Here is a 69,074-nt window from a genome sequence, read left to right as displayed (position 1 = left end):
AGCAGAACCGCTGGATTTCATTCCTGGCTGTATTGCTAATTATGTGACTTTGACAGGTCACATCCTCTCCTGGTCCTCAGATCCCCCAGCTGTAAAACAGAGTAACTAACCTTCTGTGAAGGTCCATTAAACCAGGTGACATGATCCCAGATCATGGACATAAGCCAAATATCTTCTTTGTCTTAGTCAAATTCAGTTCAGAGCTGCGAGCTGAGCCACACGCCCTCCACTCCTTTGCCTGGCAGAACAGAGCTCAGCACCTGAAACTGCTGCTGTCCAGAAGCCATTCCCATTTATTGGAGTGCTGCTCTTCAGGGTCTGGAGACACCGTCCATTTTCAGCAATCTGAGATTTCTCTCTCGGAAGCCCAGCCACATAAAGTCATTACGCTGAGCAGTCTAACCGTTAGCAGCCTTGTCCAGAGCTAACGTGATTTTATAAAACATGAAATCGAACTGCAAAGCTGATGACTGACCTCATCACTGCAAATTACAGCAAGCAAAGCACTGGAAACAAGTGGCTGCTGGTGGCACGTCCGTCATAAAACCAGGACAAATCAACCAGGGCACAAGAAACAAAACGTGGAAACACTTTTAAAGGGGGTTTGAGAGGTGCAGTCACTCACGTGGACTAGACACGTCTGGGAAAAGGAACACAGCTCCTTATTGGATGGGCACCCTGCAGTTTGCGAATTCCCAAACCCCCGGCTTGTCCCAGCTGCCAGCTGCCTATGGCAATGACTCCAGAATTGCTAAGCCGGGGCAGTCCAGGAGCAGAAAACATAAAGGGAAGTTTAAATTTTGTGCTTTGCAATCTTCATCGCTTTCCTTGATTATTAAGGAGGATTGTAAGTTCCTAGATCTGGAAATCCAGGATGGGGCTGTCATACCGGACACTCTATAGATGATAAAGTATTTGAACAGTGATGGTTTGAGTTGACATCCAGTCTCTCCACAACCCAGATATTACCGCTTCCCATGACCTTTTCAGCAGGATTTAGGACACTGTGGTTCATAACGCAGAAAACTCAAGGGATGATTTGTTCCCTAAATCTCCCTCGTTAAAATTCACCACAACATATGTCTTGGATTTAATTCCACAGAAACCCTGTCACAATCTGACCATCCCCAATATAGCCTCTAAATTAGCTGGGGTACAGATCACATTGAATAGGCATTAGGAGATGGACAGTATCTAGGCCCCGTTGCATTACACACCACAAGCTTTGAGCTGGGTGCATTATTCGCAGTAAGCATTGAGTGTGTCGGGCAAGGCGACACACAGAGAGAGCCTTAGCACCATGCAGAGATGTGCCTCTCCAAATGGTACTAGGACCACAGGATGCTGAACTGCCGGGGCCTCAGGTCTCCTGCCATTAACTCTCTATGGCTTGGAGGAGTCAATTTATCCAGACCTCCATCCACAGAGCCATTGCCTCTCTTTACATGTAACTACAAAATTCTCCTTTCCACTCTGATGATGCCTATGATGCTCTCTATGAAGGAGGCTGTGTAGCCCCAAAGTGCAGGATGCTGGGTTCATTCCCAGCCCCTTGCAATGCAGTATTTTCCTACCCCAGATGACTTTGCACTTAAGTGTCTTTTCCCTGGAGAATTTCCAAGCACCTAGCCTCACCACACCCTGTCACACCCACTCATTGCTGGGGTTAGCTGATTTACAGAGGAAGAATGCAATGCACGGAGGACGTGTTTTCATTACTGAGTTTACCTGCGTGATTGGCACCTGAGAGTTAGCCTAGTCGAGGAGCGAGTGGCCCCACTGCAATCCCTTTTTCTGTTTCTGTGTCCTCACTGGTTCTGCACCCGCCCAGGGGGCCCGGGGACATATCCCAGGATTCCTTGTGCTGAGACTCTAGGATTCCTTCCCAGTCCAAGTGAAGGAGACCTTGTCTGTCCTTTGGGGTGGAAATGTGGGAAGGGCACTGGAGGACTATCAGCACTCAGACTATTCAGCCTGCATCCTTACTGCAGGATAAGCAGGTTCCAGCTAGGGCTCTCACCCACCCTCCCAGCTGGGTCAGCTTGCCCAGGCTTAAAACATTTCCAGACCTGTGGCAGAGGCTCTTCTGGGTGGATGGCAGGCGGCTGGGTAAAACCCTGGGGGAGAGCCTAGGTTAACCGTGCAGTGAAGGCCAAGACCTCTTATGCGGAGTACCTTGCTTTCAATGCCCTGGGCCCGCTTCATAGCGGGGCTAAGGGCTTGCAGCTCCACCAGCCCCTGCTGGAATTTCTGGTCCACACATCCTCTGAGAAGTCAGCCAAGGTGACTGGCTCCAAGCTTTTTACCTTGAATTCCCCAATGGCCTTTCTCAGCGCTCGGTCCAGCTCCTCGGAGGAGACCCTGGCGTAGGTGAAGTCAATGAAGTCGCAGTCGACGTCCTGCGTCCCCACCGTCCCGATGGAGTAGGTCCCCTCCTTCTTGTAGTGGAACTTGCCGGTGCTGCGGTGGAGGAGGATGGTGTGGAGCACGGCAAGCATGGCCTCCTCGATCTGGCGGCCTTCCACCGACACCTCCAGCACCTCAGCGCGACAGTTCATGGCAGTCTGCGCCTGCGGGCACGGTGTTTCCAGCTGGGGACGGCAAAGCAGAACTCTCCCTGTAACCAAGCAACAAGCCAGCATGCTGTGACTGTGGGACAGACCGCAGAAGCGGAGAGGAGGGTGGGACTGGGGTTATGGCATCGGCCTGGGACTTGGGAAATCTGGGATCAAGTTCTCAGCTCTGCCACCAACTGTGGGACCTTGGCCAAGTCACTTTGCCTCCCCGTGCCCCACTTCCCCAGCTGTAAATGGAGAGAAGAACCCTCCTGTTCTCCTGCCCATATGGAGAGAGCGAACTCTTCTGGGCAGGAACAGTTCTCAGCGTGCTGCTCCAGCACGGCAGGGCTCTGTCGAGATGTCCAGGCAAAGCCATGTCACTGACTGTCACCAGAGCAGAACAGCCAGGGCAGTCATTTGCTCACAAGCAGGGTGTGTCAATTGTTGGTGCAAGCAGGGCCCCAGCAATCACGTGATCCAAGTTCCATTCCGGACTCAGCCACAGATTTGCTTGGTGGCCAGGGGCAAGGCCCGGCCTCCCTGTTCCTCAGCTCACTGCTCTGCAATGTGCAGGTAACCCTCACCCTTCCTTGCCCCCAGCCAGACAGCGCACGGCACAGGCTGACTCTTGAGAGAGGGAATACTACATTTTCCCCTTTCGTTGGAACTTACACCTTTCATCAGAGGATCTCGGCATGCTCTGCAACCATGAACTAAACCTCCCAACCCCACTGGGTGCTAGGCAATTTCCCCACATGTGAAATGGGGATGAGGGTAACTGAGGCACAAGGATGTGATGTACTCAGGCTCACATAGCAAGAAAGGAGAAAAGCTCTAAATAAATTGAGCCCTTGCTTTAACCACTACAACACAGTGCCTCGGGATGGCTGCTTGAACACGTATTTTTGCAGTTATTCTCGTAAAGAATATTTTTACCGTGGGGGAATACTTCTTTTTTGTAGAAAGTATTATAACCCCGCAGGTCAGGGGGCTAAATGAATGGCAACGGACCGCGATAACGAATGGCAACGGACCGTGATAACGAATGGCAACGGACCGTGATAACGAATAACCGTTCCCGTCCTTTGGTCTCACATGCCCAGGGTGCCACCCGAAACAACCTGGGGATCTTCCAAGTCTTGCAAAACTTTGCGGAGATCTACGGAGATGTGTCCGCAGACAGCCATGTGTCAGCTTGACGTTAAACCTCCGGGGGACCTGGGGATTGGGAGGCTATTTCTGCTGTGAAAAGCCAAAGCAATCAGGCTCACAACCATGCGTGTAAAAGAAGTCTGTCTGTAATGACAGCAGAGACTGCCCTCTAGCGATTCTGATTTAAGGTGACACAAACACCCTTCTCTTATTTATAAAATGGGGGGAGGAGATTTGAGAGGCCCTGGGTACTCCAGACCAAACAATATTCCGTGTTACCGCCCCTCCCAGAAAGATGATTTCATTAACCTGGCTCAGCTAGTACCAGGAAAGTCAGTTTTAACAACCAGCTCGTGAGGTGTCCACAGACTGGCGACGACACACAGAGCCAGACAGAAGCCTTTTGAAAAAACACCCTGTTTAATGCACCCCGTGTCTGCATTAGCAAGAGAACGAGTCTTTACATCAGGGTTATAGGAAACTGCGTCCCCTTTTCAGCAGCGGTGACAGCTGACGAGCGATCCACTAGCTGGGGCAGAGCCAAGCAAGGTGCGCTAGACAGACGGGGCGGCCCGCGGGTGTCCAGGGGACTCTGCTGGGATGGGTGTGGACAGGAATGGCGATTTAGGCCCTGGCTAGGTCTCAGGTACAGCTGTAATGCACAGCAGGTCCAGAGTGTATTGACCCGGGAAGGAGGAGAGAGAACTGGGCCAGGAAACGGGAAGAAAACCCCTCCCCCTCCGGCTCGCTCCTCTGCTACAGGTCAATGATCCACACCAGAATATTGCTAGGTTTGCTCCCTGGCTTATGACACCAGGGAGACGGCCCTTCGCCCGTGCGTGCCTCAGTTTCCCCACCCCACGACAGGCTCGTGCAGACCGGGAGAATGAGTCCAGCGGTGTCTACCCAGCGCTCGGAGATCCTGGGGCGGCCGGACGGGGCTGAGATGGGCAGTGTGATCGCTTCGGGGTGCTCCCACGTCACGGTGGGAAACACCCCCCCCATCTCCTCCCAGTGTCACCACGGGACCCTCACCCCCGCTGCAGACCAGCCGGAGCAGCTCACTGACGCCGACTCCTGCTCAGGAGGGGGATCCCCGCGAACCCAGGCGCCCGGGCCCTGGCTTCCCCCAGGAGGCGACTATGTCACAGGATCCCACTCACAGGGCCCCGGATCCGAGGGGGCGGGAGATTGGGGGGGCCCGGCCGGTCCAGGGGGGGAAGGGGAGACGGGGGGGGCCCGGCCGGAGCGGGGGGGGCGGGAGATTGGGGGGGCCCGGCCGGTCCAGGGGGGGAAGGGGAGACGGGGGGGGCCCGGCCGGAGCGGGGGGGGGCGGGAGATGGGGGGAGGGGAGCGGCTGGTCCGGGGGGGGAAGGGGAGACGGGGGGGCCCGGCCGGAGCGGGGGGGTGGCGGGAGATGGGGGGAGGGGAGCGGCCGGTCCGGGGGGGGGAAGGGGAGACGGGGGGGCCCGGCCGGAGCGGGGGGGGCGGGAGATGGGAGGAGGAGAGCGGCCGGTCCGGGGGGGGAAGGGGAGACGGGGGGGGGGGGCCTGGCCGGAGCGGGGGGGGGGCGGGAGATGGGGGGAGGGGAGCGGCCGGTCCGGGGGGGGAAGGGGAGACGGGGGGGCCCGGCCGGAGCGGGGGGGCGGGAGATGGGGGGAGGGGAGCGGCCGGTCCGGGGGGGGGAAGGGGAGACGGGGGGGCCCGGCCGGAGCGGGGGGGGGCGGGAGATGGGGGGAGGGAAGCGGCCGGTCCGGGGGGGGGAGTCGGGGGAAGGGGGGGGCCCGGCCGGAGCGGGGGGGGCGGGAGATGGGGGGAGGGGAGCGGCCGGTCCGGGGGGGGGAAGGGGAGACGGGGGGGCCCGGCCGGAGCGGGGGGGGGCGGGAGATGGGGGGAGGGGAGCGGCCGGTCCGGGGGGGGGGAAGGGGAGACGGGGGGGCCCGGCCGGAGCGGGGGGGGGGCGGGAGATGGGGGGAGGGGAGCGGCCGGTCCGGGGGGGGAAGGGGAGACGGGGGGGCCCGGCCGGAGCGGGGGGGGGGCGGGAGATGGGGGGAGGGGAGCGGCCGGTCCGGGGGGGGGGAGTCGGGGGAAGGGGGGGGCCCGGCCGGAGCGGGGGGGGCGGGAGATGGGGGGAGGAGAGCGGCCGGTCCGGGGGGGGAAGGGGAGACGGGGGGGGGGCCTGGCCGGAGCGGGGGGGGGGCGGGATATGGGGGGAGGGGAGCGGCCGGTCCGGGGGGGCCCGGCCGGAGCGGGGGGGGGGCGGGAGATGGGGGGAGGGGAGCGGCCGATCCGGTGGGGGGGAAGGGGAGACGGGGGGGCCCGGCCGGAGGGGGGGGGGCGGGAGATGGGGGGAGGGGAGCGGCCGGTCCGGGGGGGGGAAGGGGAGACGGGGGGGCCCGGCCGGAGAGGGGGGGGGCGGGAGATGGGGGGAGGGGAGCGGCCGGTCCGGGGGGGGAGTCGGGGGAAGGAGGGGGCCCGGCCGGAGCGGGGGGGGCGGGAGATGGGGGGAGGGGAGCGGCCGGTCCGGGGGGGGGGAAGGGGAGACGGGGGGGCCCGGCCGGAGCGGGGGGGGGCGGGAGATGGGGGGAGGGGAGCGGCCGGTCCGGGGGGGGGAGTCGGGGGAAGGGGGGGCCCGGCCGGAGCGGGGGGGGCGGGAGATGGGGGGAGGAGAGCGGCCGGTCCGGGGGGGAAAGGGGAGACGGGGGGGGGGCCTGGCCGGAGCGGGGGGGGGGCGGGATATGGGGGGAGGGGAGCGGCCGGTCCGGGGGGGCCCGGCCGGAGCGGGGGGGGGCGGGAGATGGGGGGAGGGGAGCGGCCGGTCCGGGGGGGGGGAAGGGGAGACGGGGGGGCCCGGCCGGAGCGGGGGGGGCGGGAGATGGGGGGAGGGGAGCGGCCGGTCCGGGGGGGGGGGAGTCGGGGGAAGGGGGGGGCCCGGCCGGAGCGGGGGGGGCGGGAGATGGGGGGAGGGGAGCGGCCGGTCCGGGGGGGGGGAAGGGGAGACGGGGGGGCCCGGCCGGAGCGGGGGGGGGGCGGGAGATGGGGGGAGGGGAGCGGCCGGTCCGGGGGGGGAAGGGGAGACGGGGGGGCCCGGCCGGAGCGGGGGGGGCGGGAGATGGGGGGAGGGGAGCGGCCGGTCCGGGGGGGGGGAGTCGGGGGAAGGGGGGGGCCCGGCCGGAGCGGGGGGGGCGGGAGATGGGGGGAGGGGAGCGGCCGGTCCGGGGGGGGGGAAGGGGAGACGGGGGGGACCCGGCCGGAGCGGGGGGGGGGCGGGAGATGGGGGGAGGGGAGCGGCCGGTCATGGGGGGGGGAAGGGGAGACGGGGGGGCCCGGCCGGAGCGGGGGGGGGCGGGAGATGGGGGGAGGGGAGCGGCCGGTCCGGGGGGGGGGAAGGGGAGACGGGGGGGGCCCGGCCGGAGCGGGGGGGGGCGGGAGATGGGGGGAGGGGAGCGGCCGGTCCGGGGGGGGGGAAGGGGAGACGGGGGGGCCCGGCCGGAGCGGGGGGGGGCGGGAGATGGGGGGAGGGGAGCGGCCGGTCCGGGGGGGCCAGATGGGGGGCCCGGCCGCAGCGCGGGGGCAGTTGGGGGACCGGGGGGGGCAGTTGGGGGACCGGGGGGGGGACCTGCCTCCCCCCGACTCACCTGCCTCCGAAGCTGGCCGCGGCCCCGCCTTCGCCCGGAATGAACCATCGCCGCCCGGCACAGGGGGGAGGCGAGACCTTGGAACGTCCCATCCCAGGGAACGGGGAGCGTGGAATAGACCATCTGAGATGGGGGGCAAACCATCGGCCTTTCTCTGAATCCCCACCAAGTCCCCACTTTTTCTACGCACAATCACTTGAAAGAGTGGGAATACAGCATTTGTTTCTGTTTCTTTTTTGTTTTCGAGCCCCCCCAAACAAAACAAACGTGTTAAAGAATCCCCCCCTCTCCAACGATGACTTGGTTCGTTCCGAAAGAAAGACCAATCAAAGAGCGCCCCACTTCCTCGGGCGGGAGGCGGCATTGGCTCTCGGCTTCCCCCTGGCTTGGCGGACTCCCAGGGCGGCGTTACTGCAGCTGCAAAGGTGTGCAGAGCCCAGCCCCTCCACGTGGGTTTCTCTCCCAGCCCTACGTGTGCTGGGGGGGGCGTCAACATGGTTTGCACGGGGCTGGCGCTTGCAGCCTCCCTCACAGGCCTGGGTCAGACTCAGACATTCCCCAGTCTGGCCTGGAGAGCAGGAGGTTTTGAGAACAATGCTGGGTTTCTGCTCCTTTGGCTCCCGGTATCTGCACTGGGGACTCGGGCTGTGTGTTCCTGGAGGTTTCCTCACATGACATAATCTTTCATTCCTGGTTTCAGAGTCGCAGCTCTGGTAGTCTGTATCCACAAAAAGAACAGGAGGACTTGTGGCACCTCAGAGACTAACAAATTTATCTGAGCATAAGCTTTCCTGAGCTACAGCTCACGTCATCGGATGCATGAATTCCTGGAGACCCCGGGGCAATCCTGGAGGGTTGGCAACCCTACCTGGGTCACATGCCCTGCTTTTTCCCTGCAAACCTGGGGAAGGGGTTGGGGTCTCGGAGAAGGGGAGGGTCTAGGGTGTTTGGTTTTGTGCAATTAGAAATTTGGCAACCCTAGCTGAGAATCCCATGAGTCCAGGACCTGGGGCTGTAGGAAATACACCAAATATTGCCAGCATTAGCAACCCTGAACGTTATTTATACAGGGCCTCAGACGACCACCCGCTCCAAGGAAAAAAAGCACAAACTGTTTGCAAAATTACAAGGTAGCTTAATTTTTAGAGGGAGATGTTCTGTCTTTTGCTCTTTAAACAACGCCGTGAAGAAAGCCCACTGCCACAGTCGATCCCAAGCAACCAGGCTCACTAAACCTGTCACACCCAACCCCACACATGCTGCTGCTCTGGGGCTTCAACAACACAGAGAGCACCCCTAGCAGGCTTACACATGATTTAAACACTACAGAAGAGTTTCTTACTTGCAGTGCAAACTCCTACATTTGCATCCAAACCAGGCTTTTACAAAGCTGCCCTTAGGAGGAGGAGGGACTCAAGTTTCTTTCTACCTGGGGCTGGATTGTGCAGGCCTCACTCAAGCAGGAGTCCTACTGAAACCAGTGGGAGCTTTGCCTGGGGTCAGGCCTTTGCTGAGTCCATTCTCTCTCCCCCTAGCACAGTGCAGGGGGAGAGAGGCGCTGTGCGTCTGAGCCGGGACAGCCCTGGTATCGTGTCAAATATTCTCCCCGGTCCGCCTCAAACTGGGTGTCATCTCTCACTTGCTCTGTTGGGCAAATAGCACCGGTAAGAGCGTATGCTATCGCTGTCCTGCTGGGCTGTTTATACGTGGTGCCTGAACGGGCTATTCCTGGCGCTGAGCTCCGGGCTGCCCGTCAGAGAGGTCATTCCGACGGGAGCCCTCCCCTCCCGCGGTGAAGCTCTGTCTGAGGGTGTGATCTGGGGAAGGGACGTCATGGTTGGGTGCTGGCCCCAGACTCGCCCTTCCTCCCTTGCTACCGTGTCCTTACACTGGGGTCACTTTTTATTTTTATTTTTTACACTGAGGAGGAAGGTTGAGCCTGTGGATAAACCGCAGCCTGGGAGTCAGACCTCCTGGGTTCTAGGCCCAGGACTGGGAGTGGGGCCCACTCATTAGCACAGGGAGAACTGGAGCCAGGAGCCTCGCATTCTCCTTCTGCCTTGCCCAGGGACTTGTAGGACCTATGGCAAATCGATTTGCCACACTGTGTGCCTCAGTTTCCCCACAGGACCAGCAATAACTGGATGGTATTTCTCAAGAGCGTTAAGATCATTCAGTGGAAGGAGCCAGTTTCAAAGGGTGGTTGCTTGCAGAGTTATGTTCTTAGAGCACGAGCATCTCCTGCAAGCTGCCGAGGGCGCTGTTGCAGAGAGGAAGAACTTGGCTGGAGTATATATGAGCGAGCTTTGGACACAGCTCCCAAGGGGTCAGAGAGCACCTGGGCCCACAGGATGGGATGCCTGTAGGATCGGAGATGGGGCCCCTGCAGGGGCAGTGTAGCCAGCTGGCCTTTCCAATGCGGCACAGTCCACACCAGGCGTTAGGGGACCCGGAGTCTGATTCTCGGTTGCCCTGCTGTGCCCCTTGGATTATTTACACTAGTGCAGGGTGGGTGTGAGCTGCTGCCACTTTGCACAGGCCCAGATAACGGCACATGATGCAGGGCAATGGAAAAGTGGGCCTCAGTGTGCTGGGGACCTAGAAGAGCCGTGGGGTCTGGCTGTGGCCAGCATCAGGCTCTCTTTGCGTTCACTACGGCTGAGCCGTTTCCCCCACCCCGAGCAGAGACACTGGCCCGGCTCCGCCAGCCCCTGGCAGACACAAGAGCTCAACGCCATGAGATCGGCACCCGGCACTTAGACCCTGGGGGGGTTGTCCAGTGGGGAGGCCGGGTGTGCGCTCATCTCGTAGCTGGGACGACCGTGCAGCCCTACGGCCTGGTCCCCCCCCCCACCCAGCCACAGGCCTTCAGAGGGGGCCAATGTCAGTGGCTGCCCAGGCCTGGGGCGGTGCAGAGGCAGGGATGGGCGTTGGAAGCCAGGCTGTTGGATTCTTTTCGTTAGAAATGCCGACGTTGGGCCTGCCAGGAGGGACTGAGAGCCCCAGGAAGAATGCTGGCCTGTATAAATAGCCCTGGGGTGAGGAGAGCCCGGGTTTAACAAGTGTGCCAGGGGATGGATTTCACTGGGGCGCTGCCAAGGCCAAAGGAATTCGGGTGCCATCACTGCAGGGAGCGTGCCCCGGCTGGGAAGGGGACCGGCCCTGCGCTGGGCTGGAGGAAAGTCCAGGACAGGCCCCCCAGCATGGAGCTGCCAGTGAGTGGGCCGAGGTGCCGGCTGCTAGCCCCGAGGGAGGCTTTGCTGGTGGCTCACTGAAGGCAGAGAACTGGACTCGCTCGCCCCCATCTCTACCTGAGCAGCTTTAGTGCATTCACCTACCCATCTCCCTTGGGCAATTTTCCAGACCCCCCCTATTTGCTATTTTCCCACCACCCTCCCTGCCACGACAAAAATACTGAACAGTTTCACAGCCTCCCACCTTGCACGCCCCCGTCACAAGTGGGTAGCGGGTTATTCCCCCTGAAGTGGATCAGTATTAGCCCCATTTCAGAGACGGGGATACCGAGGCACATGGCAACTTTAAAAGAGTCGGCTAAGGTCACAGAATGAGACGTTGTCAGAGCTGGGCCTGGAACGCAGATCCCCTGATGCCAGCTCCCCGGGCATAGCCCATTACCGACATCCCAAGCTTCCTGTTTGTGTTACTGATTGGCACAGTCCCGAGCACAACGGGCCCTGATCCTTGTCTAGCACCACCCAGTGCCATAGCTCCCACCCTCCCTGGGCGGCCACCACTGGGGGGCGACAGTCACACACGCTGGAGAAGGTCTGGCAGCTTTTTCACTTGTGGGCAAAAGCCCTGGAGGTCTCAGTTCACTTTCCACCTCTACCACAGACTCCCTGTGTGCCCTGGGTTTGTAAAATGGGTCTGAGTCTTTTTCTCCAGCCCTGTGGCTTGCGAGCTCCATGGGGCCCAGCAGCTCTCAGCATGGTCTGGGCAGCACCTTGCCCAGCGGGGCTCTGTCCAGGTGCATCGTTACCCTGTGCCTGTCCTCCTGTGGCCGCAGTTCTGCAAGGCGCAGCCCTGCTCTCAGGAGACGCAATACAGCTACCAAGCCGCAGAACGGAGGAAAACGTCTCTCATGCAGCATTGAGACGTTCAGCGGGTTGCAGCAGGGCTGGATAAGAGCGGCTCAGATTTACTTCTGAAAGCTTTTTCCAAAGGTACCAACCCGGGCTACAGCTGTCCTGGCCTCACGCATGCCTGCCACAGCCTGGAGCCCTGGTCCCCAGGGCAGCAGTGATTGATTATAGTGTCAGGAGCACGGACCAAAATACCAAACTGTTGATTGCATCAGTTAAACATGACCTGCCTCTGTCCGGACACTTGAGGCGCAGCCAGTCCCTGGCTACCACTGACCCTGGGCTGCAAGCCAAGGGCCCAGCCCTGCTTCAATGGCCGTGAGCTGCAGGTGCAGGATCAGGCCCTTGGGAGCACAGGGTGAGTCACAAGCCATGGCCGACTGGGGACAGCCCGTGGTGAATAGCCCGTTGCAACGCAGAGCGTGGATGGAGGAAGCACGATGCCAGTGAGCGCTGGTGTGCAGACGCGTACACGGAGAGCTGGTATTTCAGATCACGTGGGGGTAACAAGGGCCAATTTCCCAGGCTCCCTCCCCTACAAATCGAATCCTGGAGGAACAGAGGGGCGAGGGCCGATACCCCGCAGTGAGCAGCCGGCCTTGCACAGTGCTGAGACCCCACCCCACGGCCTGTACTGGGGCCCCAATGTTGTGACCCCCCTCAGTTCCCCTCTAGCCCAATCGGTACTTAAACCCCTGGATCAGTGGGGCCGAATCTCTTTGCTGCCTTGGGGCCAGGGACTGGGGGGGCCAGAGGGCCAGAGGCCACTGGCTAGATGCTGCCAGGCTTGGACGTGAGGCCTTGCAAACGCAGCATGGTGATAGACACTGCCCTGCCCACCCAGCCCGGCACATTGCAGCCAGCAGCCCTGCAGCCGGGCCACAGTCCCCTGGCCCTGCCCAGCTCCTGCTGGAGGCAGGCCCCAGACACTGATGTTAAAGGGCCCAGCCAGAGGCGGGCAGTGAGCCGGCGTGAGTGAGACGCCAGCAAGGGCTGATCTGGCATGCAAAACCCGCTGATTTCAGGGGAGCCTCAGCAGCTCTCCCAGCCTGTCCAGGTGTCACGGAGTCCCCGGGCGATGCTCTGGATCTGCTCCCTACGAGGCCAGGCAGGACTCTGGGGGAGTCTCCTCTCGGGGAGCAGCCTGTCTGCAGGACACACAGCTCACCCGGCTCCACCTTCCTGGGTCTGACCTCGGAGCATTCAGCCTCCTCTGTCCCTCCGTGCGCTTCCCACAGCGAGTCCGCCCAGGCGGGGTCCTGGGGGGGCCAGAGGGTCCTGCACCCCAACTTCGCAGTCAGACGTGACTCTCAGCCAGCCAGTAAAACAGAAGGTTTATTAGCCAACAGGAACATGGTCTAACACAGAGCTTGTAGGTGCAGAGAACAGGACCCCCCTCAGCCGGGTCCATTTTGGGGGGCAGTGAGCCAGACAACCACGTCTACACTTCACTCCACATCCCCAGCCAGCCCAAACTGAAGCAAACTGAAGCCCTCCTCCTCTGGGCTTTGTCCCTTTCCCGGGCCAGGAGGTCACCTGATTCCTTTGTTCTCCAACCCTTTAGCTCTCACCTTGCAGGGGGGAAGGGCCAGGCCATCAGTTGCCAGGAAACAGGGTGTCGGCCATTCTCTGTGTCCAGAGCCCTGCACACACCTGCCCTCTAGGGCTCTGCAACGATCATACACCCTTATCCCACCCCCTAGATACTTAAGAACTGCATAGGGGAAACTGAGGCACCCCCACAATATTCAGAGAACACATTAAGAACAGTCCCACTTCATCATACCAGGGAAAAGTGGTGCTCGGATTCAGGTGTACAGGGCAGAGCGTGCCAAGGCCTGAGCTGGGCAGTGAGGGGAGAGACGGGTCATGAACCCAGCCCCAGAGGCAGACAGCAGAGCTGAGGGTAAACAGCAGCTGCTGTGCAGGGACCATGGCAGGGGTGACTGAGCAATGGGTTTTGCAAGAGCGGGGCGGTTGCAGGAGATCAGGCTGCAGGCGAGAGCCTGCTCCCAGCTGCACTGGATTCAGTGCAGTTATTCCGGACAGACACCTGGATTGCTCTGGGTATAGCTGAGATCAGAATCTGGCCCTGACCCTGTCGTGATCAGGGGTGACTCCGGATTCAGCCCCAGGGAGCTGAGATCAGAATCTGGCCCTGACCCTGTTGCAGGGGTCAGGGACAGACAGACACAGGATATGTGTGGGGACAGACAGACATATGGACACAGGGTATGTGTGGGGAGTCGGGGACAGACAGACAGACAGACGCAGGGTATGTGTGGGGACAGACAGACGGACACAGAGGCTAGACAGACAGACACTGGGACAGACAGACAGACGCAGGGTATGTGTGGGGACAGACATGATTTTCGTTAAATGCAGAAAACATTTCCCGGCACCCCCTATTTTGAACTCGCCTAAGAAAGCCGGTTTTGGCCCCTGCGACCCCGCAGCCTCCCTTCACACCAGGCCGCTCTGGTCTATTTCAAACCTGGACCTGGCTCTCCTTGAGCAGTGTCTCGCCAGCATGGGGCTATTTTTACTGCAGGGTGAGGTCAGCAAGATTCAGGCTCTGTCATTCCCCGGGGGCCACCAGCAAGCTCCTGCAGGGCTGCTCTGGTACCCCGCAGCGAGCCGAATGGCATGACCAGGCCAGGGCTGAGCCCCGGAACCTCTTTCGGTACAAATCGAGCGCTGGATAAGGTGGACTGTCTCCCTGCTCTAGGTCACTGCGTGGGCTGCTCGTGGGCTTCTATTGCAAGTGAGCAATTCACTACTGTGTCTGTTCCCCATGTAGAGCCCATTTCGGAGGTAACAGTGCAATGAACTGGCAACCACTGTCTGCTGGATGGAGTTAGGTTACCCTGCTGTGTGTCATAAGGTCTATACTGCTACCAGCACATAGGGATTCTCCTTAAGCTCGAGGCCTGTGCTTTTTTGGTGCAAGAGGATCCAAGCAGCTCCTGATTTATGTGAGATTGAGCAGATCTCCATGCATAGCCCTGTATTGCCAGCCTTTCTGGCTCCGGGTGGGAGCAGGTCTTTGTTCCAGCACAGCATGTACAGGAAAAGGACACTCGTCCCCCTCTTATGCCAGGAGCAGCGGGCTCCCTGACTCCTCTCCCTCGCTCTGCCCTGCAGCTGCTTTATTTGTTAAAGTTGCGATATACAAATTAATTTATAGCCAGGTCAAGGCTAAATATATCGTCAGCAGCAACCAGGGCATTGCTGAGTAGCCCTGCTTGGAACGTGCTGGCTCCAGGGCAGTGCCAGCCGCAGCCTGGAGCATGGCTGTTGGACGGTAATTGAATTCACACTCCTCTGGCCCCTGGCTCCGGCCTGTGGCTATTTAGCGCTTCTCCCTGAAATAGGCAAAGGAGGCCGAGCGTGAGCTCGTGGGAACGTCGCCGCTTCCCACGCGCCTTCTCCTGAGCGCCCCCTACAGTTCACCGGTGGCTCTGGCATCCAGACACTCCCGCTTAGTCAGCACCGGTCGCTGCTGCCCTCGAACCCCATCGTGTCTCGGGGCGTCTGCCCAGCACCCCCACCGCCAGCTGCGGGACTCCAGAGAGGTTCCCCTGCCTGGGAGACAGTATCGCAGCAGCACCGAGAGCCTCCACCAGGAGCAGGGGCTCCTTGCTGTAGGTCCCCATGAATTATTGTAGGACCCAGGGCGCAAGGTGCTGGACAGACCCAGAATGCAGGCGCTCCTGGGGCCACCGGGCAGGAAGGGCTGACATCCCTAGTTTAAAGGAAGGGTGGAAATGCTGATTTCAGTGGGGGTCGGTGCCTAAAAACCTTTAAAAGTCTGACCCTAAGTGACCTGTCTGAGGTCAGCCAGCCGCTCAGCGTCAGGAAGAGAACCCAGGTCTCCCGCACCTGCAGCCCCCTCCACCCCCCCGGGCCTTTGGATGCTTGTTTCCTCTGTGGGCAGAGCACCTCGAGTCACTACCTCTGGGGAGGTGCAGAGCTGCCCCTCGCTCAGGTCACAGCCCCGTACTGCAGAGCGCTCCCCTCCGGCTTTGGCAGCAATTCGCACCCTTTGCCCAGGGGTGAGGGGCTGCACAAGGTGCAGAGCCGCTCCCAGCAATCGCCATGCAGCCCTAATTAGTGAGTGGCCAGTGAGTGACAAGCAGCTCACCCAGGAAAGTGAGCAAGTGCAAATGAGGTTGGAAGAGGCTGGTCTGTGCAGCTCAGAGCATTTCAAGATGGCTGCAGAAATCTGAGCACCGCAGCTGTTGCAGACCTTGTGATGTAGAGAGGCTGGGACGGGATTTAGTGCCAGTGGATTTAGCTCCACACATACCCCCAGGGGGGAGCAATTGTTAGTTACCAGGGAGCCTCTGGGAACCGGGTCGCACGTGGATGCCGGGCGAAGGATCCCGAGGAAGCAGCATCCCCAGGGACCCAGAGTGGGGCTTTTAACAAACTGTTTCTGTCGCCTTCCTGTGTAAAGCAAAGCCCTGGTTAGCAGACGGCAGCGGGCTGGAGGGGCCAGGGCACTGTACAAAGTGTACGAACACTCATTTGTTTAGGCACCTAATCAGGACACCTGGGTTCCCTCCTCAGCTGCCCAGTCCCTTCACTTCTGTGCCTCACCGTCTCTATCTGTAGAAAAGGGTTAATAACTGAGCCCCACCCCCTTCCAGGGGGAGCACGTGAAGGGTTAGTGACAATGCTTGTGAAATGCTCTGAGTTCCCTTGGTGAAATGCCCCCCAGACATCGCCTTTGGGGGCAGCGGCTTCCCAGGCTGTTGGTTTGCCTGGAATTAGAAAGGGAAGAGCTGAGACTCTCCGGCCCTGTCATAGCCCAAGAAGTGCCAGGTTCTGGTCATGCCCCGGCCAGGCCTGGGTGTTGATAAGGGCTCAAGCTAAGCGGGCTCTTTGAAGTAGCTGCTGGTACCTGGGGCTCGCTGGAAACAGGCAGGCAGAATTTCCATGTGCTCCTTTGCCTTGAGAGTGTTGCCAGCTCGCTGGGCTTGGCTTCCTACCAACGGCAACAAGCCGTGGCAACAAAGCAGCAGCTCCGTGAGCTTCAGGAAGTGGCAGCCCCAGTTATTTGTCAGGAGGAGGGTAGCGATGGGGGCGCCGCCCAAAGAACCCCGCTCTGCACAGGCACGACAGACAAAGGGTGTTTCTTTACCCCAGGTGTGCCAACGGGGCACGGAGGGGAAATCTTAACTCCACTGCAGTCACTAGCGAGATTCCCTTGACAGCTGGAGGACCAGGGCCAGGGCTCCCCCCCGCAAGGTTTTCTAACACTCGGCATCTGCAAGGGGGCTAGGTCTGTGGAAGAGCCCGGCCCACCTGGCCTCCATTGCGGGGGCTGCATCCTTCACAACGCTTAGGCCCAGGTGACTTGCCCAAGGCCACCCAAGGAGCTGGTGAGAACCAGGGCTTGAACCCGCCGCCCGCCCGCCCACCCTTCCTCTCGCAGGTGCGTGTCTTGCTCTGCGGGGGAGCGGTGGATCTACCCGCTCACTTGGCACGCATGAGGGGCGTGGAAGTCACCACAGCGGACGGGAGCGACGGGAGGATTCCAGTTTGGTGGCATTTTTACACCCACTCCGTTCAGGTGCAACGCCAGCTCCAAGCAGCGGACAGCCCAGCCTGTAACGGGGTCACTTAGCCAGCCTGGCATCACGTTATCCATGCCTCAGTTCCCCCTCGCATGCCAGCCCTCTCCCTCAGGCTAGCAGGGCAGTTTGAGGCTTTGGCCCTCCGGCCCACCCATCTTAGCAGGAACCTTAGCAGGCAGCCAGGGTCTGCTCCTGTTGCTCTGGGCCGCTTCCTACCTCGTCTAGCCCCAGAGCCTGGCTGCCAACATCCTCTTTCTGCTGCAAACTTCCTGGCTTTACGGTCACCCCCTGCCCCCACCCCAGCTGGCACCATCAGGCCTGGCTTTCTCTCTCTCCCAGGTGCTGCCAGGTACCTTAGCTGGCCTCTCATGCCCACGTTAACCCCTTCAGGCCTGTGTGGGGGACACCCCCATCACAGGCCCCTGGCCCTCCCCACAGCTATACACTTCCTTCCCTCACCACTGCTTGGTCTTGCCACACAGGTCCTCCCTCGACTCCCCAGCTCCAGCCCTGGGCCACTGACCCATGAGCACCCCCAGCCTCTCTGTTTCATGATCCCCAGGGCTGTACCCCGCTATTGCCTGTCTCTCCCCCCCCGGCCCCGCCCCGCAGAGAGCCCAGCTTCAGAGAGCCCAGGCTCGATGCTGCCCACCGACAAGATGTGCACAGGCCAGTGTGTACAGCAGGGCCTGGATATTTAGCGACACCAGGTGTGACGAAGTGGGACTGTTCTTAATGTTTCCTCTGAATAGTGTGGGGGTGCCTCAGTTTCCCCTAGGCAGTTCTTAAGTATCTAGGTGGTGGGGTAAGGGTGTATGATCATTGCAGTGCCCTAGAGGGCATGTGTGTGCAGGAGTCTGGACACAGAGAATGGCCGACACCCTGTTTCCTGGCAACTGATGGCCTGGGCCCTTCCCCCCTGCAAGGTGAGAGCTGAAGGGTTGGAGAACAAAGGAATCAGGTGACCTCCTGGCCCGGGAAAGGAACAAAGCCCAGAGGAGGAGGGGCTGGAGGGGTTTTTCAGTTTGGGGCTGGCTGGGACATGGAGTGAAGTGCAGACGTGGTTGTCTGGCTCACTGCCCCCCAGAATGGACCCAGCTGAGGGGTCCCATTCTCTGCACCTGCAAGCTCTGTTTTAGACCATGTTCCTGTCGTCTAATAAACCTTCTGTTTTACTGGCTGGCTGAGAGTCACGTCTGACTGCGAAGTTGGGGTGCAGGACCCTCTGGCTTCCCCAGGAGCCCCGCCTGAGCGGACTCGCTGTGGGAAGCGCACGGAGAGGCAGAGGATGCTGAATGCTCCAAGGTCAGACCCAGGAAGGTGGAAGCTGTGTGAGCTGTGTGTCCTGAAGACAGGCTGCTCACAGAAAGGCGACTGCCCCAGAGTCCTGACTGACTTCATGGGGAGCAGTTCCAGAGCATCGCCCAGGGACTCCGTGACAACTGGTGGCAGCGGTGGGATCTACTGCACCCCGTGGATGGCGCTTCCTGCAGTAAGTGACTGGGGAGCAGTAACACGAAGGGGGATTGCCGAGGACCAGGCCTGCTGAAGGCTCAGAGAGGAGCGGTTTCGGGGGGCGGTTAACCCCTGGGAGTGTGTGACCAGCGAGAAGTACTGTGCAGTAATGGGGTCCCCCTGGGGACTGCAGTGAGCAGTCTCAGGGGCGGAGGAGTCTGCAGCTCGACCCTGGCAAAGAGGTGGTGACCTTGAGAAGGGCTGGCACACTAGGGGTTCTCCCTGGAAACCGTGGGGAGCTGAGAACACACGGGCCTGTGAGTCCACAACAACTTGGGAGGAGCGGAGTGATGGCCTGTCACCGTCTCCTTAAGAAGGACATTGTAACCCTGTGCAGAAAGAGAGGGTTGAGCATTGGAAAGTTCACCAAAGCAGAGTTAATCGTGCAGCTGGAGGAGGATGACCGCTCTAAGGAACAGATTCCTGACCCCAACTGGGGCTATAGCAGGATCTGGGAGCAGCTGAAGCGGGAGCCAGGCATCGCCAAGACTCCTGTCCCCGACCAGACGAGGGTCTTCATGATCGGGTTCCCCATCGGGGGATCGAGACGGACGGGATTGGAGCTGAGTCTGAGAGAGCAAGAGGACCGTGGGAGACAGCGAGAGCCCGAGAAAGAGCTGCAGAAGCAGCAGCAGCATGAACTGGCGGTGGTGGGGCGGAGAGGCCTAGGGGACCTCCCCGGGGTGAGTGGGGATAGATCCCGGGGGGCCAGTTCCGCAGGGAACCTCGAGACTAAATTGCTGCCCCTGGTTAAGGAGGGGGGGGGTGTGGATGCCCACCTCACTGCCTTTGAGCAGGCTGGCGATTTGAACCAAGGGGACCCTGCGGAAAAGCCCCGGTGTCTAGCTCCCTTGCTGGGTCCCAAGGCCATAGACTCCGTCAGCCAGGTGGTTGGGGATGTGGACAGGCTCCCACTCCTGACCCCAACCTATATGTCTGTGTGGAGTTTCCTGGGGCCAGGCCCCCCGGACCTCCAGTGGGAGTAGAAGGTGATGGTCAATGGGGAGACATTCTTGGGGTGGCCAAAGGGCATGGGCTGCATAAACCTTCCCACATGCGGCCTGCGAGTGCTATCGACCACCCCTGACCTAAGGGAGGGCGTGAAACTGGAAGGGCCTGGTGTAACTCCTACCAAGGAATGGGAGAGATGCTGGGGCATCCATGGGAACGTTGGTGGCTTCGAACTTCCCCAGGTCACCGGCTAAAGTGACCCCGCTCAGTTCGATCTCGAAGGGGGGAGAGATGTGACGAAGTGGGACTGTTCTTAATGTTTCCTCTGAATAGTGTGGGGGTGCCTCAGTTTCCCCTAGGCAGTTCTTAAGTATCTAGGTGGTGGGGTAAGGGTGTATGATCATTGCAGTGCCCTAGAGGGCATGTGTGTGCAGGAGTCTGGACACAGAGAATGGCCGACACCCTGTTTCCTGGCAACTGATGGCCTGGGCCCTTCCCCCCTGCAAGGTGAGAGCTGAAGGGTTGGAGAACAAAGGAATCAGGTGACCTCCTGGCCCGGGAAAGGAACAAAGCCCAGAGGAGGAGGGGCTGGAGGGGTTTTTCAGTTTGGGGCTGGCTGGGACATGGAGTGAAGTGCAGACGTGGTTGTCTGGCTCACTGCCCCCCAGAATGGACCCAGCTGAGGGGTCCCATTCTCTGCACCTGCAAGCTCTGTTTTAGACCATGTTCCTGTCGTCTAATAAACCTTCTGTTTTACTGGCTGGCTGAGAGTCACGTCTGACTGCGAAGTTGGGGTGCAGGACCCTCTGGCTTCCCCAGGAGCCCCGCCTGAGCGGACTCGCTGTGGGAAGCGCACGGAGAGGCAGAGGATGCTGAATGCTCCAAGGTCAGACCCAGGAAGGTGGAAGCTGTGTGAGCTGTGTGTCCTGAAGACAGGCTGCTCACAGAAAGGCGACTGCCCCAGAGTCCTGACTGACTTCATGGGGAGCAGTTCCAGAGCATCGCCCAGGGACTCCGTGACACCAGGCGTTATACGTGTTTCGCTGCGGATCTCTCTTTGCAGACACGTATGCGAAGAATGCGCGCATGCTAGTGTCAGGGAGTCCCCGGGCGATGCTCTGGAACTGCTCCCCATGAAGCCAGTCAGGACTCTGGGGCAGTCGCCTTTCTGTGAGCAGCCTGTCTTCAGGACACACAGCTCACCCAGCTTCCACCTTCCTGGGTCTGACCTCGGAGCATTCAGCCTCCTCTGCCCCTCCGTGCGCTTCCCCCCAGCGAGTCCGCTCAGGCGGGGCTCCTGGGGAAGCCAGAGGGTCCTGCACCCCAACTTCGCAGTCAGACGTGACTCTCAGCCAGCCAGTAAAACAGAAGGTTTATTAGACGACAGGAACATGGTCTAAAACAGAGCTTGCAGGTGCAGAGAACGGGACCCCTCAGCTGGGTCCATTTTGGGGGGCAGTGAGCCAGACAACCACGTCTGCACTTCACTCCATGTCCCAGCCAGCCCCCAACTGAAACCCCCTCCAGCCCCTCCTCCTCTGGGCTTTGTTCCTTTCCCGGGCCAGGAGGTCACCTGATTCCTTTGTTCTCCAACCCTTCAGCTCTCACCTTGCAGGGGGGGAAGGGCCCAGGCCATCAGTTGCCAGGAAACAGGGTGTCGGCCATTCTCTGTGTCCAGACCCCTTCACACACCTGCCCTCTAGGGCTCTGCAATGATCATACACCCTTACTCCACCCCCTAGATACTTAAGAACTGCCTAGGGGAAACTGAGGCACCCCCACACTATTCAGAGGAAACATTAAGAACAGTCCCACTTCGTCACATCTCTCCCCCCTTCGAGATCGAACTGAGCGGGGTCACTTTAGCCGGTGACCTGGGGAAGTTCGAAGCCACCAACGTTCCCATGGATGCCCCAGCATCTCTCCCATTCCTTGGTAGGAGTTACACCAGGCCCTTCCGGTTTCACGCCCTTCCTTAGGTCAGGGGTGGTCGATAGCACTCGCAGGCCGCATGTGGGAAGGTTTATGCAGCCCATGCCCTTTAGCCACCCCAAGAATGTCTCCCCATTGACCATCACCTTCCGCTCCCACTGGGGGTCCGAGGGGCCTGGCCCCAGGAAACTCCACACCGACAGATAGGTTGGGGTCAGGAGTGGGAGCCTGTCCACATCCCCAACCATCTGGCCGACGGAGTCTATGGCCTTGGGACCCAGCAAGGGAGCTAGACACCGGGGCTTTTCCGCAGGGTCCCCCTAGTTCAAATCTCCAGCCTGCTCAAAGGCAGTGAGGTGGGGATCCACCTCCCCCCCATCCTTAACCAGGGGCAGCAATTTAGTCTCGAGGTTCCCTGCGGAACTGGCCCCCCGGGATCTATCCCCACTCACCCCTGGGAGGTCCCCTAGGCCTCTCCGCTCCCCCACCGCCAGTTCATCCTGCTGCTGCTTTTGCAGCTCTTTCTCGGGCTCTCGCTGTCTCTCACAGTCCTCTTGCTCTCTCAGACTCAGCTCCAATCCCGTCCGTCTCCGATCCCCCGATGGGGAACCCGATCGGGGACAGGAGTCTTGGCGATGCCTGGCTCCCGCTCCAGCTGCTCCCAGATCCTGCTATAGCCCCAGTTGGGGTCAGGAATCTGTTCCTTAGAGCGGTCATCCTCCTCCAGCTGCACGATTAACTCTGCTTTGGTGAACTTTCCAAAGCTCAACCCTCTCTTTTTGCACAGGGTTACAATGTCCTTCTTAAGGAGACAGTGACAGGCCATCACTCCGCTCCTCCCAAGTTGTTGTGGACTCACAGGTCCGTGTGTTCTCAGCTCCCCACGGTTTCCAGGGAGAACCCCTAGTGTGCCAGCCCTTCTCCAGGTCACCACCTCTTTGCCAGGGTCGAGCTGCAGACTCCTCCGCCCCTGAGACTGCTCACTGCAGTCCCCAGGGGGACCCCATTACTGCACAGTCCTTCTCGCTGGTCACACACTCCCAGGGGTTAACCGCCCCCCGAAACCGCTCCTTTCTGAGCCTTCAGCAGGCCTGGTCCTCGGCAATCCCCCTTCGTGTTACTGCTCCCCAGTCACTTACTGCAGGAAGCGCCATCCATGGGGTGCAGTACATCCCACCGCTGCCACCAGTTGTCAGGGAGTCCCCGGGCGATGCTCTGGAACTGCTCCCCATGAAGCCAGTCAGGACTCTGGGGCAGTCGCCTTTCTGTGAGCAGCCTGTCTTCAGGACACACAGCTCACCCAGCTTCCACCTTCCTGGGTCTGACCTCGGAGCATTCAGCATCCTCTGCCCCTCCGTGCGCTTCCCCCCAGCGAGTCCGCTCAGGCGGGGCTCCTGGGGAAGCCAGAGGGTCCTGCACCCCAACTTCGCAGTCAGACGTGACTCTCAGCCAGCCAGTAAAACAGAAGGTTTATTAGACGACAGGAACATGGTCTAAAACAGAGCTTGCAGGTGCAGAGAACGGGACCCCTCAGCTGGGTCCATTTTGGGGGGCAGTGAGCCAGACAACCACGTCTGCACTTCACTCCATGTCCCAGCCAGCCCCCAACTGAAACCCCCTCCAGCCCCTCCTCCTCTGGGCTTTGTTCCTTTCCCGGGCCAGGAGGTCACCTGATTCCTTTGTTCTCCAACCCTTCAGCTCTCACCTTGCAGGGGGGGAAGGGCCCAGGCCATCAGTTGCCAGGAAACAGGGTGTCGGCCATTCTCTGTGTCCAGACCCCTTCACACACCTGCCCTCTAGGGCTCTGCAATGATCATACACCCTTACTCCACCCCCTAGATACTTAAGAACTGCCTAGGGGAAACTGAGGCACCCCCACACTATTCAGAGGAAACATTAAGAACAGTCCCACTTCGTCACAGCTAGCATGCAACATGTGGAGAGGAGCTCTGCACTCCTGTGTTGGCATGTGCATATTTCCATGCAGCTGCATGTACTGTAAGGCCTGTGGACGGGGCTGTGCGTGTAGAAAACAGAAGGCACAGGCTGTTCTTCGCTGTTATTCTATCCCGCCCCTTCCAATCCCTTCTGTTCATCTTTGTTCCCAGCCCGTCTCTGGTTATTAGGAGCCAAGATTCTCCCCTCCCCACTGCACGGCTCGAAACCGAAGTGCTCAGCAGTCTGAGAGTTGCATTCATGTCAAAATAGCTTCTCCCAGTCGCGAGCCCGAAGGCTGAACAAGCAGGCGTCTGGGGCAAGGAGACGGGCGATGCCCTGGCCCCTCCTGCGAGCGCCAGGCTGGAGGCGACAATCTAGAAAATAACAGGGTTTGCTGAGCAGCAAGGACGCTCCCTGCTGCCCTGGGCCAGGGGGTGTGCGGCAGCCAGCGAGAACCACCTCGGGGGGGTTTCTGTGTTAGGCCCCAAGAACTCATGCTCCTGGGACGGCACCGGCAGCTGGCGATTTGTTGCTCCCCAGCCTTTCAGCGCACATGGCCCAGCACGAGCGCCATGCCCTAGCCCCACCTGGCGGATGCTGGGAAGCCCAGAAGCAACGCACGCCCAGCCAGGGGAAGCAAGAGCAGTTTCTGGCCCCCGGGCCAGGCCAGGGCCCTGCACCAGGAGGAAGGCACCCTCTCCCCAGGGCAGAGAACATTCCCAACAGGCCAGAGCAGCAGGGGGTCAGCCCGGGAGGACCGGCAGAAGCAGGGCCTGGCCCAGCGGAGGCTGGTCAGAGCCCAGAGGAGGCACAAGGCAGGATGGGGAATGGGACCGTTGAGGACTGAGGATGGCTGTGGGGCAGGAAACGGGGAACGCAGCAGCATGAGACGCGTTCGAGGTGCCAGTCCCAGAGACCCACATCCAGCAGCGACCGAGAACCCAGATGGAAGCTTGCCACGGAGCCGATGCTGCTGCGGAACGTAGGGCCACCCCCACGCTGGCGTCAATCAGCCGGAGCTCCCCTGGAGTCAGTGGGGCCAGACCCCCAGCAGCTGCAAATCAGCCCTGCTGCAATGGCTACGCCAGCTATGCTCGCTGAGCATCTAGCCCGCCGAGTGCCGGAGGGGTAGGCTGCCAGTTGCCCCGCAGGCTGCGTCCGTCCGTCAGGGGCTCCCTTCCCACCAGGGTTCCAGCCCAGGGTTCTGCACCTGCTTTCCCTGGGCTCTACCCTGGCTCCGACACCCAGCGAGGGGGCTAGTCCCCAGGGACTAACAGGGGGATGCTCTGCAGGCCTAAAAAGAGGGGAAAAGGCATGTCCTCGGGCAAGGCAGGTCTCCTCCCTTCTCTCTGGGCCTCAGTTCAAACTCAGGTCAGATACTCCCTGCTGCAGCCAGATACTTCCTGCCAGAGGGCCGAGCTGATGGAGCGGGTGATAATGAGCAGGGCCTTGCTGCGGTGAAGGCACCTGCAGAGTTTATTTGTCACAGAAGCGCCTTGGCGCCCCCGGCCAGGGCCAGGGCCCCGTTGTATTGGGTGCTGTTCAGCCAAGTCGCCAGGCCCCACCGCGCAGAGCTCACAATCCAGGCGTTAGACAACATGCCGGAGGAGGAGGAGATGCTGCAACACAATTGCCTCGGGACCTGGTGCTCTGTGCCTCAGTTTCCCTCTTCAGGGTCTTTGACCTCCACTCTCGCCAGGCGCTCTGCCAGCATCAGAGCACCTCACCCCTCCCTTTCGACGTGAGCAAGACATTGGTGTCATGAGTCCCTGGACAATGCTCTGGAACTGCTCCCTACGAGGCCAGGCAGGACTCTGGGGAAGTCTCCTCTCTGGGAGCAGCCTGTCTTCAGGACACGCAGCTCACACAGCTTCCCCCTTCCTGGGTCTGACCTCGGAGCATTCAGCCTCCTCTGCCCCTCCATGTGCTTCCCACAGCCAGTCCACCCAGGCAGGCTCCTGGGGAAGCCAGAGGGTCCTGCCCCCCAACTCCGCAGTCAGACGTGACTCTCAGTCAGCCAGTAAAACAGAAGTTTTATTAGACGACAGGAACATGGTCTAACACAGAGCTTGTAGGTGCAGAGAACAGAACCCCTCAGCACGGTCCATTTTGGGGGGCAGTGAGCCAGACAACCCCATCTGCACTTCACTCCTCGTCCCCAGCCAGCCCCAAACTCCCTCCCCCTCCAGCCCCTCCTCCTCTGGGCTTTGTCCCTGTCCCGGGCCAGGAGGTCACCGGATTCCTTTGTTCTCCAGCCCTTTAGCTCTCACCTTGCAGGGGGGAAGGGCCCAGGCCATCAGTTGCCAGGAGACAGAGTGTTGCCATTTATGTACCCTGGCCCTTTGCTCTGCAACAATTACACCCCCTTATCCCACCACCTAGAGACTTAAGAAATGCCTAGGGGAAACTGAGGCACCCCTACAGTATTCAGAGGAAACATTAAGAACAGTCCCGCTTCGTCACAATTGGCAAAACCAGCTCTCGTCCAGCTACTTCCTGCTGCGGCCCCTTGCACCAGGGGCCTCCCACCTTTCTTGGAGCCCTAGAGGGAGAGCCCGGGCCTCCCTCTACTCTGGACTCCAGCCAGGGACCCTGGAGCAAGCACAGAGGGCTCCCTGCACCACTCCCACCCATCTGGCATCCTTTCCCCCAGCCCCTCACTGGGCCTACAGCAGCTCCCCCAACCCCATCTGGCTCTATGGCAGGAGAGCACCCCCCCCCCCCGTGTCCTTCTGACCCTGAGCTCCTGCCCTAAGCAGCCTCCTTCTCTCTGCCTCAAAGCCCATCTGCTCCCAGGGCACGGGTGGGCTGAGCCCACGGCCCTTCACGGTCCAGCTGCCTTGCCAGGGGTCAGGGGATTGCGCGCTGGGCTAGCGGAAGGTCGGAGAGCTCGCCTCACCTAACAGCCACTTCAGCATTGGCCCAGGGACAGTCAGAGCAGGAGGGAGCCCAGCAGACCATGGGGCTAAGATTGCAACCCTGTTTGCCATCAGGCAGAGCACGGGATCATGGTCTGCCCGCCCTGGGCTGGGGCACAGCTTGGCGCTGGGGCGCGCGGCATGGAGCAGAACGCCCAGCTGGTGGGAGCGGGTCGTGGAACAAGGCGCCGGCCCAGGAGGGGCCATGGCCCAGATGCAATGGGAACTTTGACAGGCCGCAAACCACCAGCAAGGGGGCTCTTGTGTTCCCGGTGAACAAGGTTTTCCGAAACCCACGCAGTCAAGAACGCCCGGCATTCAGGCCTGGAAAACACACACTGGGATTCCACCGCGGTGGCAACGTCACATCCCCTTTGACTATTGTCGTTTGGGAAATGAACGGTCAATACGAAACAGACCCGCCATTGTCTCCAGGATGGCGAGAGGCCGGCTGTTTATCCCAGGCCATCTCAATGCTCCGGTTGTTTGGTGCGGGCCTTTGGTAGATTCATTAACATTTGTTCTATGGGCCAGTTATTCCCCTTGCAACATAAAGGGGTGGATGTGGGGAGGCCAGACGCTTTTGTACATCCCTGGGTGTTCTTACAGCTCGTGCAAGGGCAGCAAGATGGAGGCCACTAGCAAATGGGGCTGGGAAGCGTCCATCCAACATGCCCTTCTGCTTGGGCGTGCCAGAGGCCAGACCTGATCCGCATTGCAGTCAGTGACAGCCCATTCTATGGGCCTGGGTGGACCTCCCCTCTGTGCTCCCCATAAACATCTGCACCACTCACTCCTCCTCCTTCAGTCTCTCCTCACAACTGTCCTCAACCCGGAAGCCAGAAAAAACCTGCCAATGGTTAGGGGCCACCAGCCAACTGGGGATCACGAGGCTGCAGGCTAGTGTGACGGCCAGTTTGTCTCCTTGTTTCCGTGGACATCCCTATCTGTCTCTTGGCCGAAGCGGAGATTGGAAGTGGGGCCTTTTTTTCTGGGTTTGTACAGCGCCTTGCACAATAGGGCCCTGGCCCAGGCCTGAGGCTCCCGGGTGCTACGATAAGACACGTAAAGAGCAATAATTGATACAAAGCCTTGGTCCTTCACACAGGGGTGATGAGAACGCTCTCTTAGCTCACAGGCACCCCTTCCCTCCCCTGAGTGCACTAACCAGGCCTAGGGAGAGCCCCACACGTCCCCAGCCCCTGCCCAGCCTCTTGTCGACACCTCATGTGCACAGCCCAGGGGGCCTGCTGTTAGGCAGTGGGGCTGGCGGAGGGCCCTCGGGCCCATCCAGGGAGCGAGCGATCAGGGTCATTCCTTCCTCCAGTAGGAGATGGTCCTGGACTGGAGCAGAGAGCAGTCCACAGAGCCCCAGCCCCTACAAATACTGGTCCCAGTGGCTCCCCCGGGAATGGGACGCTCCATTTTAGCCAGTCAGGCTGCCAAGACTGTCCCCACAGGACCGATCTCAGCCACCAGTGACAAAGAAACGCAGTGGGGAGGAGGGGGACATTAAGGATAAAAATCCCAGATGGAGAAAGATTCCACAAACTTGGAAAGGAGCCATGCACCCTAAGGCAGATCCCGACGCCGCGGTCTCCCAGGGCACGCCTGGCTCCGAGACGCTAAAGATCACGCTAATTAATTCCCTGGCATCTCTCGCTGCCCAGCATGCTCTGCTCCAGGTTAGAGGACAGCATTGCCAACCGTGGCCTTTCACTGTGCGCCTGGCAATATTGCCTGTTTTCCTTCAGGCCCCACTTCCCGGAGTCAGAGGATTAGGTGAGTGTCTGAGCTCTCATTCCTAAAGAGAGAAGGTTTCTCGCCTGCGTGGCTGCAAAGAAAATCTTGAAAACGTTATTCCTGGGGCTCAGAACCCAGCAGGGAAATGACCAGACCCCAGATGAATTCATTCGTTAGTTTTTAAGGGTTATGGTTTTGGAACACGGGTTCGCGCTGCTGAGAGGAGTTCCCCTCGCGGGTTTTCCCCGTGAGGCAGGGCTGCTGCTGCTGAGTGGTTCGATCCGTGCTCTGGCAGCCAGGACTCCTGGGTTCGACTCCTGCTTTTGCTGCATAACCTTATGGGATTCACGTCATCTCTCTGTCCCAGACTGATTGCTGTAAAATCAGAGCAACCGCACTGAGTCTGAAGGAGTCACTCCGCATTGACGCTGGCGTAGCAGAGATCAGAATGTAACCCTCAGTGAGCTTATTCGTCTGCACAGTCCAGCAAATGGGGCACAGGCCTGGAAAGCAGGACTCCTGGGTTCCATCCCCAGCTCTGCCATGGACTTGCGATGTGACCATAGTGCCTTCCCGTCTCTATGTGTCCATCTCCCCATCTGTAGAATGGTGATAATCAGTCACGTCCAGGCCCCATCGGTCCCAGGCCCCCTCTGTGCTAGGTGCTGTACATGACTTACTTGGTGTAGCATGGTAGCACCTAGGAGACACTGGTGCTTGGTGCTGCACGAACACAGAACACGATAGTCCCTGTCCCATAGAGCTTCCAACGGGCCCCTTTTCAAAATGCTCTTGGAACGGTGCATAAAAACGTGTTTCTAACAATCCCCCGGCCGGAGGAGTGCTGGGACACTTCCGTGTCAGGGGCCAGATGCGGCTCCCAGGAAGGTGGTGTAGAGCTGCAGGAACTCCCCTGCAGCCCGTGGAGTCACTCTGGCTTTACCCTGGCGCAGTCGAGAGCTGGATTTGGCTTGTGCTTGGAGATCTCCACGGGAAAGGTGCAAAACGCCATTGCTCCATTTTGGAATTCTTTGTGCTGGCCTGGCAGCGGTGACACCCCCCCAAGACCCTTCCCCCAGGAGGGCGGGGAGCAGACGTCTGGGCAGGCTAGCCCTGGGGCATTCTCCTAAGAGTCCGGCGTCCACCCCAGTGCAGTATGGACAGATCACGCGGGGGGCTGGGCGGGCACGTCACATCTCCACTTTCATCATCACCCTGACGCAGCAGCCTCTTCACCCCCCAGCTCAGGGACGGCCCGGGAGGCAGCTTGTCAGCATTTGGTCTCTGTTCACGGCTGCCTGGCTTTCACCCAGCGACCTCCATGAGTAGCTGCCGTTTCAGCCTGGGAGGCAGAGGGGGGACAACCAACCACCGCTCAGCGGGGAAATGGAGGCAGAGAGACTTGACCAAGGTCACAATGAAAATCTATTGTAAAGTTAGAAATAGAAGCCAGGGTCCTGGCTGGCTCCCAGCCCCCTGCTCTAACCCACTAGACCCCCGAGTGCTGACTCCTAGCCACCTTGCTCTGTTACCAGCCATGCGGCTTTCCCAGCTCACAGCTGAGAACCCAGGTGTCCTGACTGCGTAGGCAGCTGCTCTTCCTGTTAAACCACTTCTAAAGCCAGCACCCTGCTCGCTTTCCTCTCTGCCTGCTTCCCTGGAACAGCTCCCTGGGCCCCGGATCAGCAGTGCCCCTCTGCCACGCCCCCTCACCCAGGGCAGGCGACGGAGGGCTTCATCACTGCTCACACATGCTGGGTTGGGGGCGGCTGGTTTATTCCTCCCCCAGCTCTGTTCTGCAAGAGCCTCAATGGAGTTACTGTCCATGGACCGTTTGGCCCGGTCCAAGGCAGCAGCCCGGGATTCAGATGGAAAATTCCATGCCCACGAAGCTCCCCAGCCGGCCCCAAGCAGCGGGATGCCTCAGGCCGTGATCGCAGGCCTCACCGCATCAAAGGAGGCCATTATTCCCAGGCTCGCTGCCGTGCCATGAGTGACGCAGGGCTGCCAGTCCAGCACTCTTCAGTCCGCAGGCTCCCAGACAGCTTTGTAAAGGGGCGGGGGGGGGAGGGGGAGGGGAATCGTGGCACTGTGAGACGTCACCTCTGGGGTGGGACATGGCCGCTCTTTAGCCATCCCACAGCAACACCCCAAGGGAACTGCTCACTCAGTGCTGAAATGCAGCCCCGTCTGGGGTGGAACATTCCAGCTGCTCAACAGCCACACAGCACCTTGAGGGCAGAGAGCGGGTGGGCGGCCACACCTACAGCGTCAGAAACCCTCTCTGCATGACCCTAGATGTGCCGTGGGAAGGTAACGCAGCCGCACGCACCAAGCCCCAGCCAAGCGCGCCAGAGGAGCCAAGGCCCAGCCACGCACCCAGCTGCTGGGCAGGGTTCTCCCCCCTGGGGCGCCCACAGGATGGTGCATTACACCCAGATTGCAGCTCAAACGAGTGCAGCATGACCCATGCTGAGCCTGGCTGCTTTGATAGATACACCGTGATGTCCCGCCCTGGCAATTCGTCACCACAAATGAGAAGGTGGAGGAGGGGCTGGGCTGACAGTCCCAGGGGGCTGCTCACTCTGGACCCCCAGCCTGAGCCCCAATTTCTAGGCCAGTGCCTTCATTTGGAGCTGGGGAGGGCTCTGCACTTCTGCAGCCCTGGCCCAGTGGTCTCTGTTGGGCACCCACAATTAATTTGGGGGGGAGCTCAGCGCATCCTGCTCTGGGTGGGGTAGGCCAAAGCAGCCGGACCGGTGCGTGCCCACAGGTGTTCGCTCGGCCGCGCCTGCTCAAGTTCCCCAGCTCCTCAGGCCACTCCAGGGACAGAGCCAGCCAGTTAGATCTGTGCACGCCCCCCCGCTGCAGCCTGGCACTTCAACACCCGCCTCTGGGCAGCCGTTCAAAGGCCAACAGGAGCCTGAATCCCTGCCAGAGGGGGAATCATTGCAGCTGGAGCGAGGAGTCGGGGGGGGGGGGGAGATCTCGATCCCCAGGCTATTTCAGGGAGAACAAATCAACAGCGAGACAGGTGCCGAGCCGGCTGCAGCCGCCTGGGGGATATTAGTTACCGTCCAAGGACATCAGAGTTTCCACATGGGCTCAACGTGCAAATCCCACTGTCTAAGTTGTTCCTACGGCCCGGCCTGAGCTGAAATCGGAGCCCCTCGGCAGGGCAGGCGGTTGTTACAGACAGTGCAGGATTGCATGGGAACCTCTGCCCAAAAGCAGCGCTGAGCCGGGGCCCCGCCGAGAGGCCTTGCATGGCTCCCAGTGTGGGTACATGCGGCTCTGTGTTACTTTTATTTTTGTGTCAATGATTCATCTCCTGCTCTGGTGCCAGGCCACCGCCATTCAGCGCTGCGAACGCTGGTGCTGCTCACCAGAGGCTGCAGGCTACGGGCGCACATTCACTCATGCGTCACGAGCCCAAGCAGGTGGACAGCGTAGGAGCCAGCTGATCTGCAGGCTGGGCTTGCCCTGGGTTCGGCAGCTCAGTTGATGGGCCAGGAAGCCAGTTCAAACCCAAGCCAGGTCGCTCGTCATTGCTGTGGGTGGAATGAGTCACGAGGGTTCTCGGCCCAGCTAGCCCCACTGCCGGCTGGTCTTGGACCCAAAGGGCTGTGGGGATTAAACATCAAGCTGGCCCCAGCAGGGGAGGTTTGAGGCACATGGGCAGGGCTCTCCTGGGGCAGGACAGGCCCATGCAGCGGGAGTCGGTCTCCAGGGATCAATCCCCTTAGAGAGCAGCCCAGGCCCCCCCCGAATTTACACACCAGGGGGATGTGAAAGGAGTGACTGCGACTTCACCAGGCTGCCAGCCAGGGCAGCATGTGTCGCCACTTCGTCAGGCCCACCCCACCAGCCGGAGACGGTGCTGCCCGCCAATCGCCAGCAGCAGCCAGGAGCTCAGCACTGGTCTGGGGCTCCCAGCTCCTGCCAAGAGCTCACCAGGGCCATCCAGCAGGAGACACTGTTCAGGCCAGGGCTGGACGTAAACCTCGGCTTGTCAGCTGCCAGAGCAGCCAGGACATCCTCCAGCCTATAAGAAGTTGTTTTAGAACACGGGCCAGATGCCACCAGTCCTGCTGTGTCCCCGAGAACAGGATCTGGGGACACTTCAGACTATCTGGGTCAGCGCCCAAGGTCCAGCCAATGTCTCATCTCCGACAGCAACCGCAGGGAAAGGGGCAGGACACCCCCAGCTGGCAGACATGCGATCCATCTGCCCCCTGCAAAGCCTCATCCCGCTCCCGAAGAGAGACCAGCTTCCACCCTGAAGCAGGAGGTTCTGTATCCCAACGTTTGGTCTCATGAATTCTGTTCATACGGGGCCCAGTGCAAGGGGGCCGCAGCCCCAAACCAGCCAGCAGCTCTGCGCGATCCCCACTGCCAGCCGCAGCAGTACGGCACAAGTGGGAGAGAGGTATGGCTACCTGGATGTTTTTTATTTCAATATATTAAATATATATTAATCAGAAAAAAGTCACATATGGTAAATCCCGAAAAAATACACAAATATAAATGTTGATTTTTTGTTTTACGTACAAGTTTATATACAGGAAAAGTCCAAAACGGGAGAGGAAGCCCTCCCAGGCACAGAAAGCCACGTGGTTGTCAGCAGATAGAACAAAATAGGTGTCTCCCTCCCAGCGCCCCTTCTCGTCTCTCGCTGCCTCTGCAGTTCTTAGCTGTATTTACAAAGTTTAAACCCCATCCATTTACAGCTTGTCTTTTTACAAAGACGTATCTGCAGCGGACAGGCGTGAAGCATCCCGTGTGCCACGCCCACGGCACGTGTCCATCGCTCCCTGGGCACCGCTGCAAAAGCACAAGTGAGGCAAGAAGCCGCTGGGAGGGTCTGGAAACGGCTTGGTTCCGGCAGCTGGGGACGGAGGAGCCTGCTCCTGGCACGATGCCTGCCTGGCTGCAGGATGCAGCAGGCGGGCAGGGCAGGGCAGGGCACTCAGAACAAACCCACCCCTGCGCATGTCTCAGGGCCAGCTCCTCCTACCCAGCGTGGTGAAGCGCCAGCCGTTGCAAGCGGTGAGGAGCGAGCCGGGGCTGGGTGGGGGGCTGTGGGCACATGGATATTGGGCATCTGAGTGCATCACCCAAAAGGCACATTGGGGTTCTCCGCAGAGAGCTACGTCGTGATCCATGGGTGGGGTACACAGCGCGGGACGCGGAGGACGAGTGCGGGTCAGCCACCAGGAGGCGAGGAGGGCTCTGCCCACTTCCGACGCGTCCCCGCGATCCCAGGTGGCAGTGGGGCTCGCCCCCCACCCGGTCTCTGGAAATGCTCCGTCGATCGCCCCCCTCCCCCTCCGCGCACGGGGAGACGTGTCCATCAAAACGCCCCTTTCACAAAGCGAGCGGGCTCCCCGCGGCGGGGGCCTCCGGGTCCGGGGGGGCCGCACCCCCCTCAGAAGGGCAACGTGTCCATAAAGATTTTGTCCACGATGGGAGGCGGCGGCACCAGGTCTTCCAGCTTCAGGTAGAAGATGCGCTGCAGGCCTTGCGTGCAGAGCGTCCGCAGCTCCGGCAGCTTGCCCAGCAGCTTGGACAGGCAGCTGGGGCGGGCCTGCTCGCTCGCGGCGGACGTCACGTGCTCCTTCAGGCAGCTGACGATTTGGTTCTGGAGATCCTCCACTCTCTTGGGGTCCTTCAGCCCGTGGCGGTCTGGAAAGGAGGGGAGGAGCGGTCACTCCCGGCCCGGGCTAGATCCCAGCACCCGGGGGCGGCGTGCACGGCTGGGCCATGGCAAAGCAGGCTCGTGCTCCTGCTGCCTTCTCCTGAACGGCCCCCCAGTCCCTGGCCTGTCTCATCCACCCCGAAGAGTGGGCAATCTCTGCGCTCTGCACCCTTTAACACAAAACCCCCCTTGAGCAGCACGGCACTCTGGGAACTGCCGTTCTCAGCGGTCCCTGGGAATTGGAGGCTATGGCAAGGCATGCTGGGAAAAGGGCAGGAGTATATACAGGCTCCAGGGCCCCAGTATGCCTTGCTGATTGAGCCGGGTTGTGGTCTGCTGGACGCCTGGTGTAAAGAGACAAGGAGATCCTGACAGAGCCTCAGCCCCCGCCTGCAGCCTCTGGGGCTGCTGGGATCCAAACAGGCCTAACTGTCCAGGCCTGCCTAGAGATTTGGGGTGCTCCCCCAGCCCGAGATCTTCCTGGGGCCTGGTTCTCAGAGGGGGGTGCTCAGCACATTCTGGAAATCAGGCCCCTCTAAGGAATCTCATACTGTGCCGAAATCAGGAGTCACTCCTGAATGTTAGTAATGGTCAGAGCGACTTCCGCCCCTGGAGGAGCAGAGTTGGGGAGCGGAGAGCTGGAGGAAGCCAGTGGCTGGAGGAAACCGGCTCACGTAGGGTTCCTGAGCCTTCTCCCACAGCACAAACCCGCTGCTCCGCGGAGACTCTGGTCACAGCTCGCAGAAGGCTCTCCGAACATTACCGCCCCCACCTGCGTGTGCAGTGCAATAACCCCCCGGCCCAATGCCACAGAGGGAGCCGGTGTCCGGGCCAGGATCAGACCCTCTGGCTCCCAGTCCAGTGGCCAGACCTGCCCATCCCTCCCCCAGCAGCCGCGCGGCAGGAAGGTGCAAACCGCCCCACCTGTGATGATGACGAGAGCCGCGAGGCAGGAGAAGGAGGGGACGTCGATGCTCATGCGGTGCAGGCTCTGGGAGAACTCGAGGATGGAGTCGATCCACTCCCCGAAGCCTCGCACACACTGCATGCGGTGAAGCACCACCCCGTTGCAAAAGATCAGCTTGCCTTCCTCCGGCTTCGACCTGCAAGGGACAGGGCAGAGCCGCACGCGGTCAGGAGAGAACGGAGGGCAGGCCAGGGCTCTGCTGGCAGCAGAGTGGGGTCAGAGCAGAAACCAGAGTTGTAACAGAGGGAGCATGAGCAGAACGGAGCACTGGTGATGACAGCCAGGATCCCGACCTGGTTAGCCAGGCGCTCGGGGCCCTACGCTGCAGGTCTGACGTTCATACACTCTGGCACCACAGGACAAATGGAGCTGGGCTGTCTGAGTGGAGGGGATGACCCGAGCCACAGCTTCCTTTGAAACGCTAACAGCAGATGGTTTTGCCCAAGGTCCTGATCTCCGTGCCCTAGCCCACTGACCCAGGCTGCCACATCACCACCCCGTGTCTCATCTCGGTGTCCAGCAGCCGCCTGGCTCTGGACGGGGCTGGGTGGGTCACGAAGCAGAGCGGGAGTTACCTGTAGGCCAGCCGGAGAATAAAGAGCTCCAGGAACGCAGATTCCAGGAGCAGGTCCTGATCCTCCTTGGGGAGCTCCTCGAACCCTTGGATCTTCTCAGCCCACTTGCGGATCACGTCCATGGAGCCTGTGAGCAGGTCGTAGAACTGCTGCACATCCACACAGTCCTCCTTCTCGAACTGGTAGGAGAGGCTCTCCTGGAACTGCCGAGCACACGAGGAGGGGCAGGGTTAGCTTCCCACAGGCCGGGCCTCGGTCCACACAGTACAAGTCCCATGAGAGTGGCCGGGGCTGTGTCTCTCAAAGCCATTGTACACCCTCCGTGTTAACGAATGAGCAGCAGAGAGACAGGAACCCGCACCCATCTGGGCCTGGGCGTTTTCTGCTGCCTAGCACCAGCAACAGGACTCCTGGGTTCTCGTTTGGGCTGCAGGAAGGAGTGTGCCTAGTGGTTAAAGGGAGGGGGGCTGGGAGTCAGGACTCCTGGGTTCTCTGCTACTGGCTTACTCTGTGACTTTGGGCAATTGGTTGCACTGCTGTGCCTTGGTTTCCCCCAAGTAAAATGGGGATAGCCCCTAACTTGCTGGGGCATTGGGTGGGTTAATTGTTTCCTGTTTCTGAAGGTCACAGAGCTCCCTGGATGAAAGGAGCTGGATTGGTCCCTGAGCCTCCAGGCCAGCTGGCATTTCGCTGCCGAGGTCAGAACCCAAAGCTCCAGCTGCTGGATACATTCAACGACAGGCTCAGAAACAAGGTTGGTGGGATTCGGTTGTGCAGACCAAACCACCTGGGTGCAGAATGCGGGGCAGAGAACCCAGGAGTCCTGACTCTCAGCCCCCTTTAGCGACTAGACAACACAACCGCCCAAAAGAGAACCCAGGACTAGGCGCTAAATACAGTGCATGCCTGGGGGAAGCTGCCTGGGTCAGGTAAGCCTGAGTGTGTGGTCAGCACACACTGCCCTGTGAGCACTTCGACACCTGCTTTTCTCTGAGAGCCTGAGACACCTCCCAAGCCACAGGAAGCCCCGTAACGAGGCAGGGCCCGGCTGGCCCCCTGGGAGAAGCCAGGCACAGACAGGAGCCTGGAACAGAACCTCCGAATCCTGCCTCTTGGTTCTCTGCTCCAACTCACTCCCCCTTCCTAGGGCTGGGGAATGAACCCAGGAGTCCTGCCTCTTAGCTCTGTAACCACTGGATAACACTGCCTTCCCAGAGCTGGGAAGAGAACCTCGTGTGCCCCGCACACTAGCCAGCAGACAATGCTGCCGCATTCGTACAGCGCCGGAGCTTGCAGCCTTTTGTAGATGGCGAGGGCTCCAGGACCCCTTCTCTAACTGCCCGCAGGCCCTAGGGCTACGCCCCCCCAAATGCCACTGAGCACGTGGGCTGCATATGGTTCCCTTCCCAGGCAGTGGCTGCCGCGCCCAGCATCTCAGCCAGGGCTGGGGGGTGGCTGGGAGCCAGGCCTCGGGGGCCCCCTTGCTCCAGGAGCCCCAGGACCCTGAACCCCCGGTTGTGAGCAGCAGGTACCTTGGAATAGTCCAGCTTGGTGGCGCTGGGTACGGAATCGATGTGTGCCCTGACGAGCGACGTGATGAGGCTGACGGGGGAGGTGTCCTGGGCCTGCTTGGGTTTGGACGGGAGCCGACCTCTGCGCCCCTTCAGGCTGTCTGTTCGGACCACTGGGGAGAGAGAAAAGGGGGCTGGACGTTACCATCTGAGCGCGGGGCTTGGCCCTTTGCAATGGGCAGCCCGTCATGGCTCTGAGCAGCCCCCTGGCCCCACAGATAAGTTGCCCCAGCACATCAAGCACTGGCTAAAGCAATGCTACCTAACTGCCGCCAGATCTGAGCGAGCAGCTTTCACAGCAAATGGGACACTGGGGTGGGGAAGGGACTCAGTGGGGTGGGAGCAGCTCCACATCCCAGCACAGGGGAACGGCATGAACAAACAGATCCACGCACACGGCTGGGGACTGGCTGCAGGCGCACACGGGAGCTGGGGGCAGGGCTGGGGAAATCACAACATTTCGGCCCCAGAACGTTGGGCAACGTGGGGAGATTGGATGGTTCTGGGGATGTGTGCACGCACTTGGGTCCAAGTCTGGCAAGAACAGCTCCCGTGTTCCTTGCGAGATTCCAGCCACGTCCTCCCCCCCCCAGCCCACCCTGTTCTGGATCCAGCCTGGAATCACAGCCACGGAACAGCAAGCGAGCATTTGTGAGGGATGCTACCTGGTGGGAGCTGCCAGAAAGCAGCAGCACGAGACTGGGCCTGGAGGAGTGCAGGTCAACACACCCGGGGACCAGGGAGCAGCCTGGTGTACTGGCAGCGGGAACTGGGCCGCCGCAGAGCTGGGGCGGGGATAGCAGGGAGCGGTGCCGAAAGCAGGGCTCAGCTGCCAGGAACACACGGGACTTGTTCTGGGGGCTGCTGGGCTGGTGCTCTCCGGCCTGCGCTGCCGGCGTCCCCGCCCCGGGATTTGCCAGCCTGGCAGGGGGACACCACGTGTCGAGCTCTGTACCTTCTTTGACCATGCCCACGGCGAGGCACTTCTGGAAACGACAGAACTGGCACCGGTTCCGCCGCCTCTTGTCCACAGGGCAGTCTTTGTTGGCCAGGCAGATGTACTTGGCGTTCTTCTGCACCGTGCGCTGCAGGGAGCAGGAGAAACAAGGGAGCGCATCAGCCTCCGGCGAAGAGGGAGCACGAGATCCCGGGTGCCCAGGGCCGGGCCCGGATGGAACAAAAGCTCTTCTGTCCTCCTGGTATTTTTATAGCAGCGGCCCCGCCCCACGGCGCCCAGTTTCACATCCGAGGGGCCGTGTTCCCAGGACACGCGAGGGGGAGGGGGACACGTCGCTCTCCCGGCGGGGCGCCCGGACTGCCAGCACACCTGCACGCTCCCATCTGCAGGCAGGGATCGGGGGAGACTCAACCGCCTGCTCTTGGGCTGAGCGGTCGCCCCCTCCGGGCCCCGATTCCCCTGTCCTGCCCCCAACCCCGGGCCTCGGCGCCACCCTCCCCACACCAGACACGGCTTCTCCCCCCTCAGAGCTGGCGCTGCCCGACACAGGCTCTGCAGCTGCTCCCCAAAGGGGCCTGGGTCTCAGCACAACCCAAGGCCTCCCTGAGGTGCCTGGCTCTGGGCCAGAGTCACTAGCTGCTTTGGAGACCCTGGGCCACGGGGCTCATCCCCCGGCCCCGCTCCCTACGCACATGGGTCCCGATTCAGCAAGCTCCACCCAGGCTTCACTCCACCACCCGCCAGCACGTGCTTAACTGGCCGAATCAGGGCCCAAGGGGAAAAGGGAGGGAAACCGCCAGAGCCACCAAGATCTTCCCACGTGGCTGGTGGTTCTGGGCCCGGCCCCTGGGGCCGCGCACAAAGGCCCGTGCTCCACGTAACGGGGGCCTTGGCAATGGCGCTCTGCACGACACTCTGCCGCCCCCCCTCCCCCCCCCCGCATCCCCACGGCTCAGATGCCGTGGTGAGGAGAGGCGCCAGAGTCTCGTCTCCACTAGCTCTTGCACCCTGCCCGCAGCACCCAGGTCAGCCCCAGCTCCCGGCCACCTCCTGACCCTCTGAACTGCTGGCCTGGGGCGACAGGCTGCCCACAGGCTCTGCCCAGCCCTTGCTCACCGGCGAGTGGGTCATTGCCCACAGCTGCACACAGGCCAAGCCCGGTCAGGGGCGCACCGGGGCTTGCCCCATGCAGAGTGGCCAAGGGGAGACCCACAGACTCCTTCACTCGGCACATCCATCGGGGCTCCCTCAGGGACCCTACCCACATCCCAGAATCCCCAGCGTTGGCTGCCAAGGATTCTGGGGCCCATCTGGGAGCAAGATCGGCCACATGCTGCGGGCGAAGTGGGGAGGTTCTGGGTCTGCCTGCTGGCGAGGGAGGCCGTTGGCTCTGTGGGTTCCCAGGCACTGCCCTGGGTCTCCCCCAGCCCCACGTCCCCACCCCCAGCCCCGTACCTTGAAAAAGCCCTTGCAGCCCTCGCAGGTGCGGACGCCGTAATGCTGGCAGGAGGCATTGTCTCCGCACACAGCACAGCGCCCCTCGTTGGCACCAGGGCTGCGCGTCTTGGTTGGCGACAGGGAGCCGTCCATCAAGCCGGGGCTCTCCAGGTGTGGGGAGGTCTGGCCCAGGGACAGGCCAGAGAAGCCCACCGGGGAGCTCTGGGAGAGCGCGAAGACCTCGGCGGCCGGCGGCACCTTGAGGGGGCTCTGGGGGACCCCAGGGCTGGAAGCCGAGGGGCCGAAGAAGAAGGCTGGCTGGGAAGAACTGCTTTTTGGCTGCTCCGCCCAGGGCCTCATGCCCTCAAAGTTCTGAGTGGGCGAGTAGGGCCCGAAGGAGCTCTCCCACGCTGGGACCTGTGGGGTCTGGAAGCCTGGGGTGGACGGGGACGGGATGGAGCAGGGGCTGCCGTAATAGTCCGAGCCGCTCGAAGACATGGTCTCATCCAGCTGGCTGCTGAAGGAGCCGGGGTAGCAGCCATACACCTGGAAGTCCTCGAGTTTGAAGGAGGCGGGTTGGCTGGAGGCTGGGATCTGGTACAAGAACGTGTCGAACTCCCCACTGTAGTTATCCATGAAGGTGTTGAAGCTGGGCAGGGAGGTCGTGGCTGCGATCTCGGTGTTGACTAGGTCCATCGTGAACTTGCTGAGCTCTGGAGTCAGGAAGTCTGCCGGGTAGCGCTCACAGGGCCCTCCGCTTTGAGGCAAGGTCCCATGCTGCATTTGGATACAGGGCATCTCTGAGCAAGGGAGCAAAGGAAAAGGCAGAGGACTTAACAATGGGCTGGAATCAAACCCCCTCACCAGGCCACGGCTCCCCATTCATCGGGCAGAGCATGTGTGTGGGGCAGCAGCTCAGATGAGCAGCATGTGCCATGTGGGAGATGGGATCTAGCCTTTCCCACGGGCTCCAGGGAAATGCCTTTGATCAGGGGGGTAGAGCAATCCATGGATAAGGCACCAGACTAGGAACCAGGAGAGCTGTCTTCTAGTTCCAGCTCAGATGCCTTGGGCCAGTGGCTCTCAACCTTTCCAGATTACTGTACCCCTATCAGGAGTCTGATTTGTCTTGCGTACCCCCAATTTTCACCTCACTTAAAAACGACTTGCCTACAAACTCAGACATAAAAATACATAAGTGTCCCAGCCTCACTGTTATGGAACAATGGCTGACACTCATTTTTACCACAGAATTATAAAATAAATCAAGTGGAATATAAACACTGTACGTACATTTCAGTGTACGGTCTACAGAGCCGTACAAACAAGTCACGGTATGAAACCGTAGTTTGTCCCAACTTCGCTGGGGCTTTTTATGCAGCCTGTTGTAAAACTAGGCAAATACCTAGATGAGTTGATGTACCCCGGAAGACCTCTGCATACCCTCAAGGGTACGCGTACCCCTGGTTGAGAACCACTGCCTTGGGCAAGTTATCTCCCCTCCCACGCCTGTGTTTACCCCGTGAGGTCTTTGGGGGAAGGCCTGTCTCCCCAGCACCTACCCAGTCCTTCCTGTAATCTGCAGCATAACAGAGCAACAGGCCTAAAACCACAGGGGTGGCACTTGCTGTACAATAACTAACGTCCCTGATCTCAAGAGGAGCTGGCCGAGTATCAGTGCAGTTCTGGGCTGGCCAGATCACAATGGGGAGAAAAATTCTATCCTCGATTGGCATGAACTGGTCCCCCTGCCCTTCCCTCTGGGGGGGCCCTAAGCCAAGGAATGGCTGGACCACGGAGGCTGAGCTCCCCTCTGCTCCCCGAAGTTGGTGCCTTGGCTGAGCACGGCATGGGGCTTGCTGCTGCATGAACTCGGGAACTGCAGGTCCCGGGGGACAGCCATACGCACTAAAACCAGGCGCTTCAGGGTGAAAGCCCACGGAGGTAAATTTCACCAAGCTCAACCAAAATCCACCCGCTTGCTGATGTCTACATTGCTAGACGCATCAGCTCCAAGGTGGGGGCTTGACTCTGTCTCAGTGGTGTAAATCAGGACTAACTCCACCCATGTCAATGGCGTTGCACGAGCCCCTGGGCGGCTCCGGGAACCGAGGTGTAAGGCCAACCCCCACCTTGGCCCCAGCAACCCGACAAGTGAATGGGGACAGGAATTCACCAAAGGAAGCAGTGAGCCTGGTATGTGAGAAGGAATCAAGGACAAAGCTGTTCTGACAAGCTTGTATCTCACACCGGCCTGTCATCAGCCAGCTCCTTCGCAGCCATGGAGCAGCGTAAATTGAGGCTGTCAACACTGCACTCAGGGTGTTTGGAGCCGAGCTAAAGAACTGGCTAGTGTTGGAGACGGGTCTGAAGGCAAAGTCACATGGCGGAGCAGAGGCCTCGTGATCATCCGAGGAAAGGTTGTTCTGAGCTGGCCTCATCGGGCAGAAAGGCCATCGCCTGAAACGCTGTCCCCACAAACGGAGGGAATCGCAGAACTGCCAGCGGGCCCTGGGCTGGCCCTGCCTCGCCACCCCAGGGGCTTGGTGAGGAAGGTTTGCTGGGCCAAAATATTGGGCGCCAAACCACCTGGGTGGGATGTCAGGTGCAGAGTTTTGATCCTAATTCAAGAGCCGAACATACAGCCCGGGCCAGACTCCCGGATCACCCGGCTCCTGGTTAGGAAGCTAAGTTCCCCCCAGGCCCTATGCACCTGCTCGCCTGAGCTCTTCGGACACTCCTGCCTCCCAAACTCCATAGCGGAGCGCATCTCTGCTGCATTCCCTCCCGCTGGCAGCCAGCAAAGGGAGCGGCCGACTTCCACCGGCACCAAACGAGGCGACTTCGGATGCCTCTCTGTGCCATTCTGACTCGAACAGGCCAAGCAGGGCTGAGCTGGCAGCTCTGTAAAGCGTCAGGGCTGCGATCGGATGGCGGACGAGGACGCAGAGCGGTGCCTCCCAGACACATAGCTCGCAGTAGATGAGCTGAGTCCTGGCACAGCACAGACAGAGCAAAAGCCAGGCCCTGCCCCTAAGGCAGACAAGACCGACAGAGAGGGGAAGGGACTTGCGCAGGGCCACGCCGTAGAATACCCAGGCGTCCGGCACCCCAGCCCAGCAGGTCCTGTGTCTGCACTCGTTCAAGAGCCCAGCGGGCCTGGCTGTCGGTGTGTGGCCATTCTGCCCTTCCTGCCAGCTGCCCCATTGCCACACCGTGGCAAGGGCACACTCAGGAGAGTCCCTGCAAACCTATCCCCCTGATTTTCCAGGCCCATCCCAGTGCCCCCCGACTGACCTGCTCCCCTCACTGGGCAGAGTTTTGTGCCCGTCTCCGGGCACCTGAAAGAGCTGCTGGCCAGCAGAAGGACCAGCAGGCTGGCTCAGTGCATGCTGGGCTCAGGGCACGGTGCCCCACCAGGCCGGTTCCATGTTACCACCCTCTCCCTCCCAGGGTGACCAAAAGACACCTCTGTTGGCTTGGCATGCCCCCAGCCACAGCCCCTGCCCCGATCTCCTGGTCCACAGGCTTGGTTGCCCTTTCCACTCTGCACGTGGCCCTTTCACACCCACAAGCAAGCTGCCATTTCCCAGGCGGGAGGAAAGGCTGAAAATTGCTGCTGAGCACTTAGCATTTTGCATCTGGACCCATGCAGCCCCCCCACCCCCACCTCCCCAGGAGCCATCTTGCTCTTAGTTCTCACACTGAATCTGCAGCGGGAGAGGAGGTGTTTGAGAACTGGTGGCGCAGAACTAGTAACTGACCCATGCCGCTTTGCCAGTTCACTTTCCTTTCCGACACATGCCGGCCTCCCACTCTCAACCTGGGGAGTAGCAGGGCTGGAACAGCAGACAGGGCCATATAGAGGAGAGACGTAACCAGAGTCCCCGGTCAAGCTGAAAGCCAAGACAGAAGTAACCCTTGCAGCAAGATGATAATGTAATTCATATCACAGACCTTTAAAGGTCATCTTCTGACTGGCCGAGAAGCAGTCCTTAATGGCCTGTAAAGGACGGCGGAATGTGGAGACATAAGAATTCCCAGCAGCGTTGACACGGTTGCACCATCAGAACAAGGTTACAACGTTCTTCTGGGGCCAGCTGCTCCTTATTCAGGCAAAACTCCCATTGGCTTTGAGAACAGACTTCAGGACCTAGCCCGGTTATTTAAAAAGATCGATCCACATACAGCTAACAGCATCAGCGGGCCACTGTCCTCAGCCACAAGTCACAAACTCATGCCCCACGTAGCTCAACAGAGACGGCTTTGCTCCCGTTTAACGACATTCTCTGCTCAGAGGCCCAGGCTGGTGTCCCCTTAGCTGCAAGGAAGGGTTGGCCTGGCAGGTCAGGCTCCGACCTAGCACTCAGGAGATCTAGGTTTATCTCCCACTCTCCCTTGGGACTCTCTGGTCCTGGTTTCCCCAGATGAAGAATTGGGATAATAATAATAATAAGTCTCTGCAAGGTTGATTTACAGCAGCACCAGGATCTGGCCCTGGTGTCCGAGGGCAAAGAGCCCAGCTGCCCTCTCTCTTTGGTAGAAGAGCTGTGCCAGCTAAAAGCACAGGGAATGCAGGCGCGCAGGGTGCTCAAATCAGTAACAATGGACACAGATGGCTGTCCTCTAGTCCTAGTGTTCTGACCAGTATTTTCCACCATTATGGATGACAGACATTATATAGACACGCTATGCACCCTGCCAGAGCGGTCACGACACTGTGAAACAGATCCATTCAGAACTCATGAGCGGCAACAGAGTGAAAACTCAGGGCACCTGTGCTCCATACAGCCAAGCTCCAGCTGCCTGAGCCATCAGCTGTTGTCAGTATAGGGCGTATGACACACAGTTGGGTCATTCTAATTCTAACCAGCAGAGGGACACCCCCCCACACACACTATTTACTACAGTCTACACCTGTTCCTCACCTCCGCTCTGCCATCGCAGTAGTCACATCAACAGAAATATTTGCATTAGCTTATTGTTGGTATAGCAACCCAACAACGCCACACACCACTGAGCCTTTATGATGTTGGGGTTTTTTTAAATGCAAATTGCTTTGAGTTTAAATCACCACCACCAAGGACAAAATAACCTCAGCCCGCCCCGACCGAGCCTCCTCACAAGGTTTGTCAATATTCTCTCCCCCCTTCATATGGTGACCAGGCAGCAAGCGTGAAAAATTGGGACGGGGGTGGGGGGCAATAGGTGCCTATGTAAGACAAAGCCCCAAATATTGGGACTGTCCCTATATAATCAGGACATCTGGTCACCCTACCCCTTCACAGCTTGTGTTTTAAAAATTTGCAAGGGAATGGTCAACAGGAACAGTTGATTTTCTGGACGATTAAAGCTTACTCAGGATTTCGCAGGCGCTGCTTGGTTATTCAAATTTATTTTTCCTCCCACATTTTAAAATTCTCCTTAGAGAGACGGATACTTAGATTATGATGTTTTAAAGCAATATAAAAATCCCTCAGATGAGCCCCCTGCAGTCTGCCAGATCATACTTCGAAAAGGACCATCCACTGTGGACATGTGCACTTGGTTGCACCGACGGACATGCAGAGCAACACGCCTGAAGTCGCTCTGGATTTCCAGCAGCGTAAATGAGAGCGGAATCGGTTCCCCTCTCTCAGACTACTCTACTAGGATTCTAATCTGTAGCCTGACCCAGGGAGGTGCTGCAGATAATGGCTCCTGTTAATTTTTGATAGGAGTGTCTATAAGGTGCTCCTCCCTGTGGTATCCAGAAACATGCATTACCCCCTGCGATCGGATACTGTTGCACGGGCGTGACAGCACCATGTTCACAGGTCTTTAGCCAAAGCACAAGAGCGCCTCCCCTCCCCCCGGGGGGCACTAAATTGGCTTTGCCAGCCTTTCAGCGAGTTAGAAACGAAGGGAGCCTGGCTGGTGAATCTGGTTGCCAGGTGTCTGAAGGCAAAGCTGCGTCTGTTGCTTGGGTCCAGAAACCGCATTCTCCCGCAGCAGCAGGATCCAGGCTCAGCAACCATATAGAAGGGAGCAAGGTGGGGCCTTTCCCGATTCGCTCCCCTGCACCGTGCTGGTGCCAAGTTGTTTTGCATGTCAAGATTCAGAGGGATTTTATTTTTATTTAGGAAAGAAAGAAAAAAAAAACCCAAACAGCTGCTCTGTTCAGAGGCTAGGCCAGCCACGCAGCAGAAAGTCCATTCAAAGTTTGCCATTCTATAGCAGCTGTGCACACAGGTCAAAGGAGGGTCCCCATTTGCCTCCAGAATCATCAACACAAAATAATATGTGCAAAACCAATTAACTGATCATTTGATTAAAGCAGGTGTTCTCAAACGTCATTGCACCATGACCCCCTTCTGACAGCAAAAATTGCTACAACAACCCCAGGAGACCAAGTATCAGGGGGCAGCTGTGTTAGTCTGTATCCACAAAAACAAGGAGGTGTATGGTGGCACCTTAATGATGAACAGATTTATTCGGGCAGGAGGGGAGACGGAAGCCTGAGCTCTGCCGCCCCTGCAGAGGGGCCAGGGACAAAACAGGAGCCCCACCTTTCTTGGCAGGGGGAGGGGGCAAAGCCAAAGCCTGTAACCCGAGTGCCCCCCCCCCAGGGGCTGAAGCCCTTGGGCTTTGGCCCCAAGCAGCGGGGCTCAGACCGTCAGCCCTTGGCCCCAGCAAGGCTGCCTGCCCTTGGCGACCCCATTAAAATGGGGTCCCGACCTACAGTTCTGAGAACCACTGAATTAAAGTACCCTCCTGGATGCCTTGCTAAAGGCAGGGGATTTCAGAGGTGTGTGTTTATGTTGCAGTGTCAAATGACAGTAGAAGAATTAGCTGCAACTTATTACATTTAAAACAGCCTGAAAAAAGTGTGTGTGGGGGGTTATCTTAACCTGGGAGCAGCAGCTTTGCTAACACAACGCTAAAAGTGAGCCCCTCAGAGACTCAGCTCCATTTAAAACCCTCTTGATTGGGCCAGGTCTGCAATCCCTTGCAGCACCCCCCTTTACACTTTAAGCACTGCATTTAAAACAGCAAAACAAGGAACTCGAGCGCCAGCCTGCCAAGGTGACTAGGGAAAGGAGGACAGAGCTCTGGACTCAGGCAAGGTGGTAATTTGCAGAGGGGCTTTAAAGAGCCGGTGGAAAGCTCCTGTTACTTTGCCATATGCCCACAGCAATCCTGCCCCACTGTCACTTCTCGCTCAGCCCTGGCACACAGCCGTCCCTCAGTGTAACACACAGTATCAAACCTGATCCGCCAACTCAAGGGCCCCCCCCACCTCCCTCCAAATAAAAGGGACACAGCTGCTTTTAAATAGCAAAGAGCCGCAGCACGGACGCTGTCCCTGCAGCCGCCATCCCCCCAGCACAATGTCAGTCAAGACTAGAAACAGAAAACCACTGGAAACACACCCCGCTCACCTGCGAGCGCCGCCCCAACTCCCAGGTCGGGTTCCTGCAACTTTACACTCCAAAAAACCCAACAATGCCAATGCAGCCTTTAAAGGCGCCCAGTTCGATGGAAAGGAACGCGCCCCCCCCCCCCAGCGCCTCTGGCCTCCATCCCACCTTGCACAGAAGAGAGCAACATGCCCCCCCTTTCCACCGCCTATCCAGGAACACCCACCCCACGGCTCCCCACCTGCCAGGTGACCCCCCCCGCCCAGCCCAGCCCAGCCCGCCCCGCCCCACGGCTCCCCACCTGCCAGGTGACCCCCCCGCCCAGCCTGCCCCACGGCTCCCCACCTGCCAGGTGACCCCCCCCAGCCCAGCCCGCCCCGCCCCACGGCTCCCCACCTGCCAGGTGACCCCCCCTCCCAGCCCAGCCTGCCCCACGGCTCCCCACCTGCCAAGTGACCCCCCCCCCCTCCCAGCCCAGCCCAGCCCAGCCCGCCCCACGGCTCCCCACCCGCCAGGTGACCCAGCCCAGCCCGCCCCACGGCTCCCCACCTGCCAGGTGACCCCCCCCTCCCAGCCCGCCCGCCCGCCCGCCCCACGGCTCCCCACCCGCCAGGTGACCCCCACCTGGTGGAACCGCTCCCCGGAGCGCCCCGGGGGCCGCGTAATCCACCTACCCGGCTGCAAGGGGACCCCTCTGCCCAGGTCCCGGGCGGCGAGCTGCGCTGGAGGCGCCCGGCGGCTGGACGGGCTCGGAGCGGCACTGGGGCTGCCAGCCCTGCGCAGGGAGATCCTCTTAAGCCCTCTGTGACGCACGGCCCGGGGGCGGGGCCCGAGGAGGGGGGACCCTGTGACGCAAGGCCGGCTGCAGCCGTGGCCATACAAGGCGCGAAGGGGCGGAATTTTCCGGTCCCCGCGGGGCGGGGCGGCGGGGCGGGCTGGAATGTCTGGGCGGGTGACGCACACGGGGTTCCATTGACGCAGGCCTTAGAATTGTTTGATCTATAAATAGCCCGGCGCTGCCCCTTGCTAAAAATAGACCCCCTGGGCAGGGAGGGGGAGGGGCGCGGGGCCAGGAATAGACAGAGCCAAAGTGGGGGCCGCCAGGAGGAATAAAAACAGAAAGGGGGGGGGGTGGAGGGGGCAGGGACTCACAGGTGGAAAGATTTCAGTGGACAGTTGTGTGTGTGTGTGTGTGTGTGTGTGTGGGGGGGGGGGGGGGGGGGGGGGGGGGGGGAATTGTCAAAACAAAGGCAGCCCGAGGGCCAACTGGCACCAGGGCTGTATTTTTAAAAGCTACTTTGGGTTATGGGTGACCAGACAGGAAGTGTAAAAAATCGGGACGGGGGGAGGGGTAATAGGAGCCTCTATAAGAAAAAGACCCAAAAATTGGGGCTGCCCCTATAAAATCCGGACGTCCGGTCACCCTACTTTGGGTCAGGGCTTAATGTGTAAGGAAAGAGGGGCCGGGCCCACGCCAGCGTTTTACATTCACAACTGATGCAGCCGGGCCCTGGCACAAATTAAGCTCTTCTTTACGTTCAGTGCGGGGGGGGGGGGGGTCCCTGCTCGCTAAGTGCCCTACAGAAAGGCAGGGAGGCGAGGGGATTCGAGACTTGCCTTGTTTGATTGCAAAATTACTTACACACAGTTCTAGGGCTGCCTCCAGGTATAGAAAACCGGCTCTCTTTAAGAACTGCCTTCATTTTTTTAACTCTTAGGTGGGGTGCTTCCTATACCTTGAATGAACATTTATTGCAAATCTCACTCAATGTTTATGGTCCTGCAAACATTTCTGCAGAGGCTGAAAGTAAGCATGTGACCATTAACTTCAAAGGGATTTACTCTTTCTTAAATTTAAGCCTGTGCATTAGTGCAGGATTGGGGCCTGAACAGGTTGATCTTCACATAGCAAGTTTTTAAGCTCCCCCAAGGTTGCACACTCTCTCTCTCTCACACACACACACACAGTTTTACTGCCCCCCTTCCATAAAACACACCCAGAATATTTTGCAAAACTGGGATCTCTTTACACTTACTGCCCTCCAACTTAAAAAAAAGTCACCTAGAACATTTTGCAAAACCGGGATAATTTCCAGTTTCCCACCCCTCTGAAATGCAACTGGGATATTCTGCCAACCTGGGCTCACTTCTAGTTGCTTTTGGTTTGCTAATGCTGCCCATCACGGTACAGAGCACATTGGAGAAGCTCTCTGAAGCAAGGCCCATCTTTTCTGTTAAATGTGCGTACGCTGCCTAGCTGGAGAGCGGCCCAGTCTGGGGTCCACAGGTGCTACCCCATACAGAGTCCGTCATCAACATTGGCACTCGCTTTAGCCTGGCAGCACTGAAGTGGTGTTTTCAGTACCCGCCGCGCAGAGGGCAACTCCAGCTGTGCAGAATTCCCTGTTCCTTCTCTCTGGGAGAGGATTCTGCAGCACCGGGCTCATCGCCTGGTGTCGGAAAGCCCCGTGGAAACCCTGCGAGTTCATGCAAAGGTGGGAGGGGAACTAGGGCTGTGGGTTATGGAGGATTCTGAAAAACTAGGTCAGCTTGGAGCACGTGGCCTCCCACACCTCTCACTTCCCAGGGTGAATGGGTGAGTCCTTCTCTCCCCTTTGAAGTCACACAGGGAACAGGGCCCTGGCTCCTCTGAGAGCCCAACCCCCGAGACACCCCAGAGCCCCTCCTCTGCCATTGCGGGGAGGAGACTCCCACCATGCCAGGATCTCGTGCAGCCGTCTTCCACAGGCTGCACACTCCCTTCTGGGCTGTCCCCAGCCCTGGTGTCTCCACCCTCCTCGGGCTGTCCCCATGCCCTTTCCTCTACCCCAGCCCCTGCTTTATGGGGTAGGGAGGGCACCAGAGTCCACCCCTCCTGTGGGCTGTACCCTAGCCTTGCCTCTAGCTTGCTTGCGTGCTCCCTTCCCACAATAGGCAGACTAGGCTCCTATGATGCTACCGGTGACAAAGGATTACTGGCCATTGCCTTCTGCTGGATAGAATCAGAACTGCCTCCAGGTTATCATTCACCCCACACTGCAAAGGGCTAAGGGGGACTCTCCCTCATGTTGCATGCGACGGAGCTGGGCTTTCCAGAAAAGGAGGAGCCAAGTTCTTTGCAGGCTGCCACCCTGAAATGTCAAGAGGCTGGGGTGTACAGCAAAGCGAAGGCCTTGGTGAAAGGGGAACGGACCCCAGCTCCCTTTCCTGTAACTTGAGACGCACAAAGAGGAGAAAATATTAATCCAATACCATAGGGCTCTGGGAGCCTGGACATAAAAACAGCTAAGCCCCTGAGAACAAAACCGAGAGCAGGGTTTGGTTTCCTCGGCCCCAGGGGTTAAATCCAGTGACGTGCCATTGAGAGCAGAAAGCAATCACAAAATTCAACAGAAAGACAACACAGCCTGGCTCTGGGGACAGATGAGCCAGAGCAATCACCCTCACACGCGTGGCCCTGGCCCAAGTCACTGTTTCAGCCACCACGGGGGAATTGTTGGGAGAACCAGAACTCTAGCTCCTGGCCTGCTTTGGGGAGTCTGGATCTGGGTTCAGACGGCCCCGCTGGCGCAGAACCAGTTCTTACTGTTACAGTCTTGTGTTCGAAGAGCGCCCAATGGCTGCAGTTAGCAATGAGGCCTCCATTGTGCAAACATTGACACCCCCTTTAAATTTAGCTCCAGATCCAAACCAGCTTTGCATGCGGAGGTCAGTCTCTACAGCCCAGTCAAAAGGTGCCATTATTCACTTTAACCACAGCAGCTACATTCCCAGAGTCCCCTAGATCACAGAGGGCTGCATACTCAGCCACTAACCAGCCTGGTCCCGATGGGTGAGCCTGTGATACACCCTCCCCTCAGGGTGCTTCATTTTCACAGGAGTGCTGGGGGCCCACAAGCCAAGAAATTTCAGGGGTCCAAAACCGTCTGCTCCTTTAGAGAATCCCAGCCCTCAGTCAGCTCCACACACAAACCTGTCTCCATTTATTAGAGCTGCATTTAAAAGTCAGTTTAGTTTAGTTAAACTGGTGCAAAACCCAGTGTGGATGCTCTTAATTCGATTTAAACCCATTTCATACTGGTAAACGTCAATGTAAGTTAAACCGACACAGGCCAGTTTTAAAGCAACATAAGAGCGTCCACACAGTGGTTTGCAGCGGTTTAGCTACACTGGTCTTCAGCTTCAGTGTGTAGACAAGGCCAGGATGCAGAATCACTTCTAGGAGGAGGTTTTTCCAGGCATGCTTTGAGTTACCAAATGCCCTCAGATCTCACTGGCCTTGCAGAAATCACACAGCACCTTGCAGGATCAATCCCTCTATAATCTACCCCCTTGGGGTCCCTCTTCTCTGCCCGACCACCTCTCACGGTGCGGCCCAGCCCCGGTTTGCTAAGGCAGCACCAGTCCAGCAGACAGAAAGGAGAATTTCACAGATTGGTAAGTTAGCTGCTGGAAAGATTTATGCATTTTCCTATTGTTAAAATATTTTTAGCCTAAGCTCTGGATTTGTTTAAATGCTCACGTTTATAAAAGCAACTGCGTAAGGAGATGCGTTTTTATTACATGTTTGTGCTAAGTTCCTGGCTGGCCTCCCAGGGCGGCTGGGCTGGGGAATGTGTCTGTGGGCTGGATCGCTGGGTGATCCTTCCAGCGGTTCCAATCCACTGGCTCAGGAGGGCCCTATGCTGGATAAATAAATCGTATTCTCGGTAAATAAGGAAAAGGCAAAATGAGGAACAGAGCGCAGGGTGGAGGGAAATGGAGAAGCCTCTAATATACAAGCTGCTAAATATACATCCAGGGTTAGAGGTTACATGGCTTTAACTGCGGGTGGAATTTAACCCTTAGCAAAGTAAATAGGTCACGGCGTTTATTTTGTCTGCCGAGGAACTGTGTGTGTCCAAGCCAGATGTTTCCACTGTGCTGCGGGGCTTCCGATAGAGATACCACTCTGAGCACTGGCTACGGAGGAGAGGAAGGGTGGAGCAATGGTTAAGGCATTAACCTAGGACTCAGGAGACTGCCGTTCGGTTCCCACTTCTGCCATAGACTCTTCGGCAAATCACTGAGTCTCTATGACGCAGGTCCCCTCCTGGAGAATGGGGGCGTAACAGAATGCAGCCACCGCTGGGGTGGATTGAGGGCAACAATTTAATACAGGAAAAATGCAACATGCAGGCAGGGATTTAAAGAGGCAGAATTTAATTAGAACAGTTGGAATTTGGCCAGGACAGCAGCAGGGTTCATTCCCAGGAATACATAAGAACAGCCAGACTGGGTCAGACCAATGGTTGATCTAGACCAGTATCCTGTGTCAGAGGGAATTAACAGAGCAATCAGCAAGTGATCCACCCCCTTGTCATCCAGTCGCAGCTTCTGGCAGTCAGAGGGTTAGGGACACTCAAAGAAGGCGGCTGTGTCCCTGACCACCTCAGCTAATAGCTGTCAATGGACCTATCCTCCAGGAACTTGTTTTCCTCTCTGAACTCAGTGATACTTTTGACCTTCACAACATCCCCTGGCGATGAGTTCAACAGGCTCACTGTGCTTTATGTGAAGAAATATTTCCTCCTGTTCGTTTAAACCTGAGGAGTATTCATTTCAATGGGTGACTCCTGGTTCTTGTGGCATGCGAAGGGGTAAATAACAATTCCCTAGTCACTTTCCCCACGTCATGCTTGATTTTATCGACCTTTATCACATCCCACCTCAGTCGTCTCTTTTCTAAGATGACCTGCCCCCATCTTTTTAACCTCGCCTCCTATGGAAGCTGTTCCAGACCCTTCTGCACTTTTCCGAATTCTATCTTTTTTGAGATGGGGCACCCAGAATCTCTAATGATTGTCTGAATAGGACTCAGGATAATTGAACTGAGCAACTCTCTTTGCCTCGCCATTCTTCAGTTTTCCCGTCCCTAAAATGGGGTCTATACTTATCCGTTTCACGGGGGAGGAGATGGGATTTGAAGACTGTGACGAAGTGGGACTGTTCTTAATGTTTCCTCTGAATAGTGTGGGGGTGCCTCAGTTTCCCCTAGGCAGTTCTAGGGGGTGGAGTAAGGGTGTCTGATCATTGCAGAGCCCTAGAGGGCATGTGTGTGCAGGAGTCTGGACACAGAGAATGGCCAACACCCTGTTTCCTGGCAACTGGTGGCCTGGGCCCTTCCCCCCCTGCAAGGTGAGAGCTGAAGGGTTGGAGAACAAAGGAATCAGGTGACCACCTGGCCCGGGAAAGGAACAAAGCCCAGAGGAGGAGGGGCTGGAGGGGGTTTTCAGTTTGGGGCTGGCTGGGACATGGAGTGAAGTGCAGACGTGGTTGTCTGGCTCACTGCCCCCCAAAATGGACCCAGCTGAGGGGTCCCGTTCTCTGCACCTGCAAGCTCTGTTTTAGACCATGTTCCTGTCGTCTAATAAACCTTCTGTTTTACTGGCTGGCTGAGAGTCACGTCTGACTGCGAAGTTGGGGTGCAGGACCCTCTGGCTTCCCCAGGAGCACCGCCTGAGCGGACTCACTGGGGGGAAGCGCACGGAGGGGCAGAGGATGCTGAATGCTCCGAGGTCAGACCCAGGAAGGTGGAAGCTGTGTGAGCTGTGTGTCCTGAAGACAGGCTGCTCACAGAAAGGCGACTGCCCCAGAGTCCTGACTGGCTTCATGGGGAGCAGTTCCAGAGCATCGCCCAGGGACTCCGTGACAAAGACTTACTAGCTAATCATAAGAGGCTTTGCAATTCTCAGATGACAGAAATCCACCACAGAAATGCGATGTATCCAAGTATCAGGCTCCAAAGAACCGAAGCTTGGTGAGTCTGACTGTCAGGGGATGTTCCCAAGAGGATGCTTTGCTTCAGGATTTATGTGTCTGAAACCTGAGCACTAACAGCTGGATGGCTAACAGGGACTCTGAACTCTTCACTGCCAGGGCATCAGTTCAAAGGTGGCCTAGGATCCGAAGGCATAGTAGCCTGATTGCCATCTGGTGCCTTCTGGCAAACAGGGCTAGTCTCATGGAGTTAGACGGAGACTAGTGACACAGGGAGGCGGTGTTGTCGAACAATAAGAGCCGGGATCAGGTTCATGTCTTCAGAAATCGTCACTAATTTAAGGTGCCTTGAGACACCTTAAGGAGGTCTGGCACACAAAAGTAATGGACTCTAAAATCTGGGCCACTAGCCCTCTGGCCCATTCTGCCACAGACTTGCCAGGTGCCCTTGGGCAAGTTACTTCCCGGTGCCTTCGTCTTCCCATCTGTGGGGAACGGCTAACAACACCCACCTGCTTAAAGCACTTGGCAATCCCTGGATGGAAAGGCGAGCACATTGGTGCCAAGTCCTGTCCCTACTGCCATGGACAGCCGGGGCACAGGAGTGGTCTTGCTACTAAGAGATGCCAAGGACTATGGTGCAGGGAATTCAAACTCCCCTGGCTTCTGGAAATGCAGGAGAGGCTGACTGATGGCACAGAGGGTCGGCCTCTGAGGGTCAGGCCAGGAGGCTCCTGTCTCTGGGACCAGCAGCTGCACAGAGGGATGCACACGAGCTTTTTGCGATAACCTGTCCCCAGGGAAAGCTGCGTATCCAGGAAGCTCGTCTGCAGTCCAGGAAGCGTAGGGCAAAGAGAGGGTGCCAGTCCCAGCGGCTACCTCTCTTACCCCTTTGGACCAGCACAAAAGTGCTGAAGTGCCGTTTGCAGACTGTGGTTCCTGGAGCGAACGGGCCCATGCAGGCAGGGTGGGCAGCTGCTGGGCTGGTTCCGAGTCACCCACACAAGCCAGCAGAGGGACCCCGCCGACGGGCGCACCGTGACACCGCGTCAGATTTCCTGGCCCACTTTCACATGCTACCCAGCGTGTGCCAGGCAAGCAGCAGGTCGGGGAGTTCACTCACGTCGCTGCTTCTCCGAGCAAGCTGGGGAGCGTCTGTGCAGCGGCCAAGCGCACTTCCCGCCTGGTCAGGAATAATCTGTGAATGATGCATCAGGGGGTCCCAGCGGAGTTTCCTCCGAGCAAGAAGGACCCTGGCTGGGGAAATGGAAACATTCGTGTCTGCTGGCAGCAGCCCCAGAGTCGCACCGCCTCCGCCAGAGAAACCAAGGGAAAGATGATCTTGGAAGTGTGTTAATTTCGCGCCATCCTCACTCGTGCAGATGAATGAGAGTAAGAGGGAGAGCTGACGCTGCACTACACAGCTCACCAAACGGTCCCTGCCCCTAGGCGCTCCCAGGTCAGGTCGATACGCACCATCGCCGCCCTGGTTTACAGCTGGGGGTCTGCCCAAGGAAGCGGGGAGCAGGGCCAGGAGCTGAACCTAGCGCAGCAGGAGCACTGGACTCTCAGAGCCTCTCTCAGGCATGACCCGAGGCTGCGTGTGCGGGAGCTTTGCGTGCTGGGTCTCCTGCCCCGGCTGCAGAACGGCGCCTCAACCAGCAGCGACGGCTTACAGGCCAGCGAGAACCCAGCGTTAACACCCGTCATGGGCACAGGAAGAGGAAGATTTCAGGCAGCTTGGAGCTAAATCATCGCCGGGGGAGGGGGTCTCTCAAGGCTGGCAGCAGAAGATACAAGCCAGCCTGAATTCCCTATGTTGCAGGTGGGCCTGGGACAAGTTGGCTGCTGGGTTTACTCTTAACCGGTTTAGAAGCCTCTCTCTCTCTCTCGGTCAGCGATTTGTGCTCCCTGGGATGGCCGAATGCAGCAGGATTGGCTGGGTGGACGCCTGGCAAGCAAGGCAGCTGCCCCTGCCAGTGTCCTGTCTCTGTAGCATCACTGCTCTCATGCACGGACACCAGAGACCCATATCTTGGGAACCACCCTCCCCCACCCCGTTGTCTTCAACAAGCTGGAGGCTGCAGCTGGCCAAGGGTGCCCTCAGCCCAGCCAAGTGGGTCTGCAGGACCTGGACTCCATCTCCAGCTCTGGGAGGGGAGCAGGGTCCAGTGGTTAGAGCAAGAAGCCCGCAGGCCAGGCGTGCCTTCACCCCAAGCCCATCGTTCCGCTTCACATTCTCCCCCATTTCACAGGCGGCAAAACTGAGGCAGGGAGCAGCAACATGGCTCCCCCGGAGTGAAGGGTTTCACCAGCAGAACCCAGAACAGAACCAGCTCCCTGCCTGAACCACGGGCCGCAGCCCCTCTGCAAGGTATCCGCCCTCCCCTCCCGGGCCTCGTGCCTGTGGTGGCTGCTCCGATTGCCAAGAACCAGGACGCGCGAGAGCCCGGCCTGCTGCCGCTACAGCAGGCGAGGAGCGAGCCCAGCAGCAAGCCGGGCTGACACCCGCAGGGCTCGCACTGGCTAAGCGGGCAGGGTGCCATGGCTCAGGGGGCCTCTGTCCCCCTGGAGAAGCCCCCGGGACACGCATGGTGCAGGCGAAGGTGCAGCGAGGGCAGCGGAGAGCCACCTGGCGCGCTGCCGTCCCTGGGGCGGGGAGGAAGCCAGGCTCAGCAGCACAGCTGGTTCCAATCACCGGGGGCTTGGCCAGGAAGTGGCTGGGAGCGGGAGCTTGGCAGAGGCATGGATGGGGCCCACGGGGGCGTTGTCCGGCAGCCGCACACTGACATGGGGAGTCCTCCCCGGCGCGGGACGGCAGCGTTCCGGTGGTGCATGCTCGCGTCAGCCGGCAGCTGGCCTCACAAGAACACGCCAACTACCATATATAGGCACAACGGGGGGGGACGGGGACCTGTGTGCTCTGCACTGGCTCAGGACATGGGGGTGGGCAGGGTCTTTGGTGGGATCCAAAAGTGACTCCCCTCCCCCCACACACTTGGGAAGTCTCATGCTCCGCTGTAATCAGACTGCAGAGAGAAGAGATTAACAGCCCCCACCTCGAATGCAGCATTTCCATTCCCCCCCCCCCGAACTAGGAATAGAACCCAGGAGTCCCCCTTGTCACGGGGTCCCCGGGCGATGCTCGGGAACTGCTCCCCATGAAGCCAGGCAGGACACACAGCTCACACAGCTTCCACCTTCCTGGGTCTGACCTCGGAGCATTCAGCCTCCTCTGCCCCTCCGTGCGCTTCCCACAGCGAGTCCGCCCAGGCGGGGTCCTGGGGCAGCCAGAGGGTCCTGCCCCCCAACTCCGCAGTCAGACGGGACTCTCAGCCAGCCAGTAAAACAGAGGTTTATTAGATGACAGGGACATGGTCTAACACAGAGCTTGCAGGTGCAGAGAACAGGACCCCTCAGCTGGGTCCATTTTGGGGGGCAGTGAGCCAGACAACCACGTTTGCCCTTCACTCCACATCCCCAGCCAGCCCCAAACTGAAACTCCCTCCAGCCCCTCCTCCTCTGGGCTTTGTCCCTGTCCCAGGCCAGGAGGTCACCAGATTACTTTGTTCTCCAACCCTTTAGCTCTCACCTTGCAGGGGGGAAGGGCCAGGCCATCCGTTGCCAGGAAACAGGGTGTCGGCCACTCTCTGTGTCCAGACCCCTGCACACACCTGCCCTCTAGGGCTCTGCAACGATCATACACCCTTACCCCACCACCTAGAGACTTAAGAACTGCCTAGGGGAAACTGAGGCACCCCCACAATATTCAGGGGAAACATTAAGAACAGTCCCGCTTCGTCACACCCCTCCACACAGCTATCCCCTCCTAGAACTAGGGATAGAACCCAGGAGTCCGAGCCCCCATCACCCCTGCGCTCTAACTACTAGGCCCCACTCATTTGCATTCTGTACTACAGGGGTCCAGGAGCTGGCAGGCACAAAGCTCTTGAAAAACCAACTCAATATTCAGGCAGGGGGCAGCCTCCCCCCTTTGTGGGCTCGGCCCATGGGAGGGAGGGTCCCCAGAGCGCGCTGCGCTCCAGTTCGACCAGAGAGGCTTTGCCTGCGAAGGGCCGCAGTCTCTCTCTGTGGAAGGCCACAGGACACACGTCTGGCCTGCGCGACGGCACCTTGGAAGGGGCGCACCGCCCAGATCCCCGACGCCAGGACCTGTTCCCTGGGCAGCGCCCGGACTGACCCGGGGAGCCTGCGTAGGACGTCGCTTCGGCGGGTTCCATCCGGGGGCGCTGGAGCAGGTTGGAGCAGGGGGGGGCTGAGAGCCACTGACCCAAACTGCAAAGCCCAGGGCCGCTGCTGCACCCCCAGCCCCACCGCTCTGATCCCCTCCTGACGCTGCCGCGTACTGTGCTCCAAAGCCGCCATCCCCTCCCCTGCGCTCTGTCGCAGGGCAGAGAAGGGTCACGGGATTCCCGGCTCGGGCTGGGGGGCTCCCCACTGGCAAGGCACCCCCACCCATCCCCTCACTTCCAGCGCCCCACTGCAGGGTGGGAGGTGAAGCGCTGGTGCCCCTCCGCTCCCCATAGCCAGGGCTCTGCCGCGGAGCCCCCTCGCATGTGCAGCGCTAGAGATGGGTGGAGAGAATGGGGAGCGGCCAGCCCCACCCTAGGGACAAGCACGGTGGGCAGGCAGCAGCTACTGGGACCCCCGGCTGTTCCTCCCCTGCCCCGAAGTCTCACGGGGGGTGGATCCGGCTTCTGCTCAGAGCCGTGGTTCTTCCCGGACATGGTCACCAATGCAGCCCGCTGGAGCCCGCTCCTCTCTTTGGCGCTCAGCTCTGCCTAGCGAGACCCGCGCACAGGACGCGGCTGGGCCCCCGGTGCAGGCGGGAGGGGAGCGCGGAGCCAGCGGACCCAAGGGCCCGATCCTGCCACCCTGTAATGGTGGAGACCAGCCCGCACCGCCGCTGGCATTCGGGATGTGGGGGGAGTCAGGTCCCAGCCTGGCTGGACCCGACAGGATCGGAACACGTTGGCAGGACTGCAAATGCGTCCTCGCAACTGCTACGGCCCCCGGGGGTCTGAGCAGACAGCAGCCCGGTTCAGGGCCTCTGCTCAGCCCAGCTCCTGTCAGAGGAGTGACCGACCAGCTCCCCCCGTGCCTGTGTAGATGCTCCAAGCCCCTTGTCCTAAGCCCACTCGCCGCTGAGGATCCAACAGCGGAGCTGACTAATTCCCGCAGCCCCCCTGGGCAGTGAGCGTTCCCCCCCCTGCACAGACTGGGGCAAGGACAGGCAGTGAGACAAGAGCAGAGGTGGCAAGAGAACCCTGGGGTCCCAGTGCTGGGCTCCCCATGAACTCAACCACCCCCCAATACGCAGCAGGGCTGCTCCATGAGGGATGATCCGAACCCAGGCCCCGCCCATGTAAGGCCTGCCAGAGACCAGCTTTTTGTGCAAGGGGGTTGTGAGTTTCCAAGCCGCCCTGGTAGGAAGCCCCGGGACAGCTCATGTTACAATGCTAATGACAACACACATCTCCTGTGCCTTGGGCCAAGCTTCCCCATTTCACTGATGGGAAACAGGTAAAAAGTCAAGTAACTTGCTCAGGATCATGCAGCCAGTCAGCGGCCGGCCCGGGGATAGAACCCAGGAGTCCCGACTCCCAGCTCCCCCCAGTGCAATTGCTAGATGCTTACTGGGTGGTTGCTGGCCTGCTGATCACAAGTTGACTCTGGCTGGGAGGCAGGTGAGACGTGGCTCGTGCCGGCTTTGCTCTGCCCTGCTGTACCTGGGCCAGCACTTTGCCAACCCCCCTGCTTTCTTTTTGCTTCACGTGGAACAATCATAGAACATCAGGGTTGGAAGGGACCCCAGGAGGTCATCTAGTCCAACCCCCTGCTCAAAGCAGGACCAATCCCCAATTAAATCATCCCAGCCAGGGCTTTGTACTGTGGGCAATCTCAGGGCCTGGTGTAGCTGCTGGAACCCGGCTGAGCTGGCCCACAGTACAGTTTGTCTACGCCAGTAGTTCTCCGCCTCTGGCCTAGTCAGCACACAGCTGCAGGCCAGAGGACATCCTCTGGGCCATACAGGCAGTATAGAGATTGTGTAGATGCAGCCCACATAACACAGACAGCTGCATATGCGGCCCACAAAAGTACGGGGGTTAAGAACCACTGGTCCAGGGCTGGTCTGCACTGGGGCTTTTTGCACTTTTTACAACGTGCTGCACCGGTGTGAAAAGGGGCTTGGAAACCAGCCCTCAGCCCCTGTGCTGGGGTTTGGTGCTTTGTAAATCACTGCCCCTGTTGCCTCCTGCCGGTGCACAGAAGGTCCCTATGAGGATGTGTATCCTGTTTCATGCCTTGCAACACTGGCTGGGCTTGCCATGTACTAATCCGCCTGGCTGGCAGTGAGCAGCAGCCGTGAAATCCGGGGTCTCTGCCCTCATAACACAGGTACATTTCTGGCACTCGGAGCCTGATCAGGTGTGGAGAGGCCCAAGGGGCCCAGGGGGAGTCCACAGCTCCCCTAGTAGCCTGAGTCGGCTGGCACGAGGACACGTCCAGGGCAACGTGTGCATCGGGCTGGGTGCCAGCCGTGTTACACTGCCACTTACATAAGCAGCCAAGCTGCCCTGTACAGGCATAGGATGCCCAGCAGAGAGCACCCACCTACCCCCCCAGGGGGACGGGCTGCAGCCACACTGGTTCAGGAGCGAATTAACTTCCTGAAATGGCTCAATGCCACAGCCCAACTTGCCCCGGCCTCACTCCGCCGGGCACAGCTGGGGGGGCCGTTAAACCAGAGACTGGTGGTGCCACGTCCCCCTGCACTGCTCCTCAGCGCCGATTTGCTTCTCTTTGGGGCCCACCAGCGGGGAGGCAGGTGGGTGGCTGGGGCGAGGGCACAGCAGATGCTGAAACGGCCACAGTCTAGGGCACGGTATGGGCGCTGCCTGGTGGGGGCGTGCCAGGTGTCCTACCACTTGCGTCAGCATGAAGGGGCGGCCTGGATCCCAGGGGTCCAGAGGGAGAAATGCCGGATGCTGGACACAGCGGGGAGTTTCCTCGGGTCATTTGGGTGCAGGGCTGGCAGCGATGGCTGCATTAGAAACGCCCCACAGATCACTGCCCCCACCCCCCGCCTGCCCCCCAGTGGGCTGACAGGGGAGTTTAGTCTCTAGCCTGCAAACTCCTTGGCCTCGCTGCTCAGCCAGCAAGGTGGGGGCGGGCGGGCAGTCGATGCCAACCATGCCAACTCTGCCGGGGGCTCCCTAGGCTGAGACCCACCAAGCTCATTCCATGCAGCATCATGAAAACCCACAACCACTGCAACCAGTGACCCAAGGACAGGGGGCTCCGCAGCCCATTCCCTGACTCCCCCACCCGGAGCTGAATCTTTGCACAGGAAATAAAGTAAAATTCAAAAGCAAATGCACGGAAAAAAGATCTGGGGGCAGGAGGCTCAGTCCAGAAGGGGGCCAGGAAAGGGGGAAGAGACCCCCCCTCCCCAAGACAGCAGGTCCCATAGGTATAGGCTGGGGGGGATGAGGGGGAAGAATGGGATGAGACTTTCTGCCCCTCCTCCCAGAAAGTATCCGCACAGGGTGACAATTGAGGCGGGGGTGGGAGGGGGAACTGATTCATCTGAAGTGCGACAAAGGGGAGACAGAGCTCCACCCCCCAATACCGCGCACAGACCCAGGTAACCCCAGCTTCCCTGCCAGCCTGCAGATGGGGGGGGGGGGCACAGACCCAGCACAGTTCATGTCCCTGCTGTACAGACTTGGGTCTCAGAGCTGGGGGGGGGGGGGGGCGCACACATGCACACCACGACCCCACCCACACACCGGGGGCGCACGAGGGGGGAAGACACACGGGGGGGGCCGCACGGGGGGGGGCTGCACACACCGGGGGGGTACACACTTGGAGGGGGGGTACACGCACGGGGCGGCGCGCACACACACCGGGGGGGTACACACTTGGAGGGGTGCACACACGCACGGGGGGGTGCACGCACACACGGGGGGGCGCGCGCACACACGGGGGGGCGCGCGCACACACGGGGGGGGTACACACTTGGAGGGGTGCACACACGCACAGGGGGGTGCACACACACACGGGGGGGCGCGCGCACACACACCGGGGGGTACACACTTGGAGGGGTGCACACACGCACGGGGGGGTGCACACTTGGAGGGGGGGTACACACTTGGAGGGGGGGTGCACACTCACACCCCGGGGCTCCCTGCCCCCGGCGGTCACCTGCTCACCCGCACGCCTCCGCCAGCTCCCCGCTTCTCCGCCGCCTCCTGCCGGGGCTGGGCCCGCGAGCCCCCGGCCCCCCTGCCCAGCGCGGGGCGCCCCCAGCCGCTCCCCGCGCGCTCCACCCGGCGCGGCTCGGCTCGGCTCGGCTCGCGAGGCGGGGGCCCCGTGACGTCAGCCCGGCCTCAGCTGACGTCGCTGGAATCCCCGAGCCCGCCGCGCTAAAAATAGACACGGAGCCCGAAATAACCCCGGCGCTGCGCGCGTTTCCCGGCCAGGGGAGGCGGGGCCCGGCCTGGGGCAGCCCGGGAGTGGAGGCCCCCCCCAGCCCCCCTCCCTGCACGTGGCTGGCCTGATCCTGGGGGGCCCCCAGCCCCCCTCCCTGCAGGAGGCTGGCCTGATCCTGGGGGCCCCCCAGCCCCCCTCCCTGCACGTGGCTGGCCTGATCCTGGGGGAACCCCCAGCCCCCCTCCCTGCACGTGGCTGGCCTGATGCTGGGGGAACCCCCCCCCGCACGTGGCTGGCCTGATCCTGGGGGGCCCCCCAACCCCCCTCCCTGCACGTGGCTGGCCTGACCTGGGGGAACCCCCAGCCCCCCTCCCTGCACGTGGCTGGCCTGACCTGGGGAAACCCCCAGCCCCCCTCCCTGCACGTGGCTGGCCTGACCTGGGGGAACCCCCAGCTAGGGTGAGCAGACAGCAAGTGTGAAAAATCGGGACAGGGCGTGTGGGGGGGGGGTAATAGGAACCTATACAAGAAAAAGACCCCAAAATCGGGACTGTCCCTATGAAATTGAGACGTCTGGTCACCCTACCCCAGCCCTCCTCTCTGCACATTTCTGGCCTGACCCTGTGGAGGCCCCCGCCCAGCGGGGCGGTCCCTGGCACCTGTGGGGCCAGATGGGGAGAAACCCCAGGGCAGCGGTGGGGGGAGGAGCCCTGTGCACTAGGGGGCCAGCCAGGGTCTTTCTCCTGCTGCTTGGGATTCACTTGGGGGTTTAACACGGAGCTATCTTACTGCTTTGCTTCCAGGGGGGTTGGGCCAGGGCCACCCCAAACTCCCTGTGGGGCTCTCCTGAGCCAGACCCCATGTGCAACTCCCTCTGTTTTTCACTGTGGCCTAGGCTCACCTCAAAAACATGAGCTATGTCCCCCACACATTAACCCCCCCAAATCAGGCTTGTCCCAAACTGAGCACCCTTAGACTCACCCTCAAAACTCAGGGGACCCCTAACTCCCCCGGCCTGCCCCCGAAAACTCCAGCACCCCCCACATCTTGCCTAATGGCTCAGACCCTCCCCAGTTTAATGGTCAAAAGGAGGCCTCTCAGTCCTAGAATTGATCCCAAGAATTAAATCTTCCCCACACAATGTCCTGTTGCAAACAGTCTGGTGAAGCTCCTGCGGGGATATGAGTGTGTGTGTACCTGGAGAAAGCGTGGGGGTGCAGGGAAGGGATTGTGTGTGTAGTATGCATGGAGGCAGGATGTGCTTGTGGGAGTGCGCGTGGGGTGTGCGAGTGGGTGTGCATCCGTGGGGAAGAGCAGGGGTGGCTGGGTGGGTGCACGTGGAGGTGATAGACGTGTCTGTCTGTGGCCATGTGGGGCCAAGGTGTGCGGGCGAGTTCCCAGGCCTCCACAGCCCTCAGCAGCCTGGCCACAGCACAAGGGCCAGGAGGGGAGGGACTTTGTGCACGCTGGCCTGCGGGGAATTGATCTGTCCCGCACGCGCAGGAAGGGCTCCAGCTGGGTTTATATTTTACTCCCAAATCCAGGCTCCTCCCGCTGGGCAGACCCCTGCCAGATTTCCCGCTCGGTAGAACACCCCGGTGACTTGTGTGCCGGAGAAAGCTGGTGGACAGACAGCGCCGGAGACAAAACCCTCTGTCCAGGGACACTCCAGGCAGGCGTGCCACACACTGCCAGGGTGTGCTGTTGCCCTAGGGGGCCCTCAACCCGGAGCTCACTCTTCCTGGCCCATTCAGTCCTTGGTCTCGCTCCTGGGACTGCCATCACCAGTGAGGGTGGCTTTGGTGACGTGGACACGCCTCTTCTGCAAGGAACTGGTCTGAGACCCATCAAACTCATTGCAAGCATGGGCCATGAGAAAATAGCCCATTTCAGCCACTACCAAACCAGGCTGGATTGGAATCAGTGACCTAGAGGCTGAGGGGAGGGGAGGGGTCAGAGACTCCTAAATCACACTCCATAAATCACATTGTTAATTTAGTAAGAGACTCCGGGCAGCTTCTCTCCAGAAAATAAGCCAGTTAACGTTTGGGGTGGGGGGGCGGGCACGCGCTCATGAATTGGGACCCACCATCCCAGAGCTCACTAGCTCCCAGAGGGTTAATATGCACCGTCTCCACCGGTGGAGGTTGCATGGATTAACTGTATCTCCAGTCCTGGCCAGTTACTAGGAAACCAGCCATCTCCTAGGTGAGAGCAGAACAGGTAGGGTTTCCTGCTAATAAACCAAACCTTACCACCCTGGCTCGCCATAATCCAGATCAGTCCTCTGGAGACACAGGCCAGCAGCACCCCCTGCGCCCCATGGTAACAAACACCCAGTTTAGTGCAGCAGAAGAGTAGCCTTGAGATGCAAACCACTCACAAGCCTCTTCTCTGGGAGGGATTCCCGGGCCCCTGCCCCACCCTGCCCTCAGCTCAGGACTGCATGAGGTGCAGGGCAAGGCAGCTTCCGCTACACAAGGAAGTTGCTCCACTTTAACTTCAGTATGAAACCAGTGCCAGCATGGGGGGATGCTCTGAGTTTGGTTCCAGGAGGGGCTTTGTTGGGTTCAGCTTAAGCCAGTTCCAAACTGGTTTGAGTTCAATGAAAATAAGCCTCATTTAAACCAAGAGGAGCGTGTCCACACGGGAGGTGGCCTGGTTTGCTGACATTGGTTTAAAACCACTGGTGCAACTTCCTCGTGCGGACAAGCCCAGAGGACATGGCCTGTGGGGTCAGGGCTGTGCGCGCAGGGAGCTGGCCATTGGAACATGGAGCTTCTGGCTTTTGCAGCACCTGTTCCAACCTAGTCCAGGTCAGGACTAGCCAAGGACCCTGGCAGTGCAATGAGCTTGAATGGTCTAAGCCCAGGCTTCTTTGTTGACAGCCCCAGTGGAGGGGCCCAAGGGCTGAATGTGCCACAGTGGCTGAAAGCTAGGATCCCCAAGGTATCATGGCAGCAGGTGGAAGGAGGATACTGTTCTCCCCGACCGCCAGGCTGGCCTGTTCCACCAGCCCCCAAATTACCTTGGGAGACATTTCATAATTAAAAGACAGAAAGGGCTGGAGGCAGCTGCACCCAGGAGGAGAACGCCAGGCTGATTACAGGGCTGCCCACTGCCTAGCATCCTGCCCAGAGCTCTGCACTCCCTGGCCAGTTCGGGAGGCACCGTGGCTCCTGGCGCCATCTCCATGGACAAGGGCCTATATTTGTCTGTAATTATGGGTTCTCCGAGCTGGGGAGCCTGGAGGCCCTTTGTGTGGGACAGAGGGGCGTTCCCGAGGTGCTGTGCCAAGGGCCCAGCCATGCCCATCTCCCTGTGAGGGGCCAGGGCAGCTCCTGACAAGGGACCATCCACACCACTGCCATCCATATAACCTCCCACCTTGGGGTCCCTCTAGCTTGGGCATTCAGCTCCGTGGGGCAGGTGGGACCCAGGAAGAGGGTTTGAACTGGCTGGGTGCAGGGAGATGCCTGGGTCCCAGTGCCGAGACACTGGAGATGCTGACTGCCAAGGGCAGGGCTAACCACAGTGAGCCAGGTGGGCCCACCAGGCCCTCCCTGGGGATGCCCCAGCACAGGTACCCCTGTTGCTCGGTGAAGGCCAGCCCTGGACACAGCCCTGGGCCCGAGGAAGGGGGGCATGGTGGGGTAGGTGGGGATGTGCCATGGTTTCCTAACATGGCCTGCTGCAGAGGAACAGACAGTGGTGTCCTGACCCGGCATGGGGGGCACTGAACAGGGACCCCTGGGCTGCACCAGGGGGTTTTCTAAAGGCTGGTTCTTGGGATTCGAACTGCCTTTGTCACTGCCCCGCGTGACCGCGCAAAGAGGGGGCGCGCCTGGCTTGGATTGCTACCCCAGCGACAGCCCTGGTGAGCCCTGGGCTACCCTCAGCCTGCAACTCACCTGCAGTCCCAGTGTGTCTCCTGGCCCCATGTGATGGGAGGGCAGCATGCCCGGCTTCAGCCACGTGCTAATGGCTGGGGTCCGGTGGCTGCTGGTACTGTCCTGTCCTGCTCCTGGGACCCTCCTGCTGCCTCTGGTCCTGGGGTGGGTGGGGGACCTTGGGGAGGGGGCTGGTTCTTTGCTGAGCACCCCCAAGGGCACCCCACCAGGTTTGGAGCCAGACCTGGGCAGGCTCCATAGCCCATTAACCCTTTAGCACCAATGTGCTGCTGTTTCCAGATCACAGAGCTGGCCTGAACCCCTGCACTCCACACCGACAGAAGGGGCTTCTGCCTGGTGCATGGCCCCCTCTTGGCTCTGTGCCTACTCCACCTCCCTCCCCCTCACTGCTCCAGCTTCCCCATTCTGGGTATCTCCCTGACACATACACATAGCCCTTCCTGCCCGAAACTATCCCAGCACGAAGGGTCCAACTCCCCACCTGCATCCAGGGCTCCAGCTGGCAGGCTGGTGACGCTGCACCCCCAGGACTCCCACAGTAAGAACCCCAGCCCCACCTCTACCAGGAGCCCAGCAGGTGCCTGGTGAACCCATTCACTGATCTTGAACGAATTAAGCTCGCACCCACCAGCCCCTCCCCGGGAGGCAGTGGAGACGCTGCAGGGTGTTGGTGGATCACAGGTGGGGCTGCTGACGCAAGGTCCCTTGCAAGGTCAGGCAGTGTCAGAGGAACAGCCAGGAGCAGAACCCAAAGAGAGCTTGACTTCCAGTCCTATTGCCTTCCGCTCAGCCCCACTTCCTCCAGGGCTGGGCTAGACCCCAGGAGTCCTGCACCCCAATCCATCCCTGATCTAACTACTACACCCCCCTGCCTTCCCAGGGCTGGGGCTAGAACCCAGGACTCCTGCGGCCCCAGTTCTAACCGCTCAGCCAACGCTGCATGTGACCAGGGGAAGGGATTGGGCAGGGAGCAGCCAAATTACGCTTTGCCTGATCCGAAATCCCGTCTAATAAAAGCCCAGCTCCTTAACGTGACAGGTCACCTGCTCCGAAGGGAAATTTCCATGGAAAAGCCCTGTTTAGAAGGGGTGCAGTGTAATCAGAAAGGTATCTGGCGGGGGGGAGGGAGCTGCCCCGGCTGGGTCTGCTGCTTGGTGCCAGCCAGCGGGTTCTGCTGGGAGTCTTGGCAGGGAAATGCCTGGCTCTGGATTTAGCTGTGCCCTTGACTGTGAAAAGAACGTATCTGTAACCCATACCATAAATGTCCAGCCACACAGCCGTTCTGGAACCAGTACAAGCCGTAAGAGCAGCCCTGCGCCCGCGCGCTCAGACACACACAGAGCGACTCACACAGGGGTGTGCGTGTGTGCACACACTCATGCATATCCACAGCCCTTCACCCTGCTCAGCTTGGGCTCAGACTGATCAGCAGCAGCCCCTGGCTCACGGGCTGGGAGGGGGGCACCAGCCTGTAATGTTAGACCCCTAATTCCATACTCAGGCAGCCGCTGTGGGAGCTGACGCAGGAGGCCAGTTCCTGGGGGAGGAAGGCAGGAGTTTCTGTAGGGACCCACTGGATGCAGGAGAGCCGAGCCCAGCTTGTGGGTGATTTACCAGTGGGGGCAGCAGTGTCCATGCTGGGTGGGTCTCCCAAGGCCGGGAAAAGTCACCTGTGAACTGAGCTTTAACAGGAACCATCTCAGCAGCAGGCCTGGCTGTCAGACCTGAGGGACAACCCCAGCCAGCTGGGTGCTCGTGGGGGGAGTTACCCCTGCTCCCCGCCCGTTAGACACATGGGGACTGATGTGCCATATGCCAAGCCCTGGTGGGGATCCAGTCCCTAGTGGTTACAGCCCTGCGGTGCTGGTAGTCGGATTAGCATACCAGCAACACTGGGGGACCCCCGCTCATGGCCCCGGCATTCCAGGTGCTACACAGATACAGTGGTAGACAGTCCATGCTCTGGAGCTCATAGGCTAAATAGACAAGGGCCAGAGGGGAAACTGAGGCACAGGGAGGAGAAGGGACTTGCCTAAAGTCTTGCAACAAGTCAGTGTCAGAGTGGGAACAGAACTCAGGTCTTCCAGGCCAGTATCCCATCCACTAGACCACCCTGCCTCCTAGCCCAGGCCCACCCCCACAGCAGAGATGGATTAGGGGTTTGTGAGGCCCTGGGCCAAAGCAAGTGGGGGCCCCCTCCCCATCCCTTCTTCCTGCAGCCCGCCCCCCCCTCACGGTGCTCCCAATGGGAAGTGGGGTCGGGGCATGGGGACTTGCCCTGCTCCGCCCGCCCAGCGCTCCTGCTAGGTAGTGGGGTTGGGGCACAGGGGTTTCCCTTGCTCCTCAGCAGGGGCACCGGGCAGGTGAAGTGGGTCAGGGACAGGGACACCCATTTTCTGGGGGGCCCCCAATTGGCTGGGGCCCCTGGGCACTGGCTGGGTTGGCCCCATGCGTAATCCACCACTGCCTAACAGAGAGTGTATTTTATTGGGCAGAGCAGGCAATTGGGAGCCAGGACTCCTGGGTTCTATTCCCAGCTCAGCCTCTGACTGTGTGACCTGGGGCAAGTCCCAGCTTGATTCTGCCTCGATTTCTCCTGCTGTAAAATGAAGGTTGTGACACCTTTGCGTTGGGGGCTCCCCTGCCACATTTCTCACCAGGGCTCTGGAACGGCCAGGGCCAAGCCTGGGCCCAAATGTCCATACTGGGTTTTATGCTGAGCCTGGCACTGGCTGGGATAGACACAACCCTGCCCTGGGGCGGAGCAAAGGGGAGGCCACACCTGCCTCCCTCATTCACGGGCTCCGGGGGATGGTGCATCCCTGGCGCAGGGTGCCCAGCTTCCCTGCCCCCAGCGGGGCTTTGCAGGGGCACCGAATTGTAGCTCTGCCCTGCCCTGGACCTCCCCCACCACACACACCGTGATGCAGACCTGGCGCACAGGGCAGTTCCCTGGGCAGTGAGTGATGTTTGCCCTGCAGGCCCTTTGCCCCAGTCTAGCCCTCGGGTGCGGAGCAGTGACCCGCCCAGCCGGGGGTTCAACCGGGGGTGCGCGGATCCCTGTGCAGAGCAGACGTGAGCCACAAAGCTCTGCCAGGCCCCAACCCGCTGAGTCAGGCCCCAGAGGCGCCTGGCAGGGATGATGTCCGGCCCCCTGCGGGCCGCGTTCTGAGTGCGCTCGGTGAAAGGCTGCGGAAAGGGCTACTCAGCAGCAGTGTACCCCCGCCCCTCTTCTCCCCACCCCAGCCAGGAATGGGTAAGAGGGGTGGACATGGCAAGGCCGGCCAGCCCCCTCGGGGCATATCTGCTGG

The 69,074-nt window shown here is 59.7% G+C and overlaps 2 protein-coding genes across 4 annotated transcripts in view; both read right to left on the bottom strand.

Annotated features, from left to right (window-relative positions):
• The window catches only part of ATG101 (autophagy related 101), a 10,486-nt gene extending 3,049 nt beyond the window's left edge, over positions 1-7,437 (bottom strand). The window contains exons 1-2 of one of the 2 annotated variants that reach the window (XM_048831580.2): positions 7,349-7,437; positions 2,307-2,617 (exon numbers count right to left, since the gene is read on the bottom strand). In XM_048831580.2, coding sequence (XP_048687537.1) covers positions 2,307-2,558 — 252 coding nt within the window. In that variant the 5' untranslated portion in view covers positions 2,559-2,617; positions 7,349-7,437. The remainder of the gene's footprint in view (positions 1-2,306; positions 2,618-7,348) is intronic. The other variant, XM_048831581.2, reaches the window with a different exon arrangement.
• Positions 7,438-32,466: 25,029 nt separating this feature from the next.
• Positions 32,467-61,682, bottom strand: NR4A1 (nuclear receptor subfamily 4 group A member 1). Of its 2 annotated transcripts, none has more exons than XM_048831556.2 (7): positions 61,633-61,682; positions 39,255-40,036; positions 37,797-37,926; positions 36,803-36,954; positions 35,271-35,473; positions 34,653-34,831; positions 32,467-33,715 (listed from the first exon to the last, which is right to left on the bottom strand). In XM_048831556.2, exons 2-7 carry the CDS (start codon positions 40,032-40,034, stop codon positions 33,459-33,461), a joined length of 1,701 nt encoding a protein of 566 aa, XP_048687513.2. In that variant the 5' UTR covers positions 40,035-40,036; positions 61,633-61,682; the 3' UTR covers positions 32,467-33,458. The 2 variants fall into 2 exon arrangements, with proteins under 2 accessions (XP_048687513.2, XP_048687515.2); XM_048831558.2 differs by lacking the exon at positions 61,633-61,682 and adding an exon at positions 47,311-47,398.
• Positions 61,683-69,074: the final 7,392 nt, after the last annotated feature.

The sequence above is a fragment of the Caretta caretta genome, chromosome 20, assembly GCF_965140235.1.
Source record: "Caretta caretta isolate rCarCar2 chromosome 20, rCarCar1.hap1, whole genome shotgun sequence".
Classification (NCBI taxonomy): domain Eukaryota; kingdom Metazoa; phylum Chordata; order Testudines; family Cheloniidae; genus Caretta; species Caretta caretta.
The sequence above is the reverse complement of the archived record's forward strand: the minus strand, read 5'-3'. Positions and strand labels throughout refer to the sequence as shown.

What these genes read in the sequence shown, in the direction of transcription:
- NR4A1 (XM_048831556.2), bottom strand. Translation starts at nt 40,034, where the DNA reads ATGCCCTGTATCCAAATGCAGCATGGGACCTTGCCTCAAAGCGGAGGG. An exon ending in GCTGCAAGGGCTTTTTCAAG is followed by an intron (nt 37,927 to 39,254) that starts GTACGGGGCTGG and finishes TGCTCCCTGCAG; the next exon opens with CGCACGGTGCAGAAGAACGC. An exon ending in CGTGGGCATGGTCAAAGAAG is followed by an intron (nt 36,955 to 37,796) that starts GTACAGAGCTCG and finishes CTCTCTCCCCAG; the next exon opens with TGGTCCGAACAGACAGCCTG.